Source organism: Neolamprologus multifasciatus, chromosome 1 (genome assembly GCF_963576455.1).
Source record: "Neolamprologus multifasciatus chromosome 1, fNeoMul1.2, whole genome shotgun sequence".
Taxonomy (NCBI): Eukaryota; Metazoa; Chordata; class Actinopteri; order Cichliformes; family Cichlidae; genus Neolamprologus; species Neolamprologus multifasciatus.
The window spans coordinates 17,979,826-18,038,240 of NC_140439.1; the positions used below are offsets into that span (position 1 = coordinate 17,979,826).

Here is a 58,415-nt window from a genome sequence, read left to right on the forward strand (position 1 = left end):
GAGGTAAGTAGGCAAACTTGGGTAAACACAGTGTAACTTTCCATCTTCAGAAGGAAAATGTAAACCAGGAGCCAAACTTTTCACAAAGTGCGTCATTCTTTACAGTCAAGGTCAAACACTCAGAGCGAAGCAGCAGTACCCCAAAAAAGGATCTACATTTCCAGCATATATGTGTATTCAGCAGCCCTGATATGAGCAAAATATAAAGATTCCTTTCTTGTTAAAGTCATTCACAACTGGAATAACTGCCTTCTGTTATAACAGAGTGTCGGTATTAATTTTTTTTAGATCTGTGACCACAGTTGGGTGATAACAATGCACTTAAGCATTTTTGTATTTATTGTCAAAGAGTGTCCTTAAAGAGCAAATAGTAGCAGAAGGACAGTGTACAACCATCAAGACTGAATGATTTCATGCTTAATTCAAGTATTTTAAGCCAAATAAATTTAAGGGGTAAACTGTAGACATTTTCAGATAGCTTTCTTTCAGGAAGTTAGTGGAAAATTACAGAATCTCTCCACTTTATCAACACCAGATTCAGAAAGGTTTGTTTTTTGTTTTTTTTTAATTGCATATCTATCTTACTGCATTTATCTCTCTTAAATTACTTCAGCAGTGATGGTTGGGCGTGCTCCTGGTCATTTCTAATACTTTTTGGTAAGAGCTCATAATTGTTTAAGTTTTCTGAGTGGGACCTTTATCAGGCTGGGACACACTGTTTCAGTTTGTTGAATATGTGCGACCATCTGTGAGAACCATGTGCTGTAGATTTGAGAATGGAGGAAGGAGTCAGCACTTAAATCGAAGTAACACTTCCAAATAGCTCAATAAGTGCTCCTCCTCCCTCTCATCTCCATTAAGAGGTTAGAACAGTCAATAGGTCTCGCAGAACACTGGAGACTGACCCTATTGATTTCACCGAAGGGGGAAGGAGGGCAGCCATTAACTGTGTACTTCCTGCGGCCTTGGTGGAACAGTAAATCTCAGCCTTACAGTTACGATTGCCTGGATAAAGCAAATTATTTTAACTATTCGTGTTTTTCTTTTGTGTTTTTAGGACCAAAGTCCACAAAAAACCTGAAATATGTTATGAATATAAACTTGAAATAAAGCAATAAGATACAACTTGGCAAGTCTCATGAATGATACTGCTGCATCACTATGACAAATGCAGAGGCCTTGTTTGTCTGAACTCTAATACAGGAAGCTATGACGAGAAAGAATCCAATTATGTTAAAGTGGTTGATTAAATAAAAAGAGCAAAAGATCCAAAACAGCCAACTCAGTGACATGTTTCTTTTATTTATATTCTGCTGTTAAAAAATATCACCGAGGGGGGAAACACACAATGTTTTCTGTCCTCAGACCTGCTTCACTGCAAACCTTTTTTTTAATCAGTGCAAAACAAAACATACATTCACAAATATGCATTTGAGACTTCAACCCTATTTGATTGCACGACTGACGTAGTGCTCGTTTGACAGAGCATCAAGGTTTAAACTTAATCATCACACCACCCAGCACAGGAAGTGAAGCTCTAATCTTCCACATTTACCTCTGGATGACAATTTTCAATTCAATTCAGTTTTATTTATATAGCACCAATCCATGACAACCGCTGCCTCAAGGCGCTTAAATGCAAAGCTATCCACCAGGACACTGAGTACAGACACGTGTAGATACATTTGTTATCGTCCGATCTTTATCAACTATATAAACTCATAATTGGAGACAAAAAAAGCAACAATTCACAAAGAATGTATGAGGATTTATTAGAGTTGCTATGTCAAAAGCTTAATTTTTGTTTGACAATAAATTCAGTCATCCAAGATTTTTTTTCCCTAGAAGTAATCTACATTTTACAAATTGTTGCTTCTGATGTGACGGTAGCTTTTTATGAATCACTGACAGTAATCGATTCAGTGGTATTATATAACTCCATAGAAGTGAAACACGGGCCGCAGATGGCCGGAAACATGACTACAGTAAAGGCGATGTTGCTTCATTATCTGCAGGATGTGTCAAACAGAAACTCTTTGCAAACTACTTCACTAGATCAGCATGAAGTAAAAGCAACAAGTTATTCAGTGTTGCCTGAATTTTATTTTGCATTATTTATTCGCCTTTGTTGCCAGTACAAATACTCGAGACACAAACAGATTTGTTTTTCATCATTTTTTATATCAAAAAGGATATAGAGTATTTCATTTTGACATCAACAAACCTCTCAATTTACACAGCAACAGAAGCCATAGACTCACACTTTAACTTCAGAGGCACAAAAACAGGAAACTTCTTACTACTTCAGGTTGCAACATTTGCTATTTTTCAAAAATGCATGTTTACGTTTCAACCTTTATGTCAATGAATATTGTGACACTGAATTAGTGGTTGTACAAGAGAGGAGGGGAGGGTAATAAGACATCGGGGGTCCGGCCACTGAATGAAAGACATTAACCAAACATAGTGCTGAGAAAAGAAAGAGAGAAAGAGAGGAGGATAGAAAGAGAGTGAAAGAACAACAACAGCACAAAGTCAGTGTGGACCACGGCAAAACAAAATCAGAAACATGAAGAAGAAGAAGAGGAGGAAGAGCATTTGCCACTCAGGCAGAGCTCAGTTTATCATTCTCATCTGGTGAGCAGCCCCTTCACAAACTCCTTAGACTTTTCGTGTTGTCAAAGACGTTTGCGTTGGACTCTAGTACAATATTTTATAAATGTATTTTTTTTATATATTTTTCTTTACAAGTGTTTATTTTCTACATTTGTTATCACAAAAAACACGACATGTTTAACAAATGCCTTTTTTTTTAAAAAAACAGTTACACAATGAGTGTTCATGATGTCTGACCAGAACTGTTACTATGGATTTATTGCTTTGTACACTGAGTAATGTTTGGTGCCACCTGCACACTGAAGGTCCAATATGCTGGAACCTCACTGCTGATGGTCTGTACTACCTTAAAAATGTTTGACTTCCAGCTAAAACCCAGCTCAGCTTTTCACCTTTGGTAAATTGTGCAAAGAAATCGAAGCAACAGTAACAGTTTCTGAGACGAAGACGGAAAACTTTGGAAGAAAAAAGAAACGTTAGAAAAGGACACACTACATATTTCACTTTGTTCCATGCATAAATACACAGCCACACACATCTACACTGTGAAGTGCCAACTTGAGACAAAATAAAGAAAATGAACCCCCTTCAGATCTCGTCAGTGTGAGTGCAGACTGAGGACAAACAGATGGTTCTGGGTTGTCTTGCATTTCTGTGTAATTCTGACTCTAAAACACTTTCGATAAGTCAGACGTCCACACTGTTTATCAGTGCATAAACTGTCTCCTTTCTGTAGTGCTGCTTTTGGTTTTCCATCCATATAAATAGAAATCTCCCGTTTTGCTGAATCTCATGAAAAGTGAAAATATACTGTATGTTAACATACAAATACTTTTTGGGGGGAATGTTTGTAAACAATTTTTACCTCTTGCTTTGAACACCTGCATTTTTCTCACTCTTGTAAGATGACAGATTTATGTGTGCGGGGTTCAGCTGGGGAACAAAAGGGCAACATTACAACATTTATGTAGTGAAGGATTGCTTAGTTACTGTCAGTCAAATCTGATTAAACCTCTGTGTTAAACTCTTAATAGATGCTGTGAGGAAACATGCATCTATTAAAACTCCTGAAACATCTTTCAGGAGTTTTTAATATGATGTATTCAAATGTCCTTATGCATCCGTTTGTTAAAATTTCTAAATATCTCTTATTATTATTTATTCTTCACTTTTTAAATAATATTAAGTTTGCAGTTCTATAATAGTAAGGCTCTCATACTTGTTTTGGTTGGTCCTCAAAGATTTTCCATTGCACAAACCCTTGATAAGGTCTTATATGACAATAACTGTTGTGATCCAGCTATATCTGAATTCATACAATATTTCTTTCATATATGTTTTATTTTAGATATATCTTTAAAACAATGCATTGGTACAGTTACATTCTAAGTGGCATGACGGTGATGCTGAGTATTACAATGGGAGCGGCTTAATTCCTTCACTACACTGCTAAGATGTGTCGGTCTGCAAACACACAAAAAGAAACGCTCAACTGCAGCAGTACAGGGTCACAAAAGGAATTACAGATAGGACACTTCTTTTTTTATCGTTTGCATGTGTAACTAAATGAGCATCACAAGTTACAATGCCGCTTTTCAAGCCTCCACACCAGGTCGCTTCCATGTTCAAGACACACAGAAGCTGGTGATGAGAAATCAAAAGTAATGTGCATTAAAAAAGGACACACGACTGTGAGTGCATTCAGGAGAGAGACAGTACGATCTATACCAAGAGAGTGTCTAGTTTCTGTTTACAATATTGTGCAGTGACATATTCACACACTGAGATGGCTGGCTTGGAGGACATTGTACTGTACTTGTTCATTTGATTAATAAGGGTCAGCTTCTATGTACTTCTACAGGCTTCAGTGTGGTCAGGAAACCTTAGCTGATGGGATGAAAATGTTCATGTTTATACACAGTTGGACTCCAAATAAATATATCTATCATTAATATGCATAATAATACGTTAACAGACTGCCAATTTGATATGTGTTACACCTCTATTAATCAAATAGCTTTAGTTATTTATATGATCTCATTTTAACATTGAGTTGATCTTTTTTTTTTTTTTTGCATTTTTTATTTGTTTTCTTTAGAATTTGTGCAATCAATACGACAACGGATTTTAGGTTTTCTTGTTTACCATTTGTAGATAATTTTAAGACTAAATCTGACACTCAGGAAAATAAACCTACTCATATATCAGTGAGTGCGTGTTTGGTTTAGGAGTATCCCTCATCCTGCCTGTATCCATAGCCTCCTCCCTGTGCTTCTTCCTGGACATACTCCTCTGTCTTCTCCCAGCTGGCAGCCCAGCCTCCATTCACCTGCGTGGTTGCACCATATGTCTTGGCTGGCCCTCCGAAAGCACCGTAGCTTTGAGTGATGTCACCTGTTTCTTCTGCCAGCTCGTCCTCATCAATGAAGCCACACTTCTCCTCACTGGTCAGTTCCGGGTCAGCCCATGGCTGTTTTTCTCCTGATGCAAAAAGGCCGTAGAAGATCACGCCTCCATAATGCACCAAGGAGGCTATGAGGAATACATACTGCCACTCCTCTCTGGTCTGAAGAGGGAAGAAAAAAAATAGTGTTTTCATAAATACGCTGATCATACCAAAAATTAGCCTGTTTAATATTTGTGACCCTGGAGCAGAGTATTGGAGAAATATTTAAAATGTGTCTACTTTGTAAATCTGTGGCTGCACGCATCAAATTATGTGTAGAAATGATATCAGTCCATGTAGAAAACGATACTTAATCATGGTACCGAGAAGTAAAAGTAAAAGCAAGTTATACTTTTGTGGGCTAGCTCCCAGAGGGATGATCTTAGTCTTATTTATTTAAATAAATAATAGATAATCAAGACATTTCTAGAGTTTACTCATATATAGTAATACATATATAGTATACTCATATAGCTACGTGCAAAAAACTACAAGGTCACTGCATGCAGATTTAGGCCATTTCTGTCTTATTGTTATTGTCTTTACCTTAGAAGACAAAACGCCTCGAGGTAACTGTAGTGCGATTTTGTTCTTGTATAAATAAAACTGAATTGAATTGAATTTGTAAATGTCTGGGTGAAGTGTAACTTTTCTGTACTTCTACAGCAAATGTATAACATGCTGTTATTTTTTTAACTGTTTATGCAAATGTTGCCAGAAACCATTAATGAAAGGTATGCTGTATGCTTTTTAATGTCAAGCAGGGAAAATTAAAGTAAACTTCAAAATTATTTATTAATTTTTGCACACATTTGAAATGTATGATTTTCATGATTCTGTCACATTTGGAGGAAAAGCCCTTACCTTGTGCTTTGTCATAGCACCAACAATCAGCGGGCACACCATGCCAGATAAGGTGCCCACACCATTAGAGATGCCCATTAGGATACTGGCATAACGCGGAGCAATATCCAGGTGATTGACATTGAAGCCTGACAGCAAAACAACAAAAAAAAAGATTTTATCTTTGTGAGCTACAAGCCTGGTTAACATAATTTAAAGGCCAGTTTGATACAGAAAGGGTAAATGCTATGAGTAAAGTATAAAAGGCAACTGATGGATGACACAGTTACAGATAAAAGTAGCACAAATGGTGACCATCTTGTTGCAGAAATAGGCACCAACTCGCCACACGACCTCCTCCCCCACTCTGACTAGCTGAATGAGTAAGTGTCCTCGTGAGCTGCTGCACGCCGCCTGCCTGGCAAGTCTCCCGAGACAGCTAGCACTGAATTATTAAACACTCTTGGAGAAAGCTGGAGAACACCAGCAAGAAACTGATTTTGCACGTAGTCACAGATATCTGCAGCTTCTATAACTGAGCATAAACATGACAACAGCTATTGAATGAATAGCTGGCCTAAAGGTTTAGAATCATTAATGAAATTAAATTTCTACTTTTACTCTCCACAGCTTTCTAATTATGGATAATTTCCATGCACAAAGGTCATTTTTATAGTCTTTTGTCCAAATATCCAACTTGAAGTCACTGTACTTAGCTAAGAAATAATAAATAAACACTTTTATTTATTATGAATTAAATAGACACGATATGATGTGTTAATTAGCTTAATAAAGTCTTGTTTTATTTTTAAAACGCTGGAGAAAGCCAAACTCGCTGTTTCTCCTGGTTCTACTCATTGTGGTATGCTAACATTCTCCTAGCTCTAGCATCAAATATAGAACACAGAGCAACAGCATTTAATACCAAAACAAATCAGCACATTTGTCACACATCGTCTTATTTTATGCCTCATTCAACCAAGAAGTTGTAAATAAAGTCCAAAAGGCAACCAAAACTCAAAGCCACAATTGCCAGCCTATGGTAGTCTTAAAAACAAACTGAATGACAATTATTTCGGACAAAATTCAAATTTGAGATTGAGGTGAAACAGAGAGCAGACTGAAACTGACCTGAATGGAAACAAAGGCACATAAATTGTAATACAACACGCACAGAGGGAGTGTCACTATGATCTCTGCTGAGCGCGCAATGACTCCATCAAATCCTTACTGTACATATATTATATAGAAAAAAAGTAACGAGCTGCCTTTAACATCATACATACAGAAGCTGACCAATATCTGGTAGACCGATATTAGGCATATATATATTTGTTCGGCTGATATTTATTTTTGTTACAGGAGTTTCCTAACAACTGTTATGTGTAGTTATTTATGAGTCCTTACTAAGATAACCCAACAATGTAGTTTTAAAATATATGTTATCTGTTATCAAAGCAAGTCATTAATCACTCTTTTGCATTCTGCCCGATTAAGCTTGAGTTAGGTGTTTGTTGTGTCCTTGCAGAGCGATCAAAGGGTTTTTCTCTCATCTCTTCTTTAGGATTTTATTTTTATTTGCCGTTAAAAATTTGATACAATATAGTGGCAAATACGTAATATTGGCTTTTATTATTAATATAATTAACAGCCCCTTGAACATCGGGTGGGCTTGATGATGTGCCTCAAAAGAGCGCCTGCTAGACTGTCAACACTACTCTGTAACTTTACGTGGTCTGACACTTTGTGGCTCAGTTGCTGTGGTTCCTAAACACTTCCACTTTTCAATAATCCCACTTAACAGTTGTTCATAGAAGAACTAGGAGGGAAGAAATTTCATAAACTGCCTTTTTGCTGTGGTAACGTTGTATTACAGTACCGTGCTTGATTCACTGAGCACTTCAGAATGACCCAGTTGTTCACTTGTAAAGAGGACTGATTGTATACTCCTGCGGTAACTGGGTTGAATTTGTCTGAACTGGGTAGAACAGCGCTCTCTTGTTTTGCACCTTGGTCATAGAATAACCATCAGAGCACATAGAAGTGGAATGATTTTGTCTCCCTATGTGAGTTCAGAGCATTCTCCAGCTTGTCCTTGTATTATTTTGACTATGACTTGTTTTATGTATGTTGATGTTATATTTTATTTTTAATTTGAAACACTGTAACATTGTAATGGTGGGCCTTCTTGGGCAGGACTCCCCTGAAAAAAGATATGCTTATCTGAAAGGACTTTCTGATTATATAAAGGGTAAACAAATAAAAATACCTGAATTGAAGGATTAAGAGGCTTGGCCCAATACCTTTGGCCATAAAGGGCAGCTGATTGCTGCTGTATTAATGTTAAAAAAGTGCACACTTTCTTTGTAAGCTCTGGGTCATTTTATAAATTGTCTCAAAAAGCAGTGCAGTAGCACCAAGTGTTGCTTACAAGTATATTTATTCTTTGTCTAGCTTGTTATCCTTTTCACTGAAGCCCCAAATCATTAAACATTAAATGAAATAAAGCTAAATCTAAACAGTGATTACATTATTTAATCACTTTTAATTTACATCTTGTTTCATACCACATATATTCTGATCTTTTTACGCCTACTAACCTGATATAGCAAATCCACTGAAGCCCACTGCAAGCACGAGGAAGGAGATCGCCACCCCTTTGCTGTGGGAATATCCTACCACCAGTAGCAATGTGGCCTCCATGCCAAATCCTGGCAGGGAGAGACAGTAGTGTCACACACACAAGCACAGACAAAGCCCACGGGCAGTTGGTCATTGTGGTGCCAATTGAATTAAGCGTGATACATGATCCGCACTCAATTACACAAGTGTCAGATATGAAATCAATGCACAGTCACAATCAGTGAGTCAACCTGTGTACTGAAGTATTGAACAGATAGATTTTTACCAAAAAATATAAACAAAACCATCTCTGCAGCCCAGCTGGCCGTTAAGAGCACCCTAAAAACAACACTATGGATCTGACACCATCAAAGTAACACCCTGCAGCCGTGCAAAGAGAGGTGTGGAAATTTTTGATTTCATCCTCGGTTCAGACTTCTCACCTCCACAGTTCATGATTTTCCTGACAGTGGTAGTTGTCAGGATGTTCTTGCTGCGCAGGTAGTCGGCCAGCTGGCCACCAATGGGCACAATGATGGTCATCACCAAGTGGGGGAGGGCAGAAAGTGCACCGACCTAAAGTCACATACAGAAAATCAATAAAATTAGATGCACAGCTGAATGCCAGTATAATAGATGAAGATTTATACCTGGAAGATGTTTCTCCATTAATTTTTAAAAGGCTCTACAATTTAGGACATTCTATATTTGTATTTTTCATTATTTTCTCACTTATTCAAAGTAGCTGAGCAGAAAATAGGAAATATCCCTGTTTTTAATGCATTTTCATACTTTGTCAAATGAATGTTTGAGGGAATGAGCAGCTAATAAGGATCACACTCAAACACACGTTGAGCATATATTGGTCTTATAGAGCAAATAACAAATTTCTGATTTGAAAGTCACTAAAATAAGATGAAGGGCATAAATTTTTGGACTTTTAACTGTATATTTCTACATTTTACACCTTTTTCTGTTGATAAAGACCTCCCCACAGCCATTCATGCTACACCAAAGTAGTTAATTAAAAGATAAACAATTAAATTACTGAAAAGTTCTAGTTTTTTACTGTCTAATATAGAAATTTCAGTTAAAAACAAGTAAAATTTTCATCAATTGACAAAAAAACAATGTTTTAAAACTACAGGACATTCCCGGCACTGACCTACAATATCATGTAGAAAAACTGACACATGCTGTTGAAATTGCACTTCTTTACCTCACATTAATATATCGCAGGGATTAAATATGTACTTTAATCCCCACATAATTAAACTTTTCACTCACCTGGCCCACTTATGATTAAAGTGGATTGTTTGTGGCCCTTATTGTAAAATGAACTTGACATCCTTGCTCTAAGAGATTCTGTGTAATATATAAAATAACTACAGTGCAGTTTGTTTTTTTAAAAATTTAAACCTGTTGAAGTTACAGTTGCTTTGATGTGTTTTTTTATTTCATCATCTGAAAAACTTCACACAGGCCTTAAAAGATAAGCATGGATATATAGTGGAAATGTATATTGCATCACTTTGTTATGATGTGTATCAGCTCATGAGAGAGAACTATTGGCCACCAGCTGCACTCACACTGATTCTCATAATAAATCAATGAATCTGTCCAAGAGCAAAGGGTCACTCTCAGCTTTAAACAGACTGAATCTGAGTGGTGAGGGGTTTTCTGTACGACTTTAATCTTTCATGTCTCTATTCTTTTTTTCTTTTTTTGGTTGTCTTATGACATTTTTTTGTAAGCTCACCTTGCTTATCTCAAAACCAAACACTTCTTCAAAATATGCAGGCTGGCTAATCAGCAGCAGGTAAAATGTCCAGCTCCTGCAGAAGTTGGCCACAATAATTGCATAGACAGGCATAGAGGTGAAGAACTTCCTCCAGGGTGTCTTGAATTTCTGGAAAAGATTAAGAAAAATGATGGTTGTGTTCACATAAAGGTAAAGAGCTTTACCCGACTGACAGTTTCTGGAACTGTGTTCATATTTTTGTAATGCTTCTTACAAAAAAATAAATAAATAAAAACAGGCTAAAAACGGGGTATTTTGTGAGGTTACTTAAGCCCAGGTTTTTGACCGTGTCCCCTCACCTCTGCAGGTCCTGTTAGCTTGGCACTCTCTCCAATGCTCTCCTCAATGTAGCAGCGTTCCTCATCAGTGATGGTTGGATGTTCAGCAGGGCTCTCATAAGACACCAAGATCCAGAACATATACCAGAAGATGCCAAAGCATCCTGTTTGTACGGACAAATTACAAGTCAGAAGGTGTACAGAAGAAGCATTGCAACTAATTTGGACCTCAGCAGTAAGCACATGCAGAGACTCTGGCAGCCTGATCTTTCTAAAATGCCTGAGAGAATAAAAGCCAGACAGGAAAGCTAACTGTATCCAGTCCACAGAGAAAGACATGGGGGTTATTTATTGACACACCAAAACATCAGGGGGGAAAAAAATCAATACATAGTCTGCCTGGCTAAATCCATTTGACTTTCACTGAAGTCTCTTAGGTTTTAGCCAAGCTTAAAAACAGTTACATTTATAACCTACATGTATTTTTCATATATAAAAATTTATCTCCTGTTCTTTTTGCATCAATATGCATGCCTATCCCATGCAGTCCCTCATTGAGTCTTACAGTCTTACCGTAGACATAGAACACTGAGGACCATCCTGTATACTGAACCAAGACCCCAGCCAGAGGCATTGCAATCACAGCACCAGCATAGGAGCCTGGCAAGGAGAAAGCAATTCAGTGCTTGCAAGGACAGACATCATCAAGGTAAAGCAAAGTTTAACAAATCATATCTGAATCTAGAAGGAGAAACAGACACAAACGTATTTACCACAGAATGAGAGGGTGGCCAGACGACTCCTTTCTAATGGCGGCGCCCATTTACTCCAGATCCCATGACAGGCTGGGTAGGTCACTCCCTAAAGCCAACCACAAGGAACAGTCTGTTTTCATTTGTTGCAGTAAAACAATAATCATCAGTGCAACTCTCTGCACTTTGGCCTGTTCTTCTAAGCTATTGTTGTTATAGAGATGCATGTACTCTTGTCTCCCAGAGGCCAGAGGGATTATATAAATGTAGCCAATCTATATGGTCTGTGTGAAAAATATTGCAAGATTTGAACAATGGCACAATTGCAGAGCATGTACTTTCATTAGCTTGCACTTGTTTTGTAGGCTACTGTATGAATACTATTATATCAGGAAAGGCTTTCAGGATTTCTAGACCAAACCATATTTAAATTATTACACAGATGTATTATTATATGTTTATGAATACAGATATTTTCAGGTTTAGGATGTGTTAAAAGTCCATTTGGAATACCCAGTTAGACTTGAATCTGAACCAATAGACATGTCATAAGTAATCAAAATTACCATTTTCGCCCTTGTAATTACCATGAACAAACAGCTCAGCACCGTGATGACCTGATGAGCTGTTCAAGAAGCAAAACAGGCCTGCAGAAATGAAATGCTAATCAGCCTCTAATTTGAACAAACTTCACCGATTTTAAATCCAGTCTGCAGGCTTCCTTACAGTAGGGCCCGCTGGTCTTTAAGGAAATTAACTGTGTACATTACCACGTGTTTATATGTCCAGGAAAAGCTGTATCTTTGTATGTTTATATCTGTCGCAACAGACTTTATAGCCCATGTGAGAACTGCATTATAAGCCCTCCATGTTTTTTACTCCAATAGGTATATTTCATCAACATGAGTGTCTAATTTCACTACAAAGCCAGGAGGATTGATATCCCTCTGCAAATCAACATTTTCCCCATTATCCATCTCTGCAGGATCACTTTACTGTTGTTTGTATCCAGGATACAAAAAGGCACAATAAAGGAAAGAAAAATGAGCTGGACAAAGCCATGAAACCAGTTGGAGTGGACTGGATCAATACAGTGCATCTCGCATTTCATTGAACTGCGCGTCATACTCTTTATTCTCTCCGGAACTAAAATTATACAGTGAGCGAATAAAGTGAGAGAATAAATTCATTGCTGATTTTTTATTCATGCACACAATAAAAAAAATAAAAAAAATAACATAAAATAAAACATAGACTGCTGTGACGCACCTCTGACAGTGTCTTACCTCCACCAGTCCTTGTAATATCCTGACAAATATGACACACCCATAGTGGACTCGGGCAGCCGAGGGAATGAACATGTTGAGAGTGGAGGTGAGGACGATGGCTGCACCAAATACCCTGAAAATATCACAATGACCAGTGTTTTAAATTTCAATCATAGCAAATCGCCTCATTATTAACTGTGCTGAACGCATGGCAACACATTTTATTAATCAAGTATCACAACAGTCGACAGCGTGCTTTTTGGGTGAATAATGCCCGGTTTTTCCAGACACTCATAGTAAAGCAAATCCATAAAACAAACAAAAAATAGTATGTGTTACTTCCAATGGTCATTTTAAATCTCTTTGTTTTTACTTTGTTTTGCTGGAAAAAGCCGAAACCTTCAATTTCAGCTTTAAACCATCACTGCACCTGAGGAGACTTGTGGATGCAGGTCTGTTCGCCGGTCCTCGGATTTGATTGGCTCTGCCTTACACGCGCTCTTTGACGTCATGTAAATGAATATTTGAAGTAGCAACACCCCGTAAATGACCACGTCACGTGTCGCTTAGCAACCGTTTTCGCTTTCGTACAGCTCGAGACGCGTTTCTCCTGAAGAATGGCGTTTAATTTTAGTTTTGACGCTGACTGAGAGCGAAGAGGACAATTAATCGATGACTGCTCTGCATTATAATTCGGGGGAGAAAAGATTCATGCAGGCTAATTATTCATCAGGCTGTTAAATTTAGCCCTAGCACTGCTTATTCTGAAATATTAAAGCTTACATGGAAGGTTGTAGAAACAGAAATGCTTTTATTATCGCTATTTTATTTTTATTTTATAGATAGGCCATATTTTTCCATCTTTATTTTTAGGAGGGAGCAGGTGAGCAAGCAGAGCAAGGCCGAACACACAGCTATTTCTCATTTTTGTCACGTCCCACCCTCCCCCGCCCCTCTCCTCCGCACGTGGGGGGACAAGCCCTAATCCGGTGGAGACTAGTGTTGAGCACGAGACCGATTGATTCGCTTACATCCTCGTGTCAATCACACAAACGGACTGCAGGGAGATACGATTGTAAAAGTCGCGGGCCCTAAATAAAAATATCATTTGAAAAAAAAAATCCGTTTTATTTGAGCAAAATGATTGGATGAGAAATGTTTGGTACTATATCAACGTCCATCCACTAAAATGTGTGCCGTGTTGTTGATATGACAGCATACAGTATCTGCAGTTTAACGTAATTATAATGACTGACGCATTTTGGCAGTGCTCCTGTGAATTAAAGCCTTTGGCGACAGGACCGGGTCTGGTATCCATGCCCTGAGAGAGCGACAGATTAGACCCGGCTCCCCCTAGGGAGCTCATTAACAGGTGGCAGAAAGCCCTGACACCAGGAGCTGCAGGCCTGCCAGCCCAGTGCCCTCCCTGCAGCTCTGCATCACTTCAGAGCTGCAGACTGTCTGCTCTCTTTGTGCAGAGATGCTCTGCATATAACCGTGACCTGCTCATCCGTTTCACAGTTCAGACACGGATATTTTTATGCCTGCTTTTGGCTGTATTTGGTTTTACTATTCTTTTTAATCGGAGGTGATTTTATTCCACTCCCCGCCTGAACGGTTTTTTGTTTTCCCACTGTTGATAAAAATTGCAAATATAGAAATGAATAGACAAAGGGAGTAAGAGGAAACGAAAGTCACGCCAATTGTTCAAACAATTCTTTTAATACCCAACACCAAATCACGAAAATCTGCCGACTGAATATAGCTGTGTCGTATTTATGGTAATTCAGGGGAGGTGCCGCCTACCTGTTCGCTGCCAGCCTGGAGGATATATATCCTCCCGGGATTTGTGTCACGATATAGCCCCAGAAAAAAGATCCGTGAATCATTCCCACCGTCTCTGGATCCCAGTTGAACTTGGCTTTCTGGCAGATAATATGAAAAACAAAAACAGTGGAGTTAAAATGAACAAGTGGGCTATGCGCTTTGGAAAAATGTACATGTGTTGCATGTGAGCTCTATTGTGGCTAATTAACCAAGAAATGAACGAATTTACTCTATCGAAGAATAAATCTAAACGGGGGCCTTTTTTAATAAAGGCCTGCATGTGTTTATTTCGACTGGATTTTCATTGATCTGATTACTAAAGCAACTAATTTTCCCGTAAAAAAAATAATATAAAGCAATCTAGTTATATGTAACAGTTTGGCTTTTTTGGTAAAGACGAATATTGGACGAGATTTGAGATAATGCAAATGTATAATATAGGGGTCAGGATGTATTCTAAATACATGTTTTATAGAAATTGTCCGAAATATTCAGACATTTTTAATGCACCTTTTGTATGTAATATCCCTTTAAGAAAAAGACTGGCTTTTACATCATGACACTGACACTGTTCTACGTAATTTATTACACCATACACAGGAAACAGTGACGCTACTGATCTTAAATCTTATTGAACCATCAATGTATGCTATTTAATCCTAAGAATATCCTGTGTAAGCTGTGAAGGCCTGGTGCCATTTAAATCAGGAGCATCTCTGGCGCATTTTTGGATTTACTTTCCCTGCACACATATGTATGTATACTAAAGCTCTGTAGAAATGACTACCGTGGTTCATTTAAACTTAGAGGGAGGTTATTTCACGGCCTAGTGTGCCAGCAATAGAAGGCCTTTACGTGTTTCTCATTTATCATGTGCAGGGAAACTCGTTTTAATAACCATGTGCCATGATGTGCCTCGTCTGTACACGGTGTACTCGCTCGCTCGCTTTGCCACACCTCTTTGATGATGATCTTGCCGTTCTGGTGAACCGTGCTGTTGTTGACCATGCCCACTATGGCCACGCCCAGGTTGCATCGGATGCCGAAGGAGATGCAGAAGCCCAGGCCGCTCATGATGGCGATAATGTAGCGGCGGGGCAGGCCGAAGCACTTGCAGTCGCACAGCGGAGGTTTCTTCTCAGCGGCCTCCCGTGGCCTTCCATCCTCCGTGAGCTCGATCACTTCCCCGGTTTTCTGCCTCCTTTCTATAACCCTGCAACAACCAGGGGGTGATAACTCTGTCTGTGTAGATCCTTAGTCATCCAGGTCATGGCAGTCTTAGGCGATTGAAATAAAGCCAACTGGGATTATTTCTCTTTCTTTCTTTCTTTCTTTCTTTCTTTCTTTCTTTCTTTCTTTCTTTCTTTCTTTCTTTCTTTCTTTCTTAAGGTTCATGGAGAGATTTCACACCTCATCCACATCCACGAGGTTTTTGTTTGTTTGTTTGTTTGTTGTTTTTTTTTTTTTTTTGGGGGGGGGGGGGGGGGGGGTCGTTCCGGAAACTGATGGAGAGTCCCAGGTATTTATTGTCTAATGAGGTTGTCCCTTTGGAGGTGGATCTAACCCACCCTTTGTCCACAGAGTAAATACCTGGGACTGTCTCTCTTGGATGGGAGGTGAAGCTTCTTCACTAACCAAAAAAGTCCAGTTATCTTGATTTCTACCGCTTAAGAATAACACTATCTGCGGATCTCCTCAGTAAACTAACACCACATGAAATTAAGGTTCTCAAATTTATACACATAAAAACAACAGATTTTTTTCTGTCTTTCACGGAGGGCCATTAATATTTCCATTTAGCATAAATATTTTAGTAGGGGCTGGATGCTTGGGAGTGGGTGTGTGGGTGTGTGGGTGTGACCAGGATACTGTCTGAGACGTCTTGTCAAACAGTCAAGCAAATCCTGGAAGCATTTCCTGTAGGATCACCATAATGAGAGAAAGGTAGTGGGAGGTTTAGGCCTCTGTGATGTATTTACATTATGGAGAGCATTTCCTTACACTGAGGACAGCATGTCTGTGAGGTTCTAGTCAGACGACTCATACAACGAATTAAAAAAAATAAATTTGATGCTTTTATTTGCTCTAAGAGGGGGGAAAGCTTCTAATGGGAAACGAGAATGAAGGTTCCCCTTGTAGAGCAGAATTAAGTCGAATATGCCCCTGACTGTACCGCATTGCAGCACCCAGCTCGCTTTCACGCTCATTAGCATTCAGGGACCGAGCAGCAGCTCCCGCCTGCAGACAACCCGTCTGTGGGCTTTCCTCAAACTCCTCGTGCTTTTCTTTTTTATGTATTAATTTTTTTCTGTCCAGGAAAATCGCGTTTGTCGCAGTCAGTTAATTATCTAAATCTAAAATGTTATCAAAACATGTAAATCTCCGTCTCTGCAAACGAATGAAGACATTCCAAGTTAAATAAAAGGGACAGCAGAATATTAGAATTAAATGCGTGTATTTGGGGTAAAACGTAAGACCTGGTTCAGGGGGTAAAGCCAGAGAGGATACATAGAGCCACTGATGTTTAACGAAAATCGGTTTAATTCCATTTCTCCTGCAGATTTGAGTAAGCCCTCGGTGCAAGGGTATGTAAGGCGGAGAAGATGAATTCGCAAGGGAATAGGCCCGATGTGGATATAGCGGAAAGTCTAAAAACGCATTTATTCTGCTGAACACTCAAAAATAAATACAAAATAAATAAAATGTTGTTTTTTTTTAATCACCAAACATCAACATTAAAGAAAAGACACACACACATATCCAGGTGCTGAATTAATCAAAGCGATGGCTGTAGATTCAAATGATTCAAATGAATAGAATTTCCTTTCATTTGGTTATAACGACATCGTGAAATGCTTTAAAAATCACGAGTGGAGTCCCACAAATTTATCGCGTGGCCTGCGCGTCCTCTTTAACCTAATCTGCCAATCAGATTCATGTGCAGGCCCCTGCATCAGGATCTCGTGGCATCCATACCCTTGCCAGCAACACACACACACACACACACACACACACACACACACACACACACACACACACACACACACAGATTTGATTGCATAATTTTCTTATTTTCTTCTAGAGGCGTGACTAAGCATCCCTGTAAGTTGTGAGACAGTGCTGGGTGCCCTCTGGACCCACACGTCGTGCCTTGTTAAAATCCAGCATACAAATAATCGCATTTTGGGCTCAGACGGTTTCAAACGCGCTGTTGTCCAGATTTACCCACAAAAAGAAAAGCCCGTCCTTACCTGTACATATGAGCCAGGGTCTTCCCCGCAAATTCCTTCACCCCCGCCGTTGCTTTTGTCTTTACTGACTCCATATCCAGTTTCTGAATGCAGGCCTGTTTTCTCAATATTTGTTTTACTGTTCAGGCGTCATGTTACAGCGCAGCATGGCTGGACTGCAGCGGCTGCAAGGAAAACAACAAACGAAATTACGAAAAAAAAATGAGCCCACAAGGAAGGCGACGATCCAACAGCCGGGAATAATTCTCAGCGCTAGGCTGAAAGCGCAGAGGCGAAAAGAACCTGGTGTAAAAAAAGGGGGGATCAAGCGAGCAGTTCGCCTTCATCCACCACCAACTCATCTCCTGCCTGGCGTACAGTAGCCAAGCCAAGTGCCATCACGACGAAAGCGAGCGAAAAAATTGATAGCCGGCGTCGTGGAGCGATATGGAGCTCTCTTCGCACCCAAAAAGGAAAGAGAGAGGGGGGGAACAGAGCTAATGAATGATGGATATGAAATAATTAAAAAAATCCAACAAAACAAAAGTTAAAGTTCAGAAAGCGGGAGTGGGCGTTTGGAGTGGCTTCAATAAATCAAAGAGCGAGTGAGGCTGTATCGTGTCTCCAGTGGTGAGCGCAGGTTCATCTGACGTCGCGTTCAGCACCGAGGTCAGCGACAGCAGCGCTCCGCGTCCAAACATCTGGCCAGCTGCTCAGCCCAAATAAAGGCCACACGCAAAACACAACATGCCCACAAACGCCATGTCTATATATTTATATATAGACGCTATAAAGGCTAAATGAGCCTGTGTCTAATAGCAAATTTAAAAAAAAATAGTGAGGGGAAGAGAAGGAGCTGCTTTATAGCTCAATCCGTCTCTTTATTTATCAGCTGAAATGTGAAACTAAATGAAGCTATTTTATATCAACTTGTGTTTTTTTAACACTTTGAAGAAAAAACGAATATTAACAGCAACAGTACATATGAGAGCTGCAGATCTCCTGAGGGCGGTGCTATGGAAACCAATGGAACAGGAGTGGATCTCCCCCACCCATCCCAGTGCTGCCCTCCAAAAAGCTCCTCAACGCAGGAATCCATCAATAATTTAGCCGTCTCCCCGGTTTTCCTCTCCTTGACAACCACATCTTCCCACAGAAGCATGAAGAAAATCTTAGAATAATTAAAAAACATCTTTCTCAAAAGCATACATCGAATAATAATAATAATAATAATAATAATAATAATAATAATAATAATAATAATAATAATAATAATATGCTTTAATACGAAGATCTTATTTTATTCACAGTCAACCTAGGGGAAGCGACCAGGCTCTCTCTTTTTATTTGTTGGTATGGAGCGACACCTGGTGGTTGAAAATAGCAGTCTGAAACTTTTGTGTGACAATCTTTGAGATTATTCGTGCATATTTTGTGTGTCTGTTGTTAGATTTTTGTGTTTGTATTGCATTTGTATCATAGTTTATATTTGGCTTCTCCTGAAGTCATTATTAAAAAACTGGGTTTGTCTTCACTGATGTGCCGGAACAACAGTGTGCATAGTTCTTACACTGACCTGATAAAAGTGCACACATGTTTCAAAGGAGCAAGACTTTTGCTGGAGTGTTTCTTTGTTGTTAACATTCAAGCATAAAAGCCGCCTAAATCAAGTGATGAACCAGTGAGTTGTCTACATATAACAGACAACTCAGCAAAGAACCAGAGATATATTCTATCTTGAGACACTTTGTTACAAGCAGCCTGACACAAAAACACAGAATTTGTTCCCCTTTCTTCAGCTGAATATATGAAAAATGTTGACAATAACACAGTTTGACAGGGATAAAACTGTACTTATGTATCAACAAGGTGATTCCCCAAAGAGCTATAAAAACCTTAAAAAAAGTTTCCTTAAAAAAAGGAAACTGGACAAGGGGAGGACAAGAGAAATGGCCTAAAAACCACTGATGAACAGCATCTGAAAGTTATGTCTTTAAGATATAGGGAAAAAAAATCAGCAGAGACCTGACAGCAGACGTGAGAGATGCATTCGGCCCTTCAGTTGATCCATCCACAGTTCACAGAAGCCTTACCAGACATGGTTTTAATGAAAAGGTGGCTGTAAAAAACATAAGAAAGGGAAACAGAGAGGAAAGGCTGAGGTATTCCACATTACACAAAGACTGGACTGAAAATCAGCAGCGAGAGGTCTGATGGACCGATGAATCCAGATTTAACAATTTTAGTTCAAATTGTCTTGAATATTTACAGGTCAGGAGAGCGGTACCACAGTGTCCTTAGTGAGGCTCCACTGTGTTTTACAGATGGCCGTGGACACTCAAAGTATTTTCAGCGAATATATAAAAACACAAAATGGAGCACTGTCAGTCATAGATCAGCCTCTGCAGAGCCTGGACATCAATATTACCGAAGCAGTGTTGGATCATCTTGACACAAAATACAGCAAAAGGCAGAGTTTTGAATTTCCTTCAAGAAAACAGGGGAACTATTCCTGAAGACTACTTAAAGAAATGACTAAAAAGCAGCTTAAGAGAGTTCAGGCTGTGTTGAAGAATAAAGGTGGTTGTGCCAAATATTAACTGTTAAGCTTGTTTAAATTGTACAGACGTTTTTCTGTGGTATGTCTTAAAATAAACTTGGATGAGATCTTTATGTTGGAGAAAGATGCAAAACATAGATGCGCTGGGTGTCTTATTGTGATTGAAAATAAAACTCCAACAAAAAAATGACTTTTCTTTATTTATTGGGAATTTTAACAGTTTTAATAAGTTCCTGTTCAACAGTCAACAGAAAACGTACATATTGATACTGACAAAATATTTACATGACCACAGTTCATGCACAAAACCGATACACTGCACATAGTTTGCAGCAGTAACAAATACTATGGAATTTTTTTTTCTTTAAAAAAACATACAAAAACAAATTAAGACAGATGTTTAAGGCATTCGTTTGTTGGGAAGTCCATCATGGATGTTGCGGGATTTTGCACGCCTCCGTAAACAGTCATGCTCAACAGACACTGAAAGATTTTAAATCCTGAGATTGGAGTGAGTGTCGACTGTCAGATATATCCTGCTGATTGCATCAGCCGCTTTACTGTAAGAAGTTAAAGCACAAACACGGAAACCTAAAAAAGCATAACAGATTTACACGCACTCTATATGACAAATGATCAACTTATTAAAAAAAAAAAATCAGACGCTTGCTGCAATGTAAAATGTAAAGCAGGAGTCTTATTTTTCATTAGTGTGGTGCCTTGATGTGCTGGAAGAGCTGTCTGAGCTAACACTGCTTCTTGGCCAGTTACAAGGTGATGAAGAGGACAATCTAAAAGAAAGAACCCAAATGCTGCAAGGTCTTTTATAGGCAAATGTAAAAGCATAAAAAGAGTAACTCTAAACACAAATGCTTCAGGCCACAGGGCAGAAATGGACCAATAAATTAATTGCACTATAGCCCCTTAAAAAAACAGCATCTTCAGCACTTAGACATCAGCTATAGTTAATGAGCTGGTTACTAAAACCATTTCATGTTACTCATACATATCCCCACCAGGCTACAAGAAGATCTGCTTCCTGTATATTTCTCAGCTTGCGGTTGCACAATTAATAATATGTGGTGACATAACTAATATGAAAGCTGAAAATTAAAAGTTGGCCATTTATTGTATAAACAGGGAAAAGTAAAACCAACACATGATCTGTCCCACGTCCTGACAACATGTTCTTCATGTAGTCTATTTTGTTTGTTCGTTTGTTTTTAGAGAAATTTTATAATTGGTCCCGCAGAAACTTGGTAATACACGTAGAAGATCAGACACGAGCCCGCAGCTGCTGTCTTAATGCATTATTTCTGTTGCTAACTCAGGTCAGAGTGAGTGGAATAACACCACACATCTGATTGTTACAGTGTCACTGCAGTGTGATGGAGGTACTTGGTTTTCAAATGCACAGTTTTAAAGAGCTTTTTTCTACATATAATAAACACTCAAACAATGAAACTCATAGTCTACTAGCTCGGCTGTGGATCAGTAGACATATTGTTATGTAGCTACCTATTAAAATAAAAATAAAAAACTAATCATGGTGAAGCTGTCCGAGGAAGCACCGCCAGTTGACTTGTGTTTCATCTCGCATATATTTTTAAATATTTGTAAGCATGAGTGTTTTCTACATTCACAACTGACTCGTATCTTCTTCTCTAAATATTCAGTCCTTCACGTTGCATTCTCATCAAAGAATAGCATGCAGAATATTAAATTGACATCACAATCAGCTCTTTAAAAAGGAATCAAACCCACTGTCTATATTCAAGAAGACAAACCTTAACTGTATCAGAAAACACAGAGATTATGCTTTTATGACAAAGAAAGATGAATGTAAAGAGAGTTTCTATGGAAAATGAACGCTTCGTCTGCAAAAGAAGCTGATTTTAAGGAAAATAAAATGTTATACTGCACTGGATTTTAAATGCTGTTTCTATGCGTTTCCTAACATAGGAGTATAATGTGGAAGGCTTTATTGTCCATCCAAAATGAAACAAATAGCGTTTTGAATTCAAAGACAGAAGCCCTTGCATATGGCTGTTCTCAGGGAGAAGAAAATACACAGACGTGTCCGCCCTCGGCTTGGTTAGCTGGAGGTGCGGCGCAGGCGCTACAGGCACTCAGAAAGCACTTCATGTTTGTCTGGCGTCAACGACGTTTCCGAAGTTTGCGGCTCTGTGATGAAGCTGGCACTCAGCTGCAGTTTGAGCTTTTCCACCTCGTAGTTATGCAGGTGTTCTTGAATCAGGTATCGTTCTCGCTTGATGCGCGCCTTCACATCTGACGGGACGTCTGGGATCATCCACGCAATAAAGAACTTCACCACAAAGACCACATGCTGCAAAGAGAGAGTTATCACATGGTGAAGATATCATCACTTTGCAACATTAATTCAGGTTATTATTATTATTGTTTTGTTTTTTTTATGAGTGAGGAGCGTGTGAGGGAAAAGTGTATTTTGTCTTACTTCCATGATAATAATGAAGGCCATTTTGGCTGCCAGGATGTGCCAGAACTGCATGGTGTGAGTGTACTCGTTCTTGTGGCCTGGAGGGTGCCGGTAGTCACGGTATCTGTACAGACCAACAAGAGAGCGGCGTCATATGCAAAAATTTCAAGGGTTTACAGAGAATGGTCTGAAAATGAGAAAATATCCAGTGTTTCACATCTCGGGGGGAAACTAACTCAAATAACCACTCGATACACCACCAATGCTTGCAGAAGAACCTTATAGATTGAAGTGAATGGGCTATAGAAGCTGTCATGTCAATGTGAACCAACATCTCTGAGGAACTTTTCCAGCACCTCGTTGAATCTATACCATGAAGAAATAAGGTAATTCTAAAGTCAAAAGAGGGTTCAATATGCTGCTAGCAGTGTGTGCCTAATGAAGTTACCAGTGAGTGTACAATAAGGCTCCCATAACAGACAGAAACATGAATACACTGAAAAGTAAGTAGATCTATACAAACAGTAATTTGAACCTAACTGACAAGTTTGATGAAATGCCTTTCATAAAAGTTATGTTTGCTAACATGTAAACACAACATTAGTACTCATCTACAGTCAGTGAGAATGCCAAATATTTACTCTGATTTTTGCCTCACGAAAGCCTTTTCACCACCAATTGCTGCATGTAGCAGCTGGAAACAACACTGTAAGATTAGTGAGCCTGAATCTGAGATGAAAGATCCTAAAACACTCCATTGACAGGCACGAACTGCAGAGTCTTGCAATGACTTTCATTGGTTAACTCATTCTACCAATATTTTGTAAATATTAATGCTTTAAATATGCTGAAAATATCTAAAGAGTTTCTTTCAGCTCTAATACCTGCAGGTCGTATTGAAGTGACGAAACCAGTTGTCCTCAGTCATATTTTGTGGTCTTATCGGTATTCTGTATTCTGACAGGCTGCTGTTGATGTAGCCCTTCATGCTGGTACTGTTGCTGTAGGCATACAGGTACACCATACGGGGGATCATGTCTGAGGTGAAGGCCATGATGAAAGCCTGGAAGAAAAGGGACCACAAAAAGTTGTTTCTGAAGCTTAGTTCCAGGCTGAATTGTAAGCACTATCTCATGACGTTTAACCTCATTTTAAATGCGATGAAAAGGAAAAAAAAACCCTCACATTGGTAACAACAGACAAGATGGCCACTGAATTTAGGATCTCCTGCCATGCTCCGATGTTTCGAGCCTTGGATGCCACTGGTCGCCTAAACTGGGTGGTGAACTTCCAGGCGTCCACCCTAATTTCCAGGATGTTGTTGAACAGGGCCAAGAGGGGGGCCAAGGGGAAAGAGGCCACAAAGAGAGTGATGAAGCCAAACTGGATCACTGGAATTACAGGGAAAGCAGTCAGGACAAGTTAAACATTTCCTGTTTAATGTGACTTTTTAATTGATATTTGAATTTATCAGAGAGACTAGTGAAGCATCTCACCCATCTCTAGGTACTCGTAGAACAGGCCCAGCTGGCTGAAGTTCTGCAGAACATGATCCTGCTCCCATCGACTGTAATGGTTCTCGGGGTTGTGACGACCCTTCCTGCTGCTCCACCAGTTACGCATCAACCTAGCAAAAAAAATATGGAAACAATATGGTGGAGCTTTCCACAACGAGAGTTTCAGAGCAAGAATGGTGACGTCAAGCTGCAGATTTAGCAGATGCAGTTCTCTTCTGGGAGTTTAAGACACCACCTCAGCACCTCTAAAGTCCCTGCTTGTTTTATAGCAATGCCAAAAGATCAAGAAAATTTCATTTTGTCATGGGTTCATGTAAAAAGTGTGATGTTTTTTAGTTTTTTATAAATACTGTTTTCTGTTAAGTCATTTTCATTTATGCGCCAGGCACTTAAAATTCAGCTCATAATCTTCACTTAAACTTTTAAGCTGGAATAGGCAGAAATTCTTTTAGCATGGCTGGCCAAAAATGCAGGACAGCTTTTCAGTTTAATGTAATTCAAGAGAGGAAACTCTCCAAACCGCCTCTGAGCTTTGTTTTCAGGCTTTAGAAAATTTACTGCATGATGGAAGACTGTCAACAAGCAAGGTATTTTTCTACCTAATCAGGTAAGGTGAGGCAATGCAAAGAGCAATACAGTCAAATTCACAATGGGAACTGGATGTGGTGGCTCCGCGCGTTAAATGGAGGGGTTTGGGTGTACCTGGCCTCTTGCCCTATGACAGCTGGGATAGGCTCCACCCCCAACGTTAGGCCCTGGTTTGACAATTTTTGCTAGTGCTTCTAGATGCCGATCCTTGTGGATACTTGTTTAGCTTTTTAGGTGCTTTCCTGCTACAGCACACTTAATTCAAGTGATCATCTTGTTATCAGGCGTTTAATACGCTAATCACTTTAATTAGGTGTGTTGAAGCAGGGACTCGGGTCCTTAGGAGTGGGGTGGCTGTAGCTCAGGAGGTAGCGCAGGTCACCTACTGATCGGAAGTAGGGCTGGGTATTGTCACTGATTTCTAGAATCGATTCAATTCCGATTCACAAGGTCCCGAATCGATTCGATCCACGATTCGGTTTAAATCTGGGAAATTTTGATGGTCAGAAATATTATAATTCAGATCAGTACATTTACATATTTTTGTATCTATAAAAAGGAAGCTGACACACACAAGACTTTATCACAGGTGTAAGCGTCACAGCAGATGCCTTTGTGTCAAAGTAGCTGAAGATAAAACACAGAAAAACATGAAGGTGATTTTCCTGGCCTGGGATTTTATAAAAAATATTCTGCAGTACATCAAAAACGAAAGAAAACCATTAATCAACATATGATCGTTACCTCTGACGTTACAGCGGTTTTATTAGAGACACGGTTAAGCGTTTTGCCTTTTGAATAATTTTAAAAAGTTTAAATTTGTTCAGTATTGAACAGCAGAAATGAGGTTTTCTTTTCGGAAGAATGTAAAAGGGAAAAAAAACAGCGGCTGTAAACTACAGTAGACTTGTGCGTAACAAGCAAGCGAATAATGCAGAAAAAAGATTTTTAGACAGGAAACTGTTTTTGAAGTACAGAGAGAGAGAGAGAGGGAGAGAGAGAGAGAGAGAGAGAGAGAGAGAGAGGGAGAGAGAGAGAGAGAGAGAGAGCTGTGCATCGTGGTGGAAGCAAAACAGTAAAAGTCAGAGTGAATACATGACGATGTTTATGTGAAGTGTAGTTTGGATCTTCTTTTGCTGCTGGTTCGGTCAATATTGTTTGGAGAGAGATAAAACTAACAGCTTTAGAATCGGCGCATAAAGGGCACGAACACAAAGCGCGGACCCGCCGACAGATCAGAATCAGCGAGCTGTCGGCTTTCAGCCCCGACCGTGAGAAAGGCGACATCTAACTGATTCTGATCCACGGGTTGCGCTGTGTGTTTAAGTCTATGTGCAGAATCCGTGTTCCTGCTCTCATTTACTGTTTTAGCTGTTTGGTGGTTGTTGAAATTTTGTGAGATTTCACCAGAGATTCTGGCATTTTGGGCAAAATAAATTTATATTAAAAAATCGATTCAGGATTTTAATGAATCGATTTTACGTTATCCAAGCCAGAATCGATTTTAATCGATAAATCGATTATAAAAACCCACCCCTAATCGGAAGGTTGGTGGTTCGATCGCTGGCTCCTCCAGTCTGCATGCCAAGTATCCTTGGGCAAGACACTAACCCCAAGTTGCTCTCCGATGCATCCATTGGAGTATGAATGTGTGTGAGGAGAGCATTCAGACAGCACTCAGTTTAGAGTCAGTGCTTGTGTGAATGTGGCATGTTGTATAGAGCGCTTCGAGTACTCCAGGAGAGTAGAAAAGCGCTATATAAGAATCAGTCCATTTACTTAGGAGAACCTCTGTGGTAACCCTTTTGAGAATACTGAGTGGTGCGATAGATGAGTAGTCAAATGTTGAACTTGCACCATCTTACAGGAAGTGAGGAAGAATACAATCAATCAGTTGAAGACAGTGAAGTTGATGAGAGTGACAGTGAGGAAGAGTAGACCCCAGAGTCAGGTTTGAGGACCAGTTAGTTAGTTAAGTGTCATACACTTAACTGTGATGTGTGTGGGTAAGCAATAGTGTGTATATGTAAATGATGCTGTGTCTACACGTGTGTGTGTGTCAGGAGGTTGGAGAGGACTTTAACACACAGTTATTTGGTTGTTGCATTAAATGTTTATATGAAAATTAACTTAATATTTGCTATAATTGAAGTTACATTTTTTACTTTTAGACATTTCTTTCTAATGGTAGGGTGAAATATTACTAAACTAACTAAACTTTACGCCATAGATAGTTAATGTATTATCTTTGTGGTTTCATGTAAATCTCTGACTTTTTTCCAGACTTTGGAGCTGATGATGGTTTCACAGATTGTGGCTTATTGTTCGGCCAAATAAGACAAACATTTGATGGTACTCACGGCAGCAGAGCTTCTTGAATGTTCCCCCATAACTGTTTCCCCGCCATGACGATCAACAGCTGTGTGGTCAGCTCTATCAGGCAGCCTCCGGGGTCACACTAGGACAGCAAGAGACAGGCTTTTCTGTCACACTTCTTGTATTTATGAGGATGTCTGCTTAAAGAAATATGTCTCAGTTTAGAAAAAAAGAAACAATGCTTAAATGCTGTCTTTTAAAACTCACCTCCTCATTCCTAAATTTCTTCCATTTGCCAAACATGTATGTGTAGTTACCCGGGTAACCCACAAATTTGCCTTTGAAGAAGGCCACATAGAAGCAGGAGGAGTAGTAGTTGACAAACTGGAACATGAACATCTTCGTAATCAACCTGTTCTCATATTCCAGGTGAGTTTTTGGTATTTCTGCAGGAAGCAAAGCATCATCAGTTAGCAGATCAGATAGTAAATCATCCGTTTTATTGTATTTTCTAAATCCTGTGTGCCCAATTAAATCCCAGTACCCATATCAGTGATCCAGATGGCCACCTTCTCATAAAAGAAGTTAAGGATCATGATGATGACAAAATTGATGCAGGAAGCGGTGACAGAAGTCGCCAGCTGTGGGGTGATCAATCCGCCCACTAGCAGGGTCTTGTTTTTATGGTTGCCGGACGCTCCTTCATGGTTGCCAATGATACTTGCGAAGGATGCGTAGACAGCCAACCTATATGCTATGACCCCGGTAATACAGGCCAGAATCAGAGAAATCTGTGGAGAGAACACACACAATTTATAAAGCTGTGACTAGTTATAAAATCACACACATGCACTTCAGCTGAATAATCGCTTACCCAGAATGTAACAGTGGCTCCAGAGAGGCAGTAGCGAGCACACCTGGTGTGGAGGGGGAGATATGGCTCCATTTCCTGAAAGATAAATTGTTGTTATTTAAAGCTCAGACAGACAGAAAAACACCAAATAACCTTTTCAGCAAATTTAACTGCAATGGAACTGTTTTTCCAGCTTTAGAAAGCCGAGCGGGAGGCAGGAGGTTTGGCAGTGTAAAGGAGCAGGAAGAGGGAAATGGGTGCAGAATGTAATGAGGGCTTTAACCTGTGAGAATGAGGTTTAAATCCTGGGGAGGGGAAGGGAAAGAAAGGAGCACTCTTTGTACTCAGTGTAATTCCCATTTTTTCCTTTTGTTCCAAGCTTTTTGCCCATTATAACTTTAGTAGTTTGAAAAGCACCTGTGTGATCTTGTTGAGTCTCCTGTTAGTGCATTTGATCTCAAACTCAGGCCGAGTTTGAAGCTCTTGCTGTTCCTCTTCAAAGTCCACCAAGTCCCACTCGTACTCCAGCCGGGCCTGGCGCCGCTTCCAGAACTCCAAAAACAGAGTTACTGTCAAAGTCAAGAAAAAGACACGGTATTTTTTAAAAACTGGTCAAGATCGATCAAAACTCTCATAACGCTCACATCCATTTGGCTTTATGCTGCATTTTATGCTATGATACCTACAAACAGCCCCGCTGCTTTGGCATAACAGCATAATTGTGCCAGCAAATCTTTCCGGGCTGGAGCAGTTTAGGCAAAGTTGGACGCTCTTTTAGTGTGAAAGGGCTTTAACTGGGAAAATCTGGCCAACAGGAGGGGGCTTCGTTGGATCTCCTACACAAGTCAAAAACAGCAAGAGCAGCACAGACTGACACTTACCCCAGATCCCCATAAACATGGCAAAGAACACGGTTGCCTCATTATCAAACAGATGGGATTGCTGGAAGAGAGAATATGGAAAAGTATAGGTTCCTCGGACAAGCACAAGAGATCACATGCTGGGAACAAACAGGGTAACATGCTGGTTACTCAGTATGTAGCTGTATGATTAAATGTGGTCAACCTAAAACATTTTAGTCTATGTAATAATAGTTGACCTTTTTTCACTGATTACACAAACTGCATTGATTTAAATAAATTGATACAATGTAACATATGTGTAAATTAAATTATAATAACGCGACCAATTAATATATGAAATGGAATAATTACCCAGGATGAAAGACACGTTGAGTCGAGCCTCCAGAAAGTGCAGTTTTTATCGCAAAGAGGACACATCATGATACTGCCTCCTATTTTAGGGTCACATATTTCTTTGCTAAAAATAAAACAAAATAAAGAAACCCACAGATGAACATACAGTACACACAATAGAAGGCAATTAAATAATATTCAAAGTGTCTGTATATAATTATATATTGTCTAAAAAGGGTATTTTGCCATAGTATAAGCATTAAAGGGACATTTCATCGCTCCAAAGCACATTCACTGTTTCCTCTGGCCTCATGTGTTGTTCGTCCATTCTAGACCTAGAGGGCATAGTAGCGGCACATGCATAGCTTGGTACTTGGTTTTATATTTATATATATTATATATATTATATATATTTATAGTAATGGGACTGTAAACGCTTGAATTCACAGGTGAAGCGGTGTGGCCCAATACTTTTGTCCACATAGTTTATATAGAAATTAACCAGTTTGAAAGTCCTGCACAGAGCCCTGACATTAATCCCAGCACACACTTTATGACTGTTAAACAGGTGAAACAAGTAGTCCATCACTGACTCCACCAGCCCCTTTATTGGTGAATGTGAGAAAAAATATCAGTGTGCCTTCCTTAAAGAGCGCACGTTCTTATTATACAATATGCCTGCTGGTTTTAGTTTTCACTGGTCAGCAATTATCCACCTATTCTCCTCCTCTTATCCAGTTCAGGGTTGCAGGGCAGCTGGAGCCCATCCCAGCTAGTACAGGGTGAGAGACGGGGTACACCTTGGAAAGTTCACCAGCTCCGCAGGGTTAACACACACACAATCATACCTATTGGCATTTTAGAATCACCAGTTAACCTAACCCCACTGAATGCATGTCCTTGCACTGTGGGAGGAAGCCAGAATACCCGCAGAGAAAAGATGGATTTGAAGCCAGGACCTTTTCACTGTACCACCTCTCTGCCTGTGGTCAACAATTACATACACTTAAATGGCAGTTTAATGGTCTCCCCTAGCCTAAACTATTGCAGTCATTTTTAGCCAGGTGTACTTACAGTAATAAAAAGACTTCTTCGTGTATAAAATAGATGAAGTAAATTGTTTACTTAGATTTGTCCAAACAGCGATGCCCCCTGGTGGCACTAACCTTGTTATGTTGTCATCATAACTGAGCACTCCATAGATGAAACATATAAGGCCCACAACAGCTGCCAAAAAGAGCATCTCTGTGTAGAAACCCAACCAGGCAAAGTAGATCCCGATCTTTTCTCCGTAGTACTTCCTGCAAGCAAATAAAGAGTTTAACATCCAGACAAATGGAAATTTTAGACGTAAGATGATATGGGACGTGTGTTTGTTTACTTGATGAGGTTGAGGGGCTGCTCTTTATAAAAGCAGAGAAACCTGGCCCAGTGCTTGTACAGGTTGTAACGCTCCTCTGCATTTCTGCCCTTTTTCCAGTACCGACACTGAAAGCGAAAGACACAATGTCAAAACAGGACCTGCTGAACAAAACACACTTTGAAGTTGACCACGTGTCTTACATCATGAAGGGGGAAGGCCGCCGTGTAGGTCCCATTGCTGAGTAATCGTTTGATTCCCGTCTTTTCTCTGTCTTTCTGCCCCTCTTTGTAGTACGCACAACGAGACAGGATGTAGAACACCTACCAACGAGGAGGAGGTTTAACAAAAGATTAAAGGATTTGGATTTACCCTTTCAGCCAAATGCATTTTACGTTTTGCCTGACTGATACAAAACACCTTTGTGGTCATTGGGGTAAAACCCATAAAAGTATCTTTATTAATAAAAAACACAATCATTAAGAGATTTAAAATATATCTTTGAAATACTAACAATTCTATTTCTTGTTGATGGTGGGAAGAAAGTGTCTTTGTCCCCAATGAGGAAGAAGTCAGTCTTGGTCTTGTCGAAGTGGTAGGTGAAATAGTCCGGTTCTGGGTGCATGATGTTGCCCGGCAGTCGAAAAGGCTGCGTGAGCCACTCCAGAGCGACATCCTGACTTTGAGGAATGTCACTCTTCTTGAAGGGAACTTTAATCTTCAAGACATCAGCGTAGGTGGCCAGTACATCCCTTGGAGCGTGGATCTTTAGGAAATAGGTCTTTTGGTCCTTGGAGTCCTGGTGGAAAAATAAGGAACACTTAAAGGAAGCATCTTTGTTAGGATTTTTGAGGCAATAATCATGGCATTGTCAAACCCTGAGCCATCCCTTTAAGACATTTATCTCTGGACTCAGGTGTGCCTTAGCACACTGTGCACTAGGTGGCGCTTGAACTACACAGTTGAATTTCTTACCGATTTGTCCTCCGTCTCCAGTTCCAGTCCTCTTTTCTCCAGGTTGGCTTCAAACGCCCTCCTTCTCTCCTGTGGATAAACACACAAACCAAAAACACTGGAGCTCAACAGACTCATGCCTGTTTTCCTTTTTACAGATCCATGACAGGGACATTCAGCCAAACCCTTTTCAGACACATTTTCCTATTTATTTATGAGTATTTACAATTCAAACCTTATGAAGGCCTACAGGCACGGGTTTCAGATTAAAACTGGTAAAGCACCAGCAACATATTCAGGGAAAAGTTGACATCTTAATCAACAGCAGGCGCTGAGCATGTCAGTAACTGACAGCACAACTGTCCACATGCCTGCTACAGAAGTACAAAAGTGACCTTCACTCTTTAATGTAGGGAGGGCTGGCCACATAAGAAAAAAATAAAAACACATTAAAAAAATATAAAAATGTACCTTTATTTGATACACTTTGAATGAATCAAAATAAAACATGACAACAGTGAGCTATAAAAAATAACAGGATGACATTAATAATAATAAAAAAGCTTATGTATATATTCAGTGTATTCAAATAACGGATACAGAAATGTGGTTAAAGTTGAAATCTTGGCAAGCCTGTTAAAGCAAATGACAAAAAGTGTCATGTTTGTGTTGGATGTTTGGAAACTCATGCAGAACATTTCAGATGCCATCATGAAAGTGTACCATGTTTGGTTTTCTAACGTCTGCTGAAACCCACATGAGCTTGAACGTTGTCGTTTTGCTATTCAACATCCAGCATCATCTTGGTCAGGTCAAGCTTTTAGAACAGAGGTGAACACGCCCATATTTATACATCACGTACCCCTATACGCCCTGTGGGTCAGGTGTGGTTAACATGAGGGTAGCTTAGCAAATGACAAAACATTTGCATTTGATTGAGTAAATACATTTTAGCAAAGTTAACAAAAAAACTGTATTACCAAGATCATACCTACATATGAATGTTTGATCTCGTACAATCTCATCCGTGAGGGCTGTGAGAGTGAAAATGTAAACATCTTCTCCTCGGAGTGCAAGGGTATTTATAGCACTTCCTTGGGGATCTAGTGTACTCTATGTCACTACATCAGTGATTTTTCTCCCTGAAATGCAACGGAGCAGCACCGGCCCTGTATCCAGACGCAGCTCCTGTGCTCTGCTATCCTGGATCTTAGAGCTCTGTGTCTTTTTTATATATGCTAGGCCACGTGGACATTAGATGAGACAGATGCCACTTGTTGTGGGAGCATGTGTCTCTTCGTGGTTTTCCTTGCTATCCAGTGGGTGTATGTGATACTCTGAGAGTATGCACCCCACTGATAAGTCCCTCCTGGAGGATTAAGGAAAGTATTTTTAAAAGGGATAAGACTCAGTCTACTGGCATTTGTCTCGAGTTTGGAGATTGTTAAAAGAAAATACTGGAATTTGCCATTAAGTAGTGAATCAGATCCCTTATGTGTTAAACTTAAGCATGACATAATAAGTGTTCAGAGGGGTGTACTATAAAGCAACATCAGCATAGTAACTATTGCATAACCTGCTCCAGACCAGATTACTGTAGGTTTCAGTAAGCTGCATTTTCTCTGACACCGTATCCTGTAAGTGTAATATAGATACTTTGAATATGCTCCCTAAACTGTAAATTGACTCTACTGGAGGAGTCAAAGCATTTCATACAACGTGCACTTTTTTCTACACCTGAGTGCTAATGTAACATTCACATCCTGGTAAATGCACATTGGGGTTCAGTATCTGGCATGCAGACTGAAGCAGCCAGGGATTGAACCACCAATCAGTAGAGCTGACTAAACACTACTGAGTAAAGCCTAGCCTTGCATCACACTGTCACAGTAATTTCCTTTCATTTATATTCAGAAGGTCATGCACATTTTTAGATTTGGCCTTTTTTTTAAACACTGCTTTGTTTTGAAGCTTCTAGAACACAAATGAAAAAACTGACCATTTATATTTGCACCATATTAACCACTGAAGATATTCAATTAACAAAATTAATTCCACTTTGATCTGGTGACAAACTTAAGCAGTTCTCCTTTAGGAGGCTAAGGAAAAGTGTAAAAGCTAAACACACTGAGCAACCTGTAATGTTTAAGTGCATGCAGTTTTAAGTTTCAGAGCTCTAAAGTGCAGTTTTCACATTAGAAATAAGCAGTAGTGCCAAGAGCGTACAAAAATGTAGTAGAAATATATTAATATATTTAGGCCTATTTTACCACTCTGTGCACTTGTGATAATTTCCACAGAATTACTCTCATCAGTTCCTCTGATATTGTCTCTGATTGGAGTAAAAAGAAACCCAATTTTGTACATAAACAGAGCTAAATGGCATGAGCCAGCAAATGCAAAGAAAGCCTGGCAATGTTAAACTTGTTCCACTCCTCAGGAGACCACTCCCTTGTTGTTTCTTTAATAGCTTTGTATCTATGTGATGTTTGCACGTCTACTTTTTTCCCCAAGCAATTTTTTGACCACTTGGGGACAGTAAAAACAAATGTGTGAGTACAAAAGAAGCACACAGCGAAATATTGCAGGTATTCACTTCTTTAAAGTTTTGTTTTTGGGCCTTCAAAGTCTCCTGAAGGATGTATCTGGCTGTTTGGGTCCGCTATGTTCACCATCCAGCTTCTGTGTCCAAAAGAGCCCCTTTCGAGGGCACGATATAACAATGTTATCTTTCTTTGTTTAATCTGTTTCTTCTACAATACCCACCAAATCCACAACGCAACATATAGCAGTTTCCAAGGCCTGTATATTAGTTTGTGCAAACATTCCCATAATGGAACCGCAGCGATGACAGTTAAGTGTCTGAAGTCTTGATTTAGTGCTGACTGTGCGTCCGGTACAAGGATGTGTCATAGCTTGCAATTGTATGACACTATTCCTTCTTCACTGCTTGAAAAGAAGCAAGAAACAACTCATGAAGGCTCACGAAGATATTTCGTGTACCTTCACTTCTTAAATAACTGAGGGAGAACTCAAGATATTTAACCCCTTGAGAGGATCTTCTCTTTGGAGGGTTGTTGACCCACTGCTATTAGGATGTTTAAAGCCCCATTCTCACATTGCTTGAGATAATCTCAATAAGTTACATGATGATGAGGAGGCGCAGTGTCTTAGAGAGGTTTCATATCTTGGCCTTGCTTCATATCTTGGCTCATAGGATGGCTCACATGATTAACAGTCTGGGTTTCCATTTACAAATGTCATATGGTCACAGAAAAGGGGCTGAATCTCACTTCCTCTTTACAGCGTGGATTCCTGTTCCAGTTAGAAATTGCATAATAATATTGTCTGCTAGCATTTTAAAACGCTGAGTAGGCAAGTAATCACAATTTGGCCCTTTTCTGTTATGCTTACCTGTTTCTTTTCTCCGTCCTTGTCATCTACGTAGGACAACACAAAGTCTATTCTTCGTACTCCGTCCCTAAAGAACACGGTGTCTCTGCTTGGGTCTAGTTTGTCTGTCTGCAGGAGAAATAACCACAAAGCAGAGCTTTTAGCTTTGACACATGCTGGGAAGCCAAACAGACGTTCACCTCGACAGATACAGACAGAAACAAATTAAACTGACTCATGCTTGCACTTATACAATTGGATACATAAAAAGCACAGAGGAAATATACCCTCCTGAGTCACAAAGAAAAAAATATTTTGACATTAAGCTGAAATCATACTTAAAGATCATACAGATGACATAACACCTTGTGTCAAAATTTGGAGAAAGGGCTAAAATGACAACTTCAAAAGTCCATTATGGATAAGAAGTATTGTATACGATAGATGTCTGAAGGAAATAATCTTTCCATGGCAGTCTTGTTCCACTTTGTTTAAGAGAGTTCTCACTTTCCAGAGGGCTTTATTCTATTATTTTTTTCTTTATCCAAACAATACTCAGGATTTTCTATGAATCTGTTGTGGTCAGTGCCATACTTTATGCTGTTGCATGCTGGGGCAGCAGGTTGAGGATTGCGGATGCCAACAGACCCAATAAACTCATCCGCAAAGCCTGTAATGTTGTAGGGGTGGAAATGAACTCTTTATAGGTGGTGTCGGAGAGGTGGATGTTGTCCAAGATAAAGACAGTGCTTGACAATAGCTCACACCCACTCCATGAGTGCTGGTCAGTCACAGGAGCACGTTCAGTGAGACACTGAGATTATCCAAATGCACCGCTCAGTGACACAGGAAATCACTCCTGCCTGTCACTATCTCGCTGTACAATCCTCCATCTAATGCACATGTACGCACTGCAATCGTTGCACATCCTTAACATCACATCCTCTGCAGAGAAAATTACAAAGTCAATATAACAATGTGATCTATATATATTTAATTTTGTGTAATATACTGGGATATTTATAATTAGATGCATTATTATTTATTTATAACTTTGTAGTAAAAAATATTTTGACATTAAGCTGAAATCATACTTAAAGATCATACAGATGACATAACACCTTGTGTCAAAATTTGGAGAAAGGGCTAAAATGACAACTTCAAAAGTCCATTATGGATAAGAAGTATTGTATACGATAGATGTCTGAAGGAAATAATCTTTCCATGGCAGTCTTGTTCCACTTTGTTTAAGAGAGTTCTCACTTTCCAGAGGGCTTTATTCTATTATTTTTTTCTTTATCCAAACAATACTCAGGATTTTCTATGAATCTGTTGTGGTCAGTGCCATACTTTATGCTGTTGCATGCTGGGGCAGCAGGTTGAGGATTGCGGATGCCAACAGACCCAATAAACTCATCCGCAAAGCCTGTAATGTTGTAGGGGTGGAAATGAACTCTTTATAGGTGGTGTCGGAGAGGTGGATGTTGTCCAAGATAAAGACAGTGCTTGACAATAGCTCACACCCACTCCATGAGTGCTGGTCAGTCACAGGAGCACGTTCAGTGAGACACTGAGATTATCCAAATGCACCGCTCAGTGACACAGGAAATCACTCCTGCCTGTCACTATCTCGCTGTACAATCCTCCATCTAATGCACATGTACGCACTGCAATCGTTGCACATCCTTAACATCACATCCTCTGCAGAGAAAATTACAAAGTCAATATAACAATGTGATCTATATATATTTAATTTTGTGTAATATACTGGGATATTTATAATTAGATGCATTATTATTTATTTATAACTTTGTAGTAAAAAATATTTTGACATTAAGCTGAAATCATACTTAAAGATCATACAGATGACATAACACCTTGTGTCAAAATTTGGAGAAAGGGCTAAAATGACAACTTCAAAAGTCCATTATGGATAAGAAGTATTGTATACGATAGATGTCTGAAGGAAATAATCTTTCCATGGCAGTCTTGTTCCACTTTGTTTAAGAGAGTTCTCACTTTCCAGAGGGCTTTATTCTATTATTTTTTTCTTTATCCAAACAATACTCAGGATTTTCTATGAATCTGTTGTGGTCAGTGCCATACTTTATGCTGTTGCATGCTGGGGCAGCAGGTTGAGGATTGCGGATGCCAACAGACCCAATAAACTCATCCGCAAAGCCTGTAATGTTGTAGGGGTGGAAATGAACTCTTTATAGGTGGTGTCGGAGAGGTGGATGTTGTCCAAGATAAAGACAGTGCTTGACAATAGCTCACACCCACTCCATGAGTGCTGGTCAGTCACAGGAGCACGTTCAGTGAGACACTGAGATTATCCAAATGCACCGCTCAGTGACACAGGAAATCACTCCTGCCTGTCACTATCTCGCTGTACAATCCTCCATCTAATGCACATGTACGCACTGCAATCGTTGCACATCCTTAACATCACATCCTCTGCAGAGAAAATTACAAAGTCAATATAACAATGTGATCTATATATATTTAATTTTGTGTAATACACTGGGATATTTATAATTAGATGCATTATTATTTATTTATAACTTTGTAGTATAATATTTATTGTTTAATTATTTGATTTAGTTTAGTTAGTTACTGTTCTTTACTGTCTTGGAGGAAATTATGTGACCATAATTTCCTCTGGGATTAATAAAGCATTCTGATTATGGTTTTCCCACTTATCAGAAACATCAAGATCATTTGTTACTCTGACAGCTTACTCTTGAAGCATCTGTCTCAGCTTATTGAATTGACTATAACTAGGAGCTAGTAAATTCAGATCTTAGGTTATCTAAATCATGCTGAAACCAGAGCTGCTGAATAGAAAGTTGCGTCATCTCTGTTCACTCCAACTGGCCAGTGTTTTACAGCAATGGTGGAGCACGGAGCTTTGCTAAATTTCCGAAAGTTAGCAATACACGGTAGCCGTGCCATAATCATATAGGAGCAGAGAAGTTTGATATGCATTTTTCAAAGGTAAGAAGTTAAAAAACAAGTCTGTGTGTTATCAGTATACAATCTATTTTAGGACTGTTTGAAGACTACATGACAAGAGGCAGTAAGTCCTGGTGTCCACTACGGAGGACAATGGATAAAAGTTTAGTTTTGGAAGTAGTAAAATTACTGTGCAATTTTGATATCCTACTAACTAAAAGTTAAGACTCTCAAATTGAAGAAACAATTCTTATGCAATAGAATTATAATATCTGCAAAAAGTCCCCAAAACAAACAGTGTTACTTAATCTCTCTTGTGGCCATAAAATATGGAAGCTGAAATTTCCATCATTTTGAAATGAAGTCAGAGGAGTCATGCAGATTCCATAAATGCTGCTTGACAAAGTGATCTTAAACTCATGTCCACAACACAGGAAAAAATTAATTGCTGGGTCTTAGGATGATATATGCAGTTTAGACCTTCTCAGCCGAAAAGCATTTTTAAAAAAACAGTTTCTCTGACTAGAAACATTTAGAGGGCAACAATGATGACTGTGGAGAAACCAGATTTAACTGCAAAGCCTGAATGCTACACAATCAAAGCCTAACATTACACAAAAATAGCAGACGGTAGAGGAGAAATGTGTCGTGTCTGTATCGTTACTTAAATTTCAATATTTGATTACCTGAATGCATTTAGAATTCTAACATTAAATACTTTTCCATTAATGTAGAAATTCATCTTCACTGTTTCCGTATATAAGAAACCTTTACGCTTAAATAAACAATAACCATTATTTTCAGCTACTCTAATTTCATCTATCATGCATCCATGCATGCACAATCATTAAACAAAAAAAGAAATTGAATGTATGTTAGTTTTCTCTGCATCTAAAGGCAATCTGAGTTTGTACTATACATTAAATAATTTATGTTGGGATCTCGAAATAATTGGTGCTGCACGGTAGGTAGCAAAACGAGATATTTGAGCTGATATTCAATAAAAATAGTGAGAAATAGCATGTCTTAACTCCACTTTGAGCTAGTTAGTGTGAACTGCCTCTATATATATTTTTTTAATGTTTATAGATAAAGTCTAAAAATAATGTTAATTAATTTAATGCCCAAAACACACTGTACATGGAAAACTTGAATTTAAATTATGTTATTTTGTGGATGAGCTTTGTTGTTCTATTAGTATGTTTCACATTTATACGGCTTCATTTCTTATTATGATATTAAATCTTTGCTGCTTTTCCATTTTTGTTTATTTTAATAATTTTTGTCTGTCATTGATTACATGACCCGTCTTGCAATGAAAGAATAACAAAATAAAAAAGGTAACATACATTTGAATTGAAGTGTTTAAAAAAAACAAAACATACTTTAAGAACTATATACTATTATAGTGACTTGACTAGGACTTGAAGTGCCATGTTGCCTGAGCAGTTTGCTGCACTCCACCCAGGGTTTTTTTTTTCTTTTTTATCAGACGCTGTCATTGACTAACAGACTTTCCTCTAAAGGAGTGTGACTCAGCTTGTTATATTCAGGGTGCAATTTGTGGGGAGAAAAACACAGAGGGTTTATAGTCTGAATCCTGTTAGTGTTTATTACTGCTGTCAGTTTCCCATTTATAACAACTAAACTAATTATAACTTCAGCTAAACAAGATCACACAACCACAGTCTTCAAAATAACATTACAACATTTTTCTGTGATATTATCTTTCTTATTATGGCTTTAAACACAGGTGACCCGGTCGAGACAAACGGTTTAACATCCCAGATTACATCACATTTCCACTTATTGCTATTTGACAAGCCGTGCCATTTAACTTCAGTTTTGAATTAAAAAATCTTAAATTTCAAATGCACAAAATGCTGCTAGTTTAAAAATAATGCAGCAATATTAGGCTTAGAAAACAGACCTTTCCTGCAATCCTGCAGAAAATCATCTGCTTTCTGGTTTTTAGAGTTAACATATATGCAAGTTATGTGTTTTACAGCATCCTGAACCACATGTGAATGACTCTCAGGTTAGGCTCGATCTTTTCACTCAGTAGTGTCGCTGCTCCTCTTTATCGGCCCATCACAGTAGCGGCACCATTACTTTCAAAGCCAGCAAACAGTGCACTTCATTTCTTCATAGACAGTGGCCTGTTGAGCGCAATTCAACGATTTTAAATACAGCATTGCAGAACTCATAGTTGTAGGAAATTCAGATGTTAACAATCAGGGATAATCAGTATTTTTCAAGTATTTTTTTCCAAACACAGTAGAAATATTTCTGGGATTTTCTTGTGAGTTTCCTGTTAATTTCTCCAGGTAATTTAGCTAACTCTGAAACAACAGTGCTTAGTGATTTAATAAAAAAAATGGAATAGAAGCACTCCAGATTATTCCCCTCCCCTACTTTGTGTCATACCTGTCACAGGATCACAGTGCTGAAAGTGAAAGACAGCATCTGATTTAAGTGTTTTTCGCACTGTGGATCGTTTCAGATGCAGTGCTAAAAATCAGATGGGGCGGTAAAAATAATTTGGCAGAAGCAGGGACATATAGACCAGAGGCAGAAGAATAAAGCTTGGCCAACTACACCCTGTTTGGACCGTTAATAAAAACATTTCTGACCTAATGAGAATTTTTTAAAAATATAGTGATTCAGTGTTCAATGGTTATGCACTGAAACCTCATACACACAGAAATATACCATCATTTGTATTATTAAGATACATAGTGCATCTGTGGAATGACCTCATTGTGTCACTGAGAAACCAAAGAGACAGTTTATTTCAGTCTTGCTGAAATGAGAGGCACTCTGTGATAACATGGCTATCTTGTGACTCATCAGAGTCATCAATCAGAGGGGTGAGTCATCAAAGGGTCATCTAATATTATAAAATTACTCATACATACAGTGAACACTGACATAAACAATTTAGTTGACTACAAAGGAAATAACACACAGACAAAAGGCTGCTCAATTAACTGTTAATGGAAATCTTAATGGAAATAGATATTTTTATATATGCTTGTTTACATTTAGTAGGGAGGTAGGAATCATCATGAAGTTAACAACTAGCAGCATTTCAATGCATCCAGTATGTATTGTATTAAACAAAGGAGGCATAGCACATTAATCGGTGCTTTGTGTGCACATCGGTTTACTTTTGAAAAAAAGTTACTCTGAGCTGACCAGCTCCTCTCATACAACTAGCAAAAAAAGTGATAAACCTTTAACTATCATTCCCAAAATGTCTTAATTTTGTTTTTAGATAGCTAGATAGAAAGGGAATGTGTTGAAATGCTCACAGATACACCAGCACTCACTTCTGTATTTCCCGGCAGCGGCACCCTTTCAGGTAAAATACCATTTCCGCTGCTTTCATCTGCAAAATAAATGAAGAAAAGAATAACATCAAGAGAATTATACAGCTGTACAGAAGAGTGCAATAACAATGCTGTTCATGTTTTAGAATTCAGTCTTTGGTATGTAATAGCATAGTAATTATCTAATTATTATCGTATTATTGTATTGTAATTGAACTGGTCTAAATATACTCCATCCATTCATCCATCCATTTGCTTCCAATCCAATTCAGGGTCACGGAGGTGGTGGAGCCTCTTCCAGCTGCCATAGAATTAAAAGTGGCATACACCTTAGACAGGAGTTAACTTGACACACAACTCTGAATAGTGTGAGGAATATCTGCAGAGAAGCCACACAGGCACATGGAGAACATGCAAACTCCACACAGAACGGTCCCATGAGGTCCAGACTTTCTTGCTCTGAGGTGCAACAAGATGCTAACTATTCCACCACTTTGCTGCCCAGTCTAATAAGTCGAATCGTTAAATTATATATTTGTTCATGTCAGCAAATTGTTGTCTCACGTAGGACTTAGTGGTCTTTTTCATATTAGTTTGTGTTGCTGAAGGATTAGCAGCACATAAACTCAAACATAGCCAATCTTAAACAGGTAGCCCAGAGACGGGTACCTGGTTGAAGTGAATTAAGCTTAAAATGCACATGCTTACAAATTTGCAGACTTTAAGCAAAAAACATGATTAATGAATTAAACATGAATGATTTTTCAAACTTCTCAAAAGCAGTAGTTGCACATATATCATCTAAATTGACAGGAAGTAACTGTTAAACTAGTTTAAATAATTTGGACCGCAGGGTAAATTAAAGCTCACTCATAACAAAAACACCCCTTTAAGAAGAATCAGCTGCCAAATTACTGTTATGGCCTCAAATGCATTGTAGACAGCATCAATATAACAAGCCAATGAAAAAAAGCCTGCAGGAGGCAACATCAGGAGATACTGACTATCACCATGTTTGTAAGTACTGAGCTGAGAGAGATGAAAACACAAAGGCCACATTGCACATACACACTTATTCAATGGCTCGCCACATTCCAGCAGAGCCTCTCTGGCCCTGCGTGGCAGACTCTGGCAGAGGAAATGTGCTCATGTTGCACTGCTCTGCTAGCTGCCTGCTCCCCTATTATTCCTGGATGGTGGGAAAGCTGCACTTCCTGTGGGGGAGGCTGCATGATGAACATATCAGTGAGAGGGAGGAGCTGGCCATTGAGGTTGCTGTTGTATCAAAGGGTCCAGCCTCCTCCTAAAAGAAGCACACACCCAGCACACAAAGAACACAAAGCGCTTCAGTCTCCCTCAGCTTGCACTGGCAGAGACCTTTCGTTAAGCAGGAGGGTCTGACAGACAGCAGTGAGAGCCAATAGCAGCAGTACTTCACTGAGAGGCCTGAAGAGGCACTTGGAGTAAGAATGTGGCATATCAGTTAGACTATAAGAATCCACAGGGAATATAAGTAGCATATTAGACCGTCTTTCCAATTACCCCTGTGTGAGCTGCTTTTTTCCTCTCCTGTCTTTTTCATCCCACTTGTTTTGGTCTAACTCCAACTGTGCCAAGCCGTCCACAGTTATCACAACCTGGCTTAGAGCAAACAAAGGCAAAAGGCTAGCAACTTCCACAGAGAGACAGACTGAAGGAAAACACAAAGTAGCTTTCCCTCTGTGAAACAGGGCAACAGACACACTTACTGGAACAGATGGCCATAAATGAGTCTTCACTGGAAATTACTACCACGTATTAAAATGAGACAGCTATTAATTTGGGCAAAACTGAATAAGTGAGAAGTGCCATGCGCTCTTTTAACTACCCACTTTCCACCCATTTAACCCAATTACACTTCTCCTGTTATCTATTTACAGTAGCTGAGATACTCTCTCGTCAGCATGATTGTCAAAAACATGTTACTAACTTCATGGGAACTGAACAGTGGCATTTTGAACTATCTCCAAAACAAATTAGAGCACCATTGCTGAGTATTGACCCTGATATAACCAAACAGCATTTCAAAATCTGTTGCATGACTGTTCATAAAAAGTTGTGCATACCTCATGCCCATGGGTCCTGCCCTGTAAGAGACACCACAAGGCCAAAACTGGAAGTAGATCAGTGCAAACTCATCCAGGAGGTAGTGACTTTATACGTGTGAGATGCAGCCAAGAACAGAATCAACTAATCTCTTTTCCTAAAGGAGTTGATTCTATCCAGAGACGTGGTGCTGTACTGATGTTCAGACAGAGCAGAGGAAGGCGAGAGGCTACAAGATTCACATGTAGCCGAAGCAGAGGCATCTGCTGGTGTTATGAGCTGTAAACAGAACAAGGTTGTAGCAGATGTATGCACAGAGCTTTCAGAGCTTTATCATAAGAACAATCGAAAAACTATTTTCGCATCTTTACTTTCTGCATCATTGGAATTTGAATTGTGTTAGGAAATAACAATCATTAAGATCTTTAAGATAAAGTCTATCTGTGTTGTGAGAAAGTCTTGAGCCACCCCTCATTCTTGTAATAGTGGGCTTCAGCAATAGCTATTCAGACCTTCCAAAGGTCTCTCGAAGTTTTCTTTTGTCATTAGCTGTTTTTTCACAGCCTCAGTCTACTCTTTACAAATCCCCACTTTCAGAGGAACATTTGTTTTATTTTATAAGCCACTTAAAACTGACCTAATCATCATTCAACAATAAAAAAAACTCAAGAGATGAACCTGACACAGGACCTGGGAGATGCACCCACTGATCCATCTACTGTTTGCTGAAGTCTCATCAGAAATATCAATAAGCCATTTGTAAGGAAAGGAGGCTGAGGTATGCCAAATTACACAAGGAATGGACTAAATGGTAAATGGTCTGTATTTCTATAGCCCTTTACTTGGTCCTAAGGACCCCAAAGCGCTTTACACTATACACAATCATCCACCCATTCACACATACATTCACACACTGGTAATGGCAAGCTACAGTGTAGCCACAGCCGCCCTGGGGTGCACTGACAGAGGCGAGGCTGCCGGACACTGGCGCCACCGGGCCTTCTGACCACCACCAGTAGGCAACGGGTGAAGTGTCTTGCCCAAGGACACAACGACCGAGACTGTCGGAGCCGGGGCTCGAACCGGCAACCTTCCGATTACAAGACGACCGCCCAACTCTTGAGCCACGAAAATGAATAAATTAATCCAATTTTCAGACCTTTGGTTTGATACAACAGTGAGTGTCTACAGCTATCTGTAAAACACAGTGGAGGCTCCGTCCTGGTTTGGTGCTGCGTTCCAGACAAATATCTCCCCTCAATTACTGCTTCACATCAAACTTATTCCGTCAGCAAGATTAAGAACAGTGAGGAGTGACCAGCATCAGAGTTGGAAAATCTCCATTATTCTAAATAATTAAAGAAATCAGAAATCAATTCACATTACATGAGTGGAAGAGAAGAGGAGACCTTGTGCCAGGATACCGGTTCCCTAAAGACAGCACTGATCTTGCAGAGTAGAAAGAAAAGAAAGCACTTCTGCCACTGCTATCATCTAACAATAATCTATCTTTATCCAGACAATCTGATGATATTAAAATACAGACAAGCCCGTGCTGCCTTTCTATTTACAGTAAACTGACAAAACTTGATTCTGTGCTCGCTGCACTCTTTGCCTAAGCAGGCAGCCAGCTCGAAGGATGATATGTGTTCATGAAGATATATGCAAAGCTGGACTAAGGTACAACCAAAGTAGTCAAATGTACCTCAGCACAATCACAATCATTTCTGCTACAGGACTGCCTGTTACAGAAAAGGTGTCTCTAATTTCTGCAGCTTTGGGGACACATGCAGCCCCCAGATGAGACGCACACATAGCTTCACTTTTTATGTGACGCTGTAAGGCCAGCAGCGTCATCACACTGAGTCACCGAAACAAAGATTATGAAAGTCAACCCGCATTTCTCAATCTGAAACAGCATCCTGGGTTTAGTGTTTATCTAACATGAGGATGTGAAAGTTTACATCACTTACCCACTCAGTCACCCACTCATGTGTACGTTAGCCACATGAATGGCTAATGTACACCCTTACTGCTTCCCTAGGAATTAAGAGGAAGAGTAGCAGGCAGGTGCTGGTAATCAAATACACTTGATTTAAAGATCACTGTAAGTGTGAACACCCCTATTAAAGCAGAAGTTTGGCCAATTTGGTGGTCTAGGTGTGTGTTATTATCACAATACACACAATATGTGTTACTACATATTACCAAGAGGGACATCAATAATAGAAAAACAATTGCTGCTCATTAATTTGGATAGGATTATAAGGCTATTTCCACACCGTCTGAAGTTTATCCTTCTACAGAGGGAAACACTATCCACAAGTGAAAAACACAAGACAGCTTCCATTCTTCCCAAGAACACATTTTAGCAAATGCACCTCAATGCAATGCTCAACAAAGAGTTGAATCTCAGATTTGAAAAGACTTAGGTTTGCAAAGTTACATTTGAACAAACCACAAGACTTCTGGAACCAAAGGGGGAAATGCTTGGTCATAATTCACAGCACCGCGTTTGGCAGAAACCACACACAACATGACACAAACACCTCATTCCCACTGTGAACGCCTCTGTATACCAAAAAATTCTGGAGTCAAATGAAAGGTCATCTGTCCAAAAGCTAAACTTAATCAGGCAAAAGGACAATGACTGGAAGAACAGCATTCTCCAAAATGATATCAGAGTCTGATAAAGTCACTTCGACTTATTGCTCTCAAGGACGGTTATACAATTTAATCACTCGTGGAGTGAACAGTTTTTCACAAACCTGCATGAAGTCCTGTGGCTGCGCTTACATTTTACTTGAGTGCTTGTGCTTTATTTGCATTTCTGTGCCACCACATTTGAGAGGAACACATTGTATTTAATTTTTACTTTGAACTATAAGAATGCATTCAAAGTATGATTGTCTTACTCCCTGTAATAATGAAGGCATACTTTACAGGCTAACATACCACAGGCTAAGAATAAGCTACTGCTAGCTACCTAAAGAAAAAGCTAGCTGTAGTAGCTATCCTTCTTTAGCAAAATACTATCTGAAGCCAAATGAGGGTTTTTTTCTTCTTCTTATGTCAGACTTATGTTTGAATATGGTAGTCCCTAATTTCTCAGTGATTAGTGGACTCTTTTGGGTAATGTTATCAAAAGTTGCTCATTCTTGATGCTGTAGTGGAAGCACCGAGACAAAGTATTCAGGCAGAAGCTCGTTAGAGCTTCAACATATCTCTCCTGGGCCCACAGAAATCAGTCCACAGGCTGTGCTACATACTGCATTTGTGAGTAACATTATACATGCAGGAGTTTTTCTGCTTTTATAATACTAGCAAAACTTTGCTATAAAAAGTTATACATGTTGCTTATGATATAAATCATCAAATAGCCTAGCCACAAGTTGAAATACCATGGGCACATAGCTTAATTCAGCCTCTGGGTGCATGCACCAGTACAAATTTGACACAATACACAGCACATTAAGCTACCAGACGGCAGACACTTAAGCAAATGGCTACAATATGAAAGCTGAGATAGCAGACAGAGAGGCATTTGATTCTGATCAGCAAACAAACAGGAAAGCCGTAACAAATTTACATAAATGGAGCATACGCAGTGACATTAAACTGACATGATGACAGCACGCGATGGAGGGTGCGAAGAGAAATAGCAGAGATTACAATGACGCGAGGACGGACAGACAGGCGTCACATAAAGCCTCTGATCTGCCCGTACCTGGGTGGAGGTTAATCCTGAATGCAGTCAACACAGCAGGAACATCTTTAAGGGACAGACAGACAGTGGTTAGGAGGTGGAATTAAACTGTAGATCAGGACAACACAAAGGTTATTAAGTATTGAGCCATCAGACTTTCACTTACACAAGCATTAAATAAACAGCATAAAAGTACAACAGAGAGTCCTATCACTGCTGGAAATCAGACCACAGCTTTTATATGTTGCAGATCATCGACACTGCTGTGTTTTTGTACCTTTGATTCAGTATCAAGCAAATTGTTTTTACTATGACTCAAGCAACATGCGTGGGCGCCTATGGTTCAGAAGAGGCCCCGCTAACAACTCTCGTGTAGCTCTGCAGTGTGCCTGGCACAGAGCTAGAATGTCCTGCTTACTGTACTGAAACAGGCGTTCTATATTTTACTCCATTAAGAGCTCTTCAGAGTGTCGTTCGACCTTCCACTTTGACAAATGGAAAACACAGCACTGGTTTATTATGACAACATAATCCTTTCTCAAGAGAAGCAATACAAACATATCACAGACTGCTCTACAGCTTCTCTCTATTCATGAGTTTAATAATGCCAGATGGGGCATGAGGGCTCAATTGCAAATCGATGTATATGAAATATTAATGCGATGAACAATACTGTAGTCTAAATAGGGGTTCCCACTCAAAGTCATCCAATATGCAGGATCACGCGAACCACAAGTGTGTCTTGATGAGAGCATCAGGCAAGTATGTCAGGCTTTTACAAAAAGAACTGAATTAAATTGTAACATTTGATGCAAAAACGCAAATAAGAACTTTTAATCTTGCAAGCACGGTGCACACCCTGTTTCAGTCAAACCACAACATCCTGAGCTCAAACCCAGGGCCTCTGTCTTCTAGGACGAGGCATCCTCAAAGTCTGCCACTCAACAGTTCCTGTCAATACAGCTGACTATATTCAAAATGCATCCAGATTAATATAAATGTTGTTTAAAAAATAGAATACGTGAGGCTTTAAACATATACAAGGGAACGCTACTGATAAAGGTTTTTTTTTTATCTTTTATTTTTAGAAAGCATTGTTTGAAATGTTGACAGTTATGTTTTCACATTTGCATCGTGCTCATGTTGTTGCCAAGAACACAAGTTTCCTTTCTTATCATCAGGAAATTGTTGATACTTTCCTGACAATTACCGGAAAGCTTGAACAGTGCCAGCTGAAGAGGTCATATGCAGAGCAGAAGTCATAATTCATCGCGTTAAATAGACACACACATAACACGCCTGGACTTCAACACTTGACATGTCTGACAGTCTTTTAAGGAAGAGATGTTTGATGAAATCTTTTGAAAGGATGACTGGACGAGACAGATTAGGGCACAAAAGTAGCTTTCTTGCGTCTATGATATGAGGGCCTTGGGCGTTTTGTTTGCCCAATAAGCGGATTAACAACATTAACCAATGAGTGACTGCACAACAGTGAGTCAGGTTCCTGCATCCAAAGCTGCCCTGTAAAGAGCACCCATATGGACTGGTGACATATTAAAGGAAAAACTCCTACACTCCTACAGTAAGGATGTTGGTGAGGGGGAATGGTTTGCTGCTTTGAGTGTCCTTATCACCTAAGAAAAGAATCAATATGGAGGTGTTACCTTTTGCCCTGATAAAACACGTCTATCCTGGTGGGACTGGCACGATGGATCACTGAATCTTTTGATCAGTATGAAAATGACACGAATGATTTGCTACTGAACTTTCCCTCACAAGATCCCCACCCAGTCGGTGATGGTGGTGACAGATAGTGCGTTCCTCTACAGTCATCAAAGCACCAAATCAGGGGCGTATCTTCTGGAAAAACGATATTCCTTGTTTTCATCAGAGTCCCAGCGATTTTTCAGAGGTGTTTTCACATGTGAGCTTTGGGCAAATTTTGCAAGAATCGAGTCAGGATAGATGTTGTTCTTTCTCAAACAAAACACAACAGGAAAAACTTCCCTTCAGCTGTTTTTGCGCTACTGCACATGCTCTGTGTGGTTTAGGCGAGGGAGCTCCCTGCATGCCGGTGGCAGCACAGACGACGCCCATTCACTAGCTGTAAATGCAACGAATTCTAAACAGCGCTGTTCACACATCAGCACAGCGTAACATCACACAGCCTTTGCACTTGGGAACTGACATTTAAAGCGTGTCTAATGCCTGATCCAGCTGATATCAGCCTTCTCATGTGCACCTCTGTCAGGCAGTGGCTAGAGACGTTAAGGGCCGCAGTGCAAGTGTGAAAACAACTTTTGAAAATCTGCTAAAGCTATTCTGGCATTGTGCGATGGCCCGACACCTTACACCTTACACCTGATGTTTTTTTTATTTGTCACTTGTCTTTACAAAAACGTACCAAAAGCCCAGGGGAAAAAAGAGGCATATGCCACCTATGATTAAAATTTTATAGAGCAAAAAATTTATTTTATGCCCAAAACAAAAGGTCTGTAGTGTGAAAATAGTTCTGGCAGCACAATAAGACCTCATCTAGTCTTACTGTGGTTGTGGTGAGAGGACGTCTTGCTTGCCTGCCATGTGTAATTCTGTATTTTGCCTCCTCAAAGGGAGTAATTTAATTACAAGGCCTGTTTCCATAGCAACTCTTTGGCTCTGCTTCACCTCTGACTGGCAGATGACTTCATCAGCTGGACTGCGGATTGAGATCACCTTAAAAGGAGGCAAATCCCGATATAAATGAGTAATTAATAAGGGGCACTTAAAAGTGGAGTCATTAAGATTTTTTCCCTGACTGTAAACTGGCCAAGAAAAAGATTTACTGACAGAGGGTGACAACAAGCAGCAGGTTGATTTTAGAAAACCATCCACCAAACGGTATACGCTGTCCATGGACATCTGGTGTTTATCCAGCAGCAGAATGTCATTGATGACTATAAATCAGTGTTTGGGCAGCTGTGAACAAGGTAACACATACAGACACACACACCGAGGTGAGGACTGAATCCTTCCTCTCCTTTGTTTCCCCTTTCACTTGTGGCTGAAAGTCTGGCCTGATAAGAGCCCGAACAAAGCCTCTGTAGAACAGCAGTCTTTTAATCTACTGCTCACTCTAAATAAACAGCCACGTGTCCTTATAAACAACCCTCTAATACACACAGCGGAGGATATGCAAATACAAACAGGGAAAGGTGTAATTGAGGCATCGTAATTTTAACTCAGACATGGTTTGATTGAATGAAAATGCTGGAAAATGTGTTCTATAAACGTTTTGTTTTCCTCTTCTCATAATGGTCTTGTTGTGATGCAGTGGTCTGTTAGGCAGAGGTAAGCAGGCTCACAAATTAAAAGGCCCGGCTGCTCTTGTCACAAAAGCAACAGAGGTTTCCAGTGCACCTAATTCATCTTGTCCTCCAGCAGGTCAGGAGATATCAGCACATGCCATGCTCTTACTGCAACTTGAGTATACTTGTATTATTCCTGTTATGGATTTGTGTTTCTTTTGGAAACCAGAGCGTCTCCTGACTTATGCAAAATCTTGCTGGATGCCTCCAGACGTCTGTGGCTCAGTTTTAGAAATGCTGAAAAGTTTCCCACTGCACATGTGCGGAGTTTCAAATGTCAGCGAGAGGACAGCATAAAAATGAAGATTTAGTGTTTGTGAGACAAAGACATGGGTTATTCAGACTGGGATGGACTGACACATAGTGCTCAAAACATTAAAAGTGTCATTAGCTCATAGATCTGCTACTTTAGATACTGGAGTGAAAGCAAGTCATTTAATTCATTCATTCATTAGTATGATTTATCACGAGCCAGACACAAGTCCTGTGCAGCAATGTCATACAATCCTCTCAGGACTAAAACGACCGCAGAACCAAACCATTAGTTTTCACTGTGCTCCGTCAACTTAACTGACTTTCTAATGTCCACGTAGAAGCAACAAATCACGGTAAGCTGACATAATTCAACCAAATTCACGTCTGAAAGCATTCCTGTGGTGGCACATTGTTCAGACTGTGAACCCCCAGAGAGGTGACTTCATGTGACTAGGCGAAGAGTCAGTAAAGCCTGACTATCTCACAGGGGGCTAGTCCCATTAGATAAGGTAACACATGTTAGGCTTGACAGATAGCAAAAAGTATGTTTACTCACATGCTTTACAGCATTGATCAATTTGTCTTCTTCTCTAATTTAATTCGTTAAAAAATGAGACGCTTCTAGGATAGTTTACTACAGTGTATACTGAAATATTGTGCGCTAAAAATATATATGCAGTCTGGCTCAGTTTGGGAAACAGACTATGTGTGACCTCAGTGTCACCCTGCAGTTGTACGGGACTTGGCTGTATCAAAGCAGTAGACTAAGAAGAACAAACAGCATGTGTGTTTTGGTCATGGGATCTCTGGTGCAACCCAGCATCACTAACTGGGCTGTATACAAGCACAAGTCAAGTAACCAAATTACAGCCACATGTAGAAATGGTTTTGCCACGTAAGATAAAATAACTAGAGGACATAATTTCGATATAAATATTCACCCTTCACTGCTGAATTGCGAGTTTACAATGAACCTCGGATTACTGTAACTTGTAGAGCGTCGCTCTGCCACATTTAGAAATAAAACCGTGCATTTATGCGGTTACCTGCAGCCCTGGCGCTCTGCAGCTCGATCAGAGTCTCATCCTTCGCCTTACCAGTTATTCGTCTCATAGCGGCTAGCGCTGTTATTATAACGGCTTCACCTTCTCGGGAAAGTGGGTAAGGCGGTGAGGATGCCGCTGTCTCCTGTCGGTGTCTGTGAAGACCAGCACTGGGTGATCACACACTGAAATCAGCGAAGAGATCCAGGTCAAGGGAGGGTAGATGGATCATATTTACACTATAATCGATTTTTACTGAAACGGTCCCAACAGGGCTCCTGAGTGCTAACCGAAGAGACCAGGCACGAATAAAGGGGAGTGGCTCTGCTTTTTTCTGTTTTTTACGTCGGCAAAACTGGGTGTATGTGTGTGTGCAAAAGAGAGAGAGAGAGCGTGTAGGAAAAATTTGTCATGTGGCGAGGCTGTGAGAAATAGCACCATCTTGTGGTCATTTTGTAGTGAGACAAGCCAATATTTCATATGAAGAGTTTGAAAATAAAGAGTTAAAATCGATTCAGGCTCATGTTGAAGGGACTTTACCTTATTTTCTCTCATATATATACATATAGTGTTACAATGGATTCAACAAAAAGGTTCAAATAACTGAGATCAGTATATAAGCAAGTGATCTCTATGGGCGTGCAGTTCTTGATATGAACACAGAATCCCATCTTTTGTGCAAACCTTGTGTTTGCAAGGGGCAGCAAATCAGCAGATCAGAAGAAAGTTGGCTTAAAGGGTTACGAGCTAAAACAGTGGATGAGCTGAGGGGCTGCATCAAGGAGCTGTGAAACTTTACCTTTTTAAGTTTTAATATCTATCTATATATATATATATATATATATATATATATATATATATATATATATATATATATACACACACGCTGCACTCCACGAGCATCTGGCAGCACAAATGAACCAGCTGCTATTTGACGAGAGACACCAAGAATGGCTAACTGAAGGCCGGACAGTGACCTCATAGCAGCTAAGATGAACAGGCACATGTCTCAATACATGAGTGGGGCACAGAAAGGGATGGGCAAGAACACCAGCTACTGGTAGACTGAACAATCAGCTGAAACTGCAAAACCAGACTGACCAACCTGTGCACTGCCTGGATTGATTACAAGAAGGCCTATGACTCAATGCCCAACAGCTGGATCCTGGAATGCCTAGAACTATACAAGATCTACAGGACCCTAAGAGCCTTCATCAGGAACTCAATGGGGATGTGGCGGACAACACTAGAAGCCAACTTCAAGCCCATAGCACAAGTCACCATCAAGTGCGGGATCTACCAAAGAGATGCTCTGTCCCCACTGCTGTTCTGCATTGGCCTGAACCCCCTCAGTGAGATAATTGACAAGACTGGCTACGGATACTGACTACGGAATGGAGCAGCTGTCAGCCACCTCCTGTACATGGATGACATCAAGCTGTATGCCAAGAGGGAACGAGACATTGACTCACTAATCCACACCACCAGGATATACAGCAATGATATCGGAATGTCGTTCGGGCTGGAGAAGTGTAGTTGGATGGTAACAAAGAGAGGGAAGGTAGTCAGAACTGAGGGGATCGAACTACCAGAAGGCAACATTGCAGACATAGAGCACAGTTACAAGTACCTGGGGATCCCACAGGCAAATGGGAATCATGAAGAGGCCGCTAGAAAAGCTACAACCACCAAGTACCTGCAGAGGGTCAGGCAAGTCCTGAGGAGTCAGCTGAACGGTAAGAACAAGATCCGGGCTATCAACACCTACTCCCTGCCCGTGATCAGGTACCCAGCTGGGATAATAAGCTGGCCAAAGGAGGAGATAGAAGCCACTGACATCAAGACACGAAAGCTCCTGACCATGCATGGAGGGTTTCACCCCAAGTCCAGCACCCTGAGGCTCTACGCTAAGTGGAAGGAAGGAGGCCGGGGACTGATGAGTGTCAGCACCACAGTCCAGGATGAGAAAATTAACATTCACGAATACATCAGTAAGATGGCCCTGACCGCGTGCTCAGTGAATACCTCAGGCAGCAGAAACCCAAGAATGAGGAGGAAGGCGAGGAACCATCATGGAAGGACAGGCCCCTGCACGGTCTGTACCACCGGCAGATAGCAGAGGTGGCTGATATCCAGAAATCCTACCAGTGCCTGGACAAAGCTGGACTGAAAGACAGCACAGAGGCACTAATCATGGCAGCACAGGAACAAACTCTGAGCACAAGATCCATAGAGGCTGGGGTCTATCACACCAGGCAAGACCCCAGGTGCAGGCTGTGTAAAGATGCCCCTGAGACAATCCAGCACATAACAGCAGGGTGCAAGATGCTAGCAGGCAGGGCATACATGGAACGCCATAACCAAGTGGCCGACATAGTGTACAGAAACATCTGTGCCGAATATGGCCTTGAAGTCCCAAGGTCAAAATGGGAGATGCCCCCAAGGGTGGTGGAGAATGACCAAGCTAAGATCCTGTGGGACTTCAAGATACAGACGGACAAAATGGTGGTGGCTAACCAACCGGAAATAGTGGTGTAGCTGTCGCATTGAAATGTAATTATTATGTGATTGCAATGTTCAAAATTTTGTGTTTAATCTGGATTCATGTTGTGTTGTCGCCACCTACTGGTGGACCTGAGTATGGCGCTTTGTGGTGAGCATGCTTTGTAGTGATGGGATTTCCAGATCTTTTTAGAGATCCGGCTCTTTCGGCTCGGCTCACTAAAAAGAGCCGGCTCTTTCGGCTCCGAACCGGCTCTTCAGGTTGTTTTGTTGCTTTAATTATTTAATCATTAACAATAATATAAAATTATGCAGAAAAGGAATTACTAATGTAAAAAAAGTGGTTTTATTTATATATGTTTATATATGGCCCCTAGAGACAAATCACGTACAAACTCTAAAGCATATACAAACTCCAAAAAACACGTACAAACTCCAAAACACATTTCTAGCGTTTACTGAACACAATTGAAAACATGTGTGTATTGTTTGTGTATTTATAGACAAGCACTCATATTTATTCAAATAATTTTAAAAAAAAGTTCATTTACCTGTTACTACCACACACCAAATCCGGTTGTTGATACTTCCTGGCTTGTGTAGCCACTAGGTAACAAAAGCTCAACACTGCGCCCTAGAAACCTGGAGCACTTCTGTTGTCTTTTGTACGTGCTTCTGAGTTTTTACGTGTTTTGGAGTTTTTACGCATTTTGGAGTTTGTACGTGTTTTGTCTTTAAGGTAAATGGTAATGGTAAATGGCCTGTATTTGTATAGCGCTTTTACTAGTCCCGCCTAGGGACCCCAAAGCGCTTTACACGTCCAGTCATCCACCCATTCACTCTCACATTCACACACTGGTGGAGGCAAGCTACAGTTGTAGCCACAGCTGCCCTGGGGCAGACTGACAGAAGCGAGGCTGCCATATTGCGCCATCGGCCCTTCTGGCCAACACCAGTAGGCGGTAGGTGAAGTGTCTTGCCCAAGGACACAACGACCGAGACTGTCCGAGCCGGGGCTCGAACTGGCAACCTTCCGATTACAAGGCGAACTCCCAACTCTTGAGCCACGATCGTCCACCATAAATATACTTTATTTATTCACTCCACATAAAATGTAATAAATAAATCATATAATACAAAAAACAACTATTTACATTTTAAACTTTTAACTATTTAAATTTTCAGCTTTTTCCTTTTAAACAAATTTAACGTGAAACAACACAAAACACTGCAAACCACAACACAATTAAATATAAATTAAAATATTAAAACAAAAAGAAGATGCATATTCTCTGTCATATGGGCCTGCATGATTTCTGAATCCTTTATCATCTGCAACTGAAAATAGTGGATGATTACTATACCTTTCTAATGTGACGTTGTTGTCCCTGGCTCTCTTTCTCTCTGGCTCTGTTCCTGTGCTACTGAGTGTAACTAACGCCCCTCCCCCCTCTGCCCAGCGCAAAGTACAGGCCGCGCATGCGGAGTTTAACGGAAAAAAGGGCGAGAGAGAGGGTGAGAGAAAGAAAAAAAAAAAAAACCCTTACGGCTCCGACCCGGCTCGCGTCGTTCACTTCAAAGAGTCGGCTCTAAGAGCCATTTCGTTCGCGAACGACCCATCACTAATGCTTTGGGGTGATGCTCAGTTAAGCGCACATGTCACCAGAGACTGAAGGCTCGAGCCAGAAAGAGAAGGCTGGCTTGTGTAAAAGGTGGAAATATGGACAATATGGACTACAATTGCTCATGAATGTTCAGTAGAAAGGCGCAGACGGTATGTTCGTGCATTTACTTTGTGTGTATGTTTTATTTGAGTTGTAATTTTTTGTTCTGCTGATGTAATATCTGTGTTTTTCATTGACCATTTCACCATAGTTTTTCACGGTGTTTGCTGGTGAAAAGAAGATTAAAATACTGGCTAAACATCAGTTGGAGCATGGCCCTTTATTCTACTTCGAACATGAAAAACCTTCAGGAGCAGTTACAAGTGGTAAACAAACAGAAGAAGACGGCCGTGGTGATAGATGTAGCGGTTCCCAATGACAGCAACATCAGAAAGAAGGAACACGAGAAGCTCGAGAAACACCAAGGGCTCAGATAACGGCTCGAGAGGATGTAGAGGGTGAAGGTAACAGTGGTCCCAGTGGTAATCGGAGCACTAGGTGCAGTGACTCCCAAACTAGGCGAGTGGCTCCAGCAGATCCCAGGAACAACATCAGAGATCTCTGTCCAGAAGAGCGCAGTCCTAGGAACATAAGAACAGCTAAGATACTGCGCAGGACCCTCAAGCTCCCAGGCCTCAGGTAGAGGACCTGAGCGTGAAGGATAGACTGCCCGCAGGGGCGAGCGGGGGATATTTTATATATATATATATATATATATATATATATATATATATATATATATATATATATGGAGAGAGAGAGAGAGAGAGAACTGTGAGTTATGCTAAGCTATTCTAGTGGAATCCACAAATAAAGATGATTTTCAGTAGCTGACGAGGATGTTTTAGTACTTGTAGACCACTTCTTTACATTAACTGAGCACTTTTTGCTTTGCCTAATTGTTTTTTTAAAAAAAATCTAATATTAACACACGCACACACACACTGATAGAACATCTGAGGACACTTGGGAGCAGGGGCGTAATTTCCAGGGTGGTTAGGGAGGTTATGACCCCCCCAATAATCAGACCCAACCAATATAACCCCCTCAATAAAATTATGAATTATCTTGCATAAATAGGTATAAATAAGTTGATTTTCTTTACTCATTTCAGGTATTACTAGCAAAGTAGTTGGATGTTTAATCATCTGGGAATTTACCCAGATTCATTTATTTATTTAGACAGAGATATTGCTTGGGAGGCAGCATCTTACCCAAGGATACTTTCTACATGCAGACTGTAAGAACTGGGGACTGAACTAGCTCTGCCCAATGAACCACAGCCATACATAGTTTTAGACACACAGCTCTGGCTGTGATCACAGATGCCACAGATATCTACTGTTCAAACCTTCTGTTTGCGAGGGGCAGCCAATCACAGCAGGGTTGGCTTAAAGGTAACTTTGCTCCTTAACCCTTACCCCATAGTGGTCACTACAGTGGACAGCTATTCAAAGGCTGTTTTCTTGTATTTGTGTCAGTGTTGATGGTATACTTGCACATAAACCACTACATTGAACACTGATGTGTCACGTCATACCCTGCCACCCACTGGTCGTTTAATGTTACTAGAGATGTATGTTGTGTTTCATTGTAATTATTGCTATTTAACCCTGTCATGCATGAAGTATAACAACCTCAATCGGGATTTTAATTCATCTTTAGGCCTGAAAAGATGAATAAAAGTACTTAAGACAAAAATCCTGATTGAAGTTGTCATAATCCACGCATGAAAGGGTTAAATGAGGAGGACCTAAAACAGCTGTTTTAAATAAATTCAATAAATTTTCTCTGGCTGCTATTTGTCCTTTGAGTTCTGCACGTCCTGTGGCAATGCAGCCGTCTACCAGCTTCCTTCTGCAGACGAGCTTTATGGAGATGCTGACATCATTTTCCAGCAGGACTTGGCACCTGCCCACGCTGCCAAAAGTACCAAAACCTGGCTCAATGATCATGGGATTGTTGTGCTTCATTGGTCAGCAAACTCACCTGACCTGAACTCCAAAGAAAATCTATGGGGCATTGCCAAGAGAAAGATGAGAGACATGAGACTGAACAATGGAGAAGAGCTGAAGGCCACTATTGAAGCATCCTGCCTTACATAACACCTCAGCAGTGGCATAGGGCATATATACTATGCCGCACTGAGGCAGTAATTCATATGACCCAAACCAAGTACTGAGTACATATGCATGATTACTTTTCAGAGGTCCGACATTTCACTATTTAAAATCTTTGTTTTATTGTTTTCGTGTAATATTCTGATTTTCTGAGCTTTTGAATTGGGGGTTTTCACAAGTTGTAAGAGCTGAAGACCATCCCGGTATTAGCAGGCTGCACCTAATGAAGTCATCACTGAGTGTGGTTTTTTAAACATGCGCTCCAGTAAAAAACGGAGCGCATGGCTGACACAGATAAGGTGTACACAGATTCATAAATACCGCCACTAGGAGGAGCTCGTCTACAGCTAAACAGCTGAGCTTTGTCGTAGCCGTGTGCTCGGAAGCCCTCCTTCCTTATTTATCATATCAGGTTCACTTGTGCTGAACCATCAGCTTTAAATAAAACACATACAGCCAATCTGACACAGTTACACCATTTTGGTTTCATTGTCCTCGTAGAACTGAAGCTGAAAACAAACCCAA

General features: G+C 40.0%; 3 protein-coding genes across 4 annotated transcripts; 1 reads left to right on the forward strand and 2 right to left on the reverse strand.

Annotated features, from left to right (window-relative positions):
* Window positions 1-1,753: 1,753 nt before the first annotated feature.
* slc17a6b (solute carrier family 17 member 6b) lies at window positions 1,754-18,506 on the reverse strand. The gene is made up of 12 exons (XM_085179313.1): window positions 17,705-18,506; window positions 15,411-15,666; window positions 14,433-14,551; window positions 12,645-12,759; window positions 11,380-11,467; window positions 11,180-11,266; window positions 10,628-10,770; window positions 10,287-10,436; window positions 8,971-9,103; window positions 8,506-8,616; window positions 5,927-6,054; window positions 1,754-5,182 (listed from the first exon to the last, which is right to left on the reverse strand). Exons 1-12 carry the CDS (start codon window positions 17,776-17,778, stop codon window positions 4,841-4,843), a joined length of 1,746 nt encoding a protein of 581 aa, XP_085035439.1. The 5' UTR covers window positions 17,779-18,506; the 3' UTR covers window positions 1,754-4,840.
* Window positions 18,507-20,411: 1,905 nt separating this feature from the next.
* Window positions 20,412-51,937, reverse strand: ano5b (anoctamin 5b). Of its 2 annotated transcripts, XM_085179092.1 has the most exons (21): window positions 51,608-51,937; window positions 46,978-47,022; window positions 41,166-41,224; window positions 34,900-35,007; window positions 31,507-31,575; window positions 31,046-31,330; window positions 30,735-30,854; window positions 30,553-30,659; window positions 30,338-30,472; window positions 29,190-29,295; window positions 28,857-28,917; window positions 28,393-28,544; window positions 27,997-28,071; window positions 27,667-27,913; window positions 27,390-27,568; window positions 27,167-27,264; window positions 24,198-24,328; window positions 23,887-24,092; window positions 23,586-23,764; window positions 22,720-22,825; window positions 20,412-22,590 (listed from the first exon to the last, which is right to left on the reverse strand). In XM_085179092.1, the coding sequence occupies exons 1-21, from the start codon at window positions 51,672-51,674 to the stop codon at window positions 22,363-22,365; spliced, it is 2,763 nt and encodes a 920-aa protein (XP_085035218.1). In that variant the 5' UTR covers window positions 51,675-51,937; the 3' UTR covers window positions 20,412-22,362. The 2 variants fall into 2 exon arrangements, with proteins under 2 accessions (XP_085035218.1, XP_085035306.1); XM_085179180.1 differs by lacking the exon at window positions 46,978-47,022.
* A 639-nt stretch (window positions 51,938-52,576) lies between these two features.
* LOC146525600 (uncharacterized) lies at window positions 52,577-55,176 on the forward strand. The gene is made up of 2 exons (XM_085179955.1): window positions 52,577-53,340; window positions 53,601-55,176. The coding sequence occupies exons 1-2, from the start codon at window positions 53,028-53,030 to the stop codon at window positions 54,140-54,142; spliced, it is 855 nt and encodes a 284-aa protein (XP_085036081.1). The 5' UTR covers window positions 52,577-53,027; the 3' UTR covers window positions 54,143-55,176.
* The last annotated feature ends 3,239 nt before the right edge of the window (window positions 55,177-58,415 follow it).

Excerpts from the sequence above, each read along its gene's own strand:
- LOC146525600 (XM_085179955.1), top strand. The coding sequence starts at position 53,028 with ATGGATGACATCAAGCTGTATGCCAAGAGGGAACGAGACATTGACTCA. Across the intron at positions 53,341-53,600 it reads CCTGAGGAGTCAGCTGAACG|ATGGCCCTGACCGCGTGCTC; the intron begins GTAAGAACAAGA and ends TACATCAGTAAG.
- slc17a6b (XM_085179313.1), bottom strand. The coding sequence starts at position 17,778 with ATGGAGTCAGTAAAGACAAAAGCAACGGCGGGGGTGAAGGAATTTGCG. Across the intron at positions 15,667-17,704 it reads ACCCTGGCTCATATGTACAG|GGTTATAGAAAGGAGGCAGA; the intron begins GTAAGGACGGGC and ends TGGTTGTTGCAG. Across the intron at positions 9,104-10,286 it reads TTGGTTTTGAGATAAGCAAG|GTCGGTGCACTTTCTGCCCT; the intron begins GTGAGCTTACAA and ends ATGTGACTTTAG.
- ano5b (XM_085179092.1), bottom strand. The coding sequence starts at position 51,674 with ATGAGACGAATAACTGGTAAGGCGAAGGATGAGACTCTGATCGAGCTG. Across the intron at positions 31,576-34,899 it reads AGGACGGAGAAAAGAAACAG|GAGAGAAGGAGGGCGTTTGA; the intron begins GTAAGCATAACA and ends GTTTATCCACAG. Across the intron at positions 23,765-23,886 it reads TCTTGTCTGTTGTTACCAAT|GCTTTCATCATGGCCTTCAC; the intron begins GTGAGGGTTTTT and ends CTTTTCTTCCAG.